We start from the raw sequence: 72089 nt of genomic DNA, 5'->3' as shown, positions 1-72089 counted from the left end.
GACCTTGGAGAAGATGCTTATATATTAGGCATCAAGATCTATAGAGATAGATCAAGACGCCTCATTGGTCTTTCACAGAGTACATACCTTGACAAGATATTGAAGAAGTTCAGTATGGATCAGTCCAAGAAGGGGTTCTTGCCTGTATTGCAGGGTGTGCAATTGAGCACGGCTCAATGCCCGACCACGGCAGAAGATATAGAAGAGATGAGTGTCATCCCCTATGCCTCGGCCATAGGGTCTATTATGTATGCCATGCTGTGTACCAGACCTGATGTAAACCTTGCCGTAAGTTTGGTAGGAAGGTACCAAAGTAATCCCGGCAAGGAACACTGGACAGCGGTCAAGAATATCCTGAAGTACCTGAAGAGGACTAAGGATATGTTTCTCGTTTATGGAGGTGACGAAGAGCTCGTCGTAAAGGGTTACGTCGACGCTAGCTTTGACACAGATCTGGATGACTCGAAGTCACAGACCGGATACGTGTATATTTTGAATGGAGGAGCAGTAAGCTGGTGCAGTTGCAAGCAAAGCGTCTTGGCGGGATCTACATGTGAAGCGGAGTACATGGCAGCCTCGGAGGCAGCACAGGAAGCAGTCTGGATGAAGGAGTTCATTACCGACCTAGGGGTGATTCCCAATGCGTCGGGCCCAATGACTCTCTTCTGTGACAACACTGGAGCTATTGCCCTTGTGAAGGAGCCCAGGTTTCACAGGAAGACCAGGCATATCAAGCGTCGCTTCAACTCCATTCGTGAAAGTGTTCAAAATGGAGACATAGATATTTGTAAAGTACATACGGACCTGAATGTAGCAGATCCGTTGACTAAACCTCTCCCTAGGGCAAAACATGATCAACACTAGGACGCAATGGGTGTTCGATTCATCACAATGTAACTAGATTATTGACTCTAGTGCAAGTGGGAGACTGTTGGAAATATGCCCTAGAGGCAATAATAAATGGTTATTATTATATTTCTTTGTTCATGGTAATTGTCTATTATTCATGCTATAATTGTATTGTCCGGAAATCGTAATACATGTGTGAATACATAGACCACAACGTGTCCCTAGTAAGCCTCTAGTTGACTAGCTCGTTGATCAACAGATAGTCATGGTTTCCTGACTATGGACATTGGATGTCATTGATAACGGGATCACATCATTAGGAGAATGATGTGATGGACAAGACCCAATCCTAAGCATAGCATAAAAGATCGTGTAGTTTCGTTTGCTAGAGCTTTTCCAATGTCAAGTATCTTTTCCTTAGACCATGAGATCGTGCAACTCCCGGATACCGTAGGAGTGCTTTGGGTGTGCCAAACGTCACAACGTAACTGGGTGACTATAAAGGTGCACTACGGGTATCTCCGAAAGTGTCTGTTGGGTTGGCACGGATCGAGACTGGGATTTGTCACTCCGTGTGACGGAGAGGTATCTCTGGGCCCACTCGGTAATGCATCATCATAATGAGCTCAATGTGACTAAGGCGTTAGTCACGGGATCATGCATTGCGGTACGAGTAAAGAGACTTGCCGGTAACGAGATTGAACAAGGTATTGGGATACCGACGATCGAATCTCGGGCAAGTAACATACCGATTGACAAAGGGAATGGCATACGGATTGATTGAATCCTCGACACCGTGGTTCATCCGATGAGATCATCGTGGAACATGTGGGAGCCAACATGGGTATCCAGATCCCGCTGTTGGTTATTGACCAGAGAGGCGTCTCGGTCATGTCCGCATGTCTCCCGAACCCGTAGGGTCTACACACTTAAGGTCCGGTGACGCTAGGGTTGTAGAGATATATGTATGCGGAAACCAGAAAGTTGTTCGGAGTCCCGGATGAGATCCCGGACGTCACGAGAGGTTCCGGAATGGTCCGGAGGTGAAGAATTATATATAGGAAGTCCAGTTTCGGCCACCGGGAAAGTTTCGGGGGTTACCGGTATTGTACCGGGACCATCGGAAGGGTCCCGGGGGTCCACCGGGTGGGGCCACCTATCCCGGAGGGCCCCGTGGGCTGAAAGTGGAAGGGAACCAGCCCTTAGTGGGCTGGGGCGCCCCCCATGGGCCTCCCCCCATGCGCCTAGGGTTGGGAACCCTAGGGTGGGGGGACTTCCCCCTTGCCTTGGGGGGCAAGTAACCCCTTTCCACCCCTTGGCCGCCGCCCCCCAACCCTAGATGGGTTTTGGCCGGCCCCCCCTCCCAATGGGGCCTATATAAATGGGGGGAGGGAGGGCAGCAACGAACAGCCTTGGGCGCCTCCCTCCTCCCCTGCAACACCTCTCTCTCTCTCGTAGAAGCTCGGCGAAGCCCTGCCGGAGAACGGCTACATCCACCACCACGCCGTCATGCTGTTGGATCTCCATCAACCTCTCCTTCCCCCTTGCTGGATCAAGAAGGAGGAGACGTCGCTGCACCGTACGTGTGTTGAACGCGGAGGTGCCGTCCGTTCGGCACTCGGTCATCGGTGATTTGGATCACGACGAGTACGACTCCGTCATCCACGTTCATTGGAACGCTTCCGCTCGCGATCTACAAGGGTATGTAGATGCACTCCTATCCCCTCGTTGCTAGTAGACTCCATAGATGCATCTTGGTGAGCGTAGGAAAATTTTAAATTATGCTACGATTCCCAACACATTTTCCTAAACATATTTCTTCCTCTGCAAAATTTCTGAAATTTTTAGTAACTTCAAATAAAAGTGAACCAAGCTCAACAAAATTGATAGCAACTACTCCTACAAGTGTCTAGAGCCTATATCATGCATTAGAACTACTTGGAACCATATAAATTTGACATGCAAGCTCAAGAACATGGTCACCTAGACAGCACAAATTTGCAATAAATGAAGCACTAGAACAAAAACTAATTGGACCAATGGAGGAGTCACATACGAAGGAACAATCCCCTAAAGCAGGTTTGTGAGAGGTGCTTTGAGCAAGGAGATCGAAAATCGCAGCAAAATGAGCTAGAACTCGTGCTTGAGCTGGATGGTGATTTTTTTGGAAGGAAGAAGAAGTGTGTGGGCGCAGGAATAAGTGGAGGGGAGCCACCATGGGCCCACGAGGCTGGGAGCGCACCCAGGGGGGTGGGCGCGCCCTGGACCCTCATGGCCAGGTGCCAGCTCCCCCTGATGTGTTCTTAGTGCCAGATATTCTCAAATATTCCAGAAAAATCATATTAAATTGGCAGGGCATTTGGAGAATTTATATTTTCAGGGTATTTTTATATTGCATGGATAAATAAGAAAACTGACAGAAAATACTATTTTTACTTTATTTCAACTAAATAACAAAAAGTAGAAGGATGGTACAGAAGGTTGTGCTTTCTAACTTCATCCATCTCATGCTCATCAAAAGGAATCGACTAACAAGGTTGGTCAAGTCTTGTTAACAAACTCATTCCGACTAACATGGAACCGGAGAAATTTCGAATAACACTATGTTACCTCAACGGGGATATGCACATCCCCAATAATAAGAATATCATATTTCTTCTTGACAGTAGGAAGGGGAAATTCAAAACCTCCAAAAATAATCGATGAAAATTTTCCAATAGAATTGACACTGTGGACTTGAGGTTGTTTCCTCGGAAAGTGTACCGTATGTTCATTACCATTAACATGAAAAGTGACATTGCCTTTGTTGCAATCAATAACAGCCCCTGCAGTATTCAAAAAGGGTCTTTCAAGAATAATAGACATACTATCGTCCTCGGGAATATCAAGAATAACAAAGTCCGTTAAAATAGTAACGTTTGCAACCACAACAGGCACATCCTCACAAATACCGACAGGTATAGCAGTTGATTTATCAGCCATTTACAAAGATATTTCAGTAGGTGTCAACTTATTCAAATCAAGTCTACAATATAAAGAGAGAGACATAACACTAACACCGGCTCCGAGATCACATAAAGCAGTTTTAACATAGTTTCTTTTAATGGAGCATGGTATAGTCGGTACTCCTGGATCTCCTAGTTTCTTAGGTATTCCACCCTTGAAAGTGTAATTAGCAAGCATGGTGGAAATTTCAGCTTCCGGTATCTTTCTTTTATTAGTGACAATTTCTTTCATATACTTAGCATAAGGATTCATTTTAAGCATATCAGTCAAACGCATACGCAAGAAGATAGGTCTAATCATTTCAGCAAAGCGCTCAAAATCCTCATCATCCTTTTTCTTGGATGGTTTGGGAGGAAAAGGCCTGGGTTTCTGAACCCAAGGTTCTCTTTCCTTACCGTGCTTCCTAGCAACAAAGTCTCTCTTATCATAACGTTGATTCTTCGATTGTGGGTTATCAAGATCAATAGCAGGTTCAGCTTCTACATCATTATCATTGCTAGGTTGAGCATCAACATGAACATCATCATTAACATTATCACTAGGTTCATGTTCATTACCAGATTGTGTTTCAGCATCAGAAATAGAATATTATTAGGATTCTCAGGTGGTTCAGCAATAGGTTCACTAGAAGCATGCAGAGTCCTATCATTTTTCTTTTTCTTCTTTTTAGAAGGACTAGGTGCATCTACATTATTTCTCTGAGAATCCTGCTCAATTCTCTTAGGATGGCCTTCAGGATACAAAGGTTCCTGAGTCATTTTACCAGCTCTAGTAGCCACTCTAACAGAAAAATCATTATTCTTACTATTCAATTCATTGAGCAAATCATTTTGAGCCTTAAGTACTTGTTCTACTTGAGTGGTAACCATAGAAGCATGTTTACTAATGATTTTAAGTTCACCTTTAACTCTAGACATATAATCACCCAAGTGTTCAATCATATAAGCATTTTGTTTTAATTGTTTACCAAAATAAGCATTAAAATCTTCTTGCTTAACCATAAAGTTAACAAACTCATCCAAGCATCGGCTAGCAAACTTAGTAGGAGGGATTTTAGCTTTATCATATCTATAGAGAGAATTTACCTTTACTACCTGTGTCGAGTTATCAAGACCATGAGTTTCTTCAATAGGTGATGAATTAAGACCATATATTTCCTCAACAGGCGGTAAATTAAGACCATGTATTTCTTCAATAGGAGGTAAATTCTTAACATCTTTAGCTTTAATACATTTTTCTTTCATAGATTTCTTTGCCTCTTGCATATCTTCAGGACTGAGAAATAGAACACCTCTTTTCTTCGGAGTTGGCTTAGGAGTTGGTTCAGGAATTGGCTCAGGAAGTGTCCAATTATTTTCATTAGTCAACATATTATTCAATAGAATTTCAGCTTCATCTGGCGTTCTTTCCCTGAAAACAGAACCAGCACAACTATCCAGGTGGTCTCTGGAAGCATCGGTTAGTCCATTATAAAAGATATCAAGTATTTCATTTTTCTTAAGAGGATGATCAGGCAAAGCATTAAGTGATTGAAGAAGCCTCCCCCAAGCTTGTGGGAGGCTCTCTTCTTCAATTTGCACAAAATTGTATATATCCCTTAAAGTAGCTTGTTTCTTATGAGCCGGGAAATATTTAGCAAAGAAGTAATAAATCATGTCCTGGGGACTACGCACACAACCAGGATCAAGAGAATTAAACCATATCTTAGCATCACCCTTTAATGAGAACGGAAATATCTTAAGGATATAATAGTAGCGAGTTTTCTCATCATTAGTGAACAGGGTGGCTATATCATTTAATTTAGTAAGATGTGCCACAACAGTTTCAGATTCATAGCCATAAAAAGGATCAGACTCAACCAAAGTAATTATATCAGGATCAATAGAGAATTCGTAATCCTTACCAGTAACAAAGATAGGTGAAGTAGCATAAGCAGGATCATATTTCATTCTAGCATTCAAAGTTTTTTGTTTAAGCTTAGCTAATAATTTCTTAAGATCACTTCTATCATTGCAAGCAAGAAAGTCTCTAGCAGTTTCTTCATCCATAACATAGCCCTCAGGCACAACAGGTAATTCATATTTATTAGGAGAGTCTTCATCATCACTTTCTTCAATATTATCAGTTTCAATAATTTCATTCTCTCTAGCCTTAGCAAGTTGTTTATCAAGAAATTCACCAAGTGGCATAGTAGTATCAAGCATAGAAGTAGTTTCATCATAAGTATCATGCATAGAAGAAGTGGCATCATCAATAACATGCAACATATCAGAATTAATAGCAGAAGCAGGTTTAGGTGTCGCAAGCTTACTCAGAACAGAAGGTGAATCAAGTGCAGAGCTAGATGGCAGTTCCTTACCTCCCCTCGTAGTTGAGGGATAAATTTTTGTTTTCTCGTCTTTCCAGTTCCTCATAGTGACCAGCAGATATAAATCCCAAGTGACTCAAAGAATAGAGCTATGCTCCCCGGCAACGGCGCCAGAAAATAGTCTTGATAACCGACAAGTATAGGGGATCGCAACAGTTTTTGAGGGTAGAGTATTCAACCCAAATTTATTGATTCGACACAAGGGGAGCCAAAGAGTATTCTCAAGTATTAGCAGTTGAGTTGTCAATTCAACCACACCTGGATAATTTAGTATCTACAGCAAAGTATTTAGTAGCAAAGTAGTATGGAAGTAACGGTAACGGTAGCAAAAGTAATATTTTTGGGTTTTGTAGTGATTGTAACAGTAGCAACAGAAAAGTAAATAAGCGGAGAACAATATGTGAAAAGCTCGTAGGCATTGGATCGGTGATGGAGAATTATGCCGGATGCGGTTCATCATGTAACAGTCATAACATAGGGTGACACATAACTAGCTCCAATTCATCAATGTAATGTAGGCATGTATTCCGAATATAGTCATACGTGCTTATGGAAAAGAACTTGCATGACATCTTTTGTCCTACCCTCCCGTGGCAGCGGGGTCCTACCGGAAACTAAGGGATATTAAGGCCTCCTTTTAATAGAGTACCGGACCAAAGCATTAACACATAGTGAATACATGAACTCCTCAAACTATGGTCATCACCGGGAGTGGTCCCGATTATTGTCACTTCGGGGTTGCCGGATCATAACACATAGTAGGTGACTATAGACTTGCACGATAGGATCAAGAACTCACATATATTCATGAAAACATAATAGGTTCAGATCTGAAATCATGGCACTCGGGCCCTAGTGACAAGCGTTAAGCATAGCAAAGTCATAGCAACATCAATCTCAGAACATAGTGGATACTAGGGATCAAACCCTAACAAAACTAACTCGATTACATGATAAATCTCATCCAACCCATCACAGTCCAGCAAGCCTACGATGGAATTACTCACTCACGGCGGTGAGCATCATGAAATTGGTGATGGAGGATGGTTGATGATGACGACGGTGACGGATTCTCCTCTCCGGAGCCCCGAACGGACTCCAGATCAGCCCTCCCGAGAGAGTTTAGGGCTTGGCGGCGGCTCCGTATCGTAAAACGCGATGAATATTTCTCTCTGATTTTTTTCTCCCCGAACACGAATATATGGAGTTAGATTTGAGGTCGGTGGAGCTCCAGGGGGCCCACGAGGCAGGGGGCGCGCCCCCACCCTCGTGGCAAGGGTGTGGCCCCCCTGGCCTTGATTCTTTCGCCAATATTTTTTATTATTTCCAAAAATAATCTCCGTGGAGTTTCAGGTCATTCCGAGAACTTTTGTTTCTGCTCATAAATAACACCATGGCAATTCTGCTGAAAACATCGTCAGTCCGGGTTAGTTCCATTCAAATCATGCAAGTTAGAGTCCAAAACAAGGGAAAAAGTGTTTGGAAAAGTAGATACGACGGAGGCGTATCAGAGGTCTACTGGTAGTTTTGTTGTATTTCTTGGCCCTAATCTTGTGTCCTGGAGTTCGAGGAAACAAGCCACAGTTTCCCGCTCAAGCACAGAGTCTGAGTATAAAGCACATGCAAATGGAACAGCTGAGATAATCTGGATCCAATCAGTCCTTGGTGAACTTGGGGTTTTCATGGCAAGACCACCTGTGTTGTGGTGTGATAACTTGGGAGCTACTTATCTATCTGCTAATCCAGTATTTCATGCGAGGACTAAGCACATAGAAGTAGACTTTCACTTTGCTCGAGAGACAGTTGCAGCCAAGGCATTGGATGTTCGGTTCATCTCTTCTAAAGAGCAAGTCGATGATATATTCACAAAGCCATTGGCTGAGACGATGTTTGTCTCAAATAGATACAATCTGAATCTTCTTGAGGGAAGTTTAGATTGAGGGGGGATATTAAACAGAATGTTGTTATAGATTAGGAGGCTGTTAATATTTGTAGTTATCTCCTTATCTCTTGTAACAACCTATGTAATCTCGGCTATGCCGTGCCCTAGAGGCTGCATATATAAACACTCCCCCGGCCGCCCTATGGGCTGTGCCGAATCCCAATCTCCTTCTTCTGTTTCACACCAAGCACTTCGCACCTATACAATGGAAATTTTCAAAATGTTTCTCAGATTTTGCGAGAAGTATGAGACGTTAATTCAGAAGTTTTGGTGTGGGGTGGGGGGGGGGGGGGGGGGGAGATGATCACTGGAAGGTCTACTGGATGATGGGGAACACATGACTAAGCCTAGACTGGTTAGAGGAACTAGGTTTACGGTTATGCATCTCTACAATCAGGCTTTACTCATGAGGCAAGGATAGAGACTTTTGCAAAATCCCAATACTTCGTGTGGGGGGTGGGGGGGGGGGGATGATCACTGGATGGTGGGGAACACATGACTAAGCCTAGACTGGTTAGAGGAACTAGGTTTACGGTTATGCATCTCTACAATCAGGCTTTACTCATGAGGCAAGGATAGAGACTTTTGCAAAATCCCAATAGTTCGTGTGCGAGGGTTCTCAAATCCAAGTACTGCCTGAATGATGACTTACTTGATTCAGTTTTTGAGTTAGGAATCCCAAACTAACCAGGGCAGATTTTTCATCCCTTCGATGTTGAGGCCATATGCAATATTAAAGTTCTTGCGATGGATATAGTGGATTGGCAGCCACTCCGACGGCGCCCACGTTGAAGGTCCGAACCTATGGACCTACAGGTTACCCATTATCCTACTAGAGGAGGCGCCGGCCAAACTGATAACCTAAAAAATTTCTACAGGCTATGCGGTCCAACACCAAGACCGCATCGGATCGGACCACTTGAATTTTGAGCAGCATTCGCCTCAACTTTCTCAACGCTATTGCAAGTGCCCATCCGGTGACGTCAAGCACAGGCAGCCACTCCGATGGCAGCTCCGAAGACGAGTACAAGATGGCGCTCCATATAATGCTCGAACGCTCGCGGGTCGATACGGGCGACAACTCCGGGTCTGGTGCGATGCCTCCTATTGCCCGTCGCTGCAGCGCCGACGCCGGCGCCTGCCCTGCCCGCCCTGCGCGCGGATCTGCGCTGGCTACCCAATTTGCTCCGCCCGCCCGACGACTTCCTCCACCTTGGCCGCTGCTCCGTGCGGGCAGCTGCGGGTTCTAGTGCCTGCTCCGCCGGCGCTGTGGATGCGGACTCCCGAGTCGGAGGCACGCGCCGCCTGCCGCGAGAGGTAGAGGGCAAAGGAGATGGGGGCGGGTCCGACGCGGCTGCGCAGTCTACTCAGTGCCCGACGAGGAGGAGCATCTCCTCCAGCGGGTGTACCGTAATCACTTACCACGGCGGAGACGGACGCCCGACGTCTCCGGAGGATCAACGCCAAGCAGCTCCGACTCAGCATTGAGCAATCCGAGCGGGAGGCGGCGGTGGCGGCGAGGGTGGGCAAGCTCAAGCGCAAGCAAGCACACATCGTCCGACGCTTGCAAGGGTACATCATCTCCTCCTCCTCCTCCTCCTCCGACGGTCCGACTCCGGCGGCTCCGACGTCGACCCACCTCCTGTTGCGGACGCCTACAGTAGCGTCGGCAACCGGAAGGGCAAAGGGCCGGCGATGAAGTGGTGAAGCTCGCCCTCTCCTTTTATATAATCTAGTTCTAGTATGTAGTTAGAATGTGCCGGATGAATTATGCCCGATGTTTATGTGAATTATGCCCGTTTGGTGTTTACATGTCCGTTTCCTGTCGATTTTGATCATTTGGTGATCTACGTACTACGTTGCATGGATTTGTATGGATATAAGATGCCGGATTTGAGATACGCGTGGGTGGAGACGCGTATATAGGAAGCGCACGATCAGTGTCCGCGAACGCACCGGCTGTAGATGCTCTTAGTTTTTTTTGAGACAACTGTAGATGCTCTTAGTGATGCTCAGCCGTGGAGCGCCGCTCCTATCAATGCCCATACAAATGGCTATGACTGGTTGTATCGTGGTTGAGCTTTATTTATAAAGGAGGCAAGAGTCTTTTCCGGCAAATCACAAGTAAATTGAATAAAACCATCATTTTAAGGGTTAGGTTTGCGAAATATACTAGGATGCAGTTTCTCTGTAGAAAACACCACATCTTGCGTAATTGTTTTGCAAAAACCATTGATCGGCGGATTTGGCTCGGTTAAGCGTGTTTATGACAGATGTGGCTTTTTTTGCCTACGTGGCGTAACATTTTGTGCCAGGTCAATTTTAATATAAATATACGAACTAGTCCATAGGTTTTACATAAACACCCCTAAATCAAAAAGAAAAAAATGCAATCAGCCCACGTGTATCCTCGCCACTGGCTGGGGCGGTCAACGCAACCGGCGTCGGGCGCCTCCTCGCGTAGGAGGCCAAATCGGGGGGAGGGGCGGCACCCCTCGCCGGATCCAGCAGCCGGCGTTGGGACGGCTCCTTGCCCTGGAGGCCAATTCGAGGCCGCGACGCGGCATCCCTCTCCGGATCTGGCAGCCCGTGCTGGGCGTCTCCTCAGCAGGAGGCCAAATCGGCGCGGCACCCCTCGCTGGATCCGGACAAGGTGGTGGCACTGGGGGCAAATCGGGGCGACAGTGCAGCATCCCTCGCCGGAGGTGGCGGCGCCTAGAGCACGTGCGCGCGCCGACGTCGGCAGCTCAAGTGGTGGTGCGGGGCCGCGTGTGGTGCATTGAGGGCACAACCACTGTGGTGGAGTGGAGCGGGGAGCGCCGGGGCTGGCTCGAGGTGGGCCCTTACCCGTCTGGACTCGAGGTCGGCACGACATGCGCAGTCGAGCGGCGGCAGTGGCGGGCGCATGGTGGTGACCGGCGTCATCGAGTTCGAGGAACGCTGCGGCGGGCACGTGTTGTGGGTGTTCGACTTCAAGTCCAAGAACTGGACCGTGGTGCGCCCTCCTCTGAAGTTCGCCGGCTTCGTCTTCTCCGGCGAGCTACTACTTGCGGCAGCGTGCGGGATCCTCTCCTCGGGCGGCTGCGGGAGCGAGGCTGACAAAGTCCAGGGAGGGAGACGGGGGGAAGGGCCTGGGCGGTATGGGAAAAGAATGTTGTGGGTGTTTTTGCTTTTTGACACATCCAGTGCTCTTTTTGGCAAAACGTTATGCCACGTCACCGAAAAATAGGTCCCATCTGTCATAAACGCGCTTAACCGAGCCAAATCAGTCGATCAGTGATTTTTGCAAAACAATTACGCAAGATGTGGTGTTTTCTGCAGAGAAACTGTATTCTAGTGTTTTTCGCAAACCTAACCCTCAAAGTGGTGGTTTTATGCAATTTAGTCGGCAAATCACCAAAGGTGATATGATCAAAATTTAAGTTGTTTAGTTTTTGCAGGAAATTTTGCCAACTCAAAGCTTAGCATCACAAATTCTTTGCACCGGAGGTTGTGAAGCGTACGTACGTAAGCGTTTTTATCGTTCTCTTTATTTAAACGTCCACCACACAAGCTTTCTTGCATAGAGGTCCATTTGGCACCCGCGAACATTGAAATGGAAATTTCCTCGCTGTCGTACATCTCACCAAAGCATATGCCAGGGACGGGAGCACACAGCACAGAGTACATACACGAATAGCCATCGGTTACAGTCCAAATCATCGTCCCAAACAAGAGATGTGAAGATAAAGAACCGTCTGAAATCCTACACTACACGGGAAAAAAAAACGTCCCAATCACCACCCTTCGTTCTCAATGCCCGGCCGAATGCCAATTCGACCAATCATTGCCGGCCTTCTCCACGGAGCAAAGAAGCTGTGATCCTCACAAGGTTTGAGAGGAAACAAGAACATACACATACAAGAATCCAAAGCTCCTTGGTAATTCAAAGTGTTCTTCCCTTCTTCCGGCGCCTATATAAACCATGCATGGCAATGATATCTCTCATCTCAGACTCAGAGATCAACAGCCATCTCACCCAAGATGAAGAGCATTTCTTCCTTCTCCCTGCTTCTCATTTGCCTGGCTGCACTGCAGCTCCACGCCAATGCCTCTCAGGAGGCCCAGCTGAGAGAGTTCATCTCGTCTAGGAAGAACAGCGACAGCACCGACACGTTCAAAGTGCGCAACATAGCTGACAGGTTTGCCGGCAGCCTGAGCGCGGAGAGCTCTGTCTCTGACCAGAGCTCCATGAAGGCGGCCGACATGATCACGGCGTTGCCCGGGCAGCCGGAGGGCGTTGACTTCAACCAGTACGGCGGGTACGTGACCGTCGACGAGGAGAACGGCCGCGCGCTCTTCTACTACCTCGTCGAATCGCCCTCTGGTGCCTCGGACAAGCCACTCGTGCTGTGGCTCAACGGAGGTTAGAATGATCAACAAGAAGTTGATCACTCAAACATCTCTTGTAGAAATTTCTCTAGAACAGCAGTGACACTTGTAATCTCGCATAAACAGGGCCAGGATGCTCGTCGCTAGGCTACGGGGCAATGCAGGAGCTCGGCCCCTTCCGTGTGACCGAGGACAACAAAACCCTCAGCAGAAACATGAACGCCTGGAACAACGGTAAGTACCCATGCATGGCTAGCTTTTTCTACCAGTTTAATCCTGCCTTTAGCACTCGATGTATCAGTGATCATATATATGCATGCATGGCAAGACTAATGCTTTGCTGGTGAAAAATAATGGCAGTGGCTAACGTGATCTTCCTCGAGTCACCGGCTGGTGTGGGATTCTCTTATTCAAACACGACTGCGGACTACGATCTCAGTGGAGACGAGAGAACCGCCGACGACGCCTACGTCTTTCTGGTGAAATGGCTGGAGAGGTTCCCCGAGTACAAGGGCCGCGTCTTCTACATCTCCGGGGAGAGCTTCGCCGGCCACTACGTGCCGGAGCTCGCCGCCACCATCCTGCTCCACAACACATACAACAACAGAACGATCATAAACCTTCAGGGCATCCTGGTAGGTCAAATTAACTAGCTGTATACCAAGATGAAATGGAACATTGTACATAGTTTTTTCGTTCTGTTTTTTAGGTAGATTTTTTCATTCTGTTCAACGCTGATGTTTGTCATATTTTTTGTTGAAGGTTGGAAATCCGTACCTTGATGCCAACAGGAACATTAAGGGGGCGATCAACTACTACTGGACCCATGCGGTGATGTCCGACGAGGTCTACGCCAATATCACCAAGAACTGCGACTTCGACAGCGTGGATGGTACGTTTACGAACGCCGCATGCAATGGCGCCGTTGACGGGTTCAGCGCTGGCAACATCGATGGCTACGACATATACGCTCCAGTTTGCATTGACGAGCCCAATGGAGGGTACCACCCCAGTGGCTACGTAAGTCAACGGTTGTTCTTGTATTTTTTTTCTGATGAAGGACAACATTTATTTTTCGAATTCCTTTTCGAAACGAGAAAAAAAAGGAAAACATTTCTTACGTGTACAGTAAGAACTAGTCTATGTTCTAAAGAGCTAACCGGTGTTTTTCTCTCTCCAAATTGCAGTTACCTGGGTATGATCCCTGCAGTGATTATCCTACTCATGCCTACCTCAATGATCCAGCGGTGCAGATGGCTTTCCACGCTAGAATGACCAAGTGGACAGGGTGCACGTAAGATCTTTCATTTTCCATTTAATATGCACTTATTAATCGCTAATCGATTTCACCCGCACGTAGGTAATTCATGTGATTTGTTCGTCCATGCAGAAACTTGAACTGGAAAGATGCGCCAATGTCTATGCTGCCAACCATCAAATGGTTGATCGAAAGCAAGCTTTCGATTTGGATATTCAGGTAACTGACTTTTTTTCGATAAAGGGGGGCTTTTATTCACTCAAAATGAAGCATCAAGTGGATACAAACACATTGAGCACACACCCGGCCTCTGCATCACAGGACGCAGAGCAATCTAATTAATATTCTCACACATTTTAAAAAGTATCGTCTAGTGTAGTAACAAACCTGTCTCCATGTTTCAGTGGTGATTTTGATACTGTGTGCTCGCTTCCGGGGACGAGGTATTCCATCCAGGACCTTGGCCTCTCTGTGACCACCCCATGGCGTCCATGGACAGCGAAGGAGGAGGTAATTAAATTCCCTATTGCGAACGCTAGTGTTTATCCTAGATCACCTTCAAACTGGCGGGTTTTTACAAGGATGGTTGCACTTGCAGGTGGGAGGCTATGTTCAGCAGTACGCGGGGGGATTCACATTCCTCTCCGTGAGGGGAGCTGGCCATCTGGTTCCATCCTTCCAACCTGAGAGGGCATTGGTGATGTTGAGCTCCTTCCTGAATGGGATGCTCCCACCTTACGTAGAGCAGCAGTGATTCTTGACAGCCATAAAACTCCATCCATGAGAGGTCTTCGTTAGCTCCAAGCTTGATGACAAGTGCTGTGGATGAAGTTGCAATAGTTTTTTAATATTTTTTAATGTTCATTTGCTTAGCGTGTGGCTTAATATTTACTTGTATCCGGTTACTGTTGAGAATGGTTTGTCCTAGTGGACATGGATTTCCTTTCAACGAATTTATGACAAGATCTTAAATAATGATAAATATTGTGCCTTATTGCGAGAATTGCCGAACATCACCGTCTTGCCTGCCATTATTAAATGATACCCCATCCATTGTTGCGGGAATCGTTGCAACATATTTAGATAAGGTTGGAACATGGACATTTGGATTAATAATATGAGAATTGAAACTAGAGGTATATGATTTGTTGTTTTGATTTTTATATAGTTGTAAACTATTGATTGAATGTAAGTAGCAAACTAGTTTTTCCATGCATGGTTGCATGTTGAGATCGTTTTCCCCTATGCATGGTTAATCTTATCTTATCATTTTTCCACAGGCTAAACAAGTAATGTAAAATGCCGTCGTTGCACTTATCTTGGTCATTACGCAAATAATTGTCTCTCCAAGAGTGTCATGATCATTCGTGAGAATGGTGGGTATGAGTTATCGTGACTATGATAAGGAGACTTTAGCTCTTATTGCCCATGAGAATAACATCGCAGTGAATCTGATCAAAATGTGCAATACATGCCTACCAAAGATGCGGATAAGTATGCTAGTTTGATTGCTCAATGGGTTTTGAGCGCTTAATTGACCCTGGTTGAGCAAAAATTAGGGGGCCAATCACAACAACAAAGAAAACACCCCCACCCCCACCCCCCAATAAAAAGAAAATAACATCTAGATCCCTAAGGGGTGAATTATTGAACGAAGCCATCGCCTGCTTTCAATCTGCATCGCCGCATGGCGCAAACAGGAGGTGCCGAAGAGTCATCGCTGCACCATCACGTCAAAGATTTGAGATCCAAAGAAAGCACCCATGGTCATTGTCGGAGCGCATCTCACTGTGGCTATAGTTAGTTGGGTAACAACCCGTGCAACTCGGGCCCCAAATCTACCGTGTACAAACGACGTCATTGCTGAAGAGCACAGATCCGCCACAAAAAGGCCTCTAACCATGTGGAGGAGCCACCTCTACCCTCTTTTTGCGGACACCACTACCAGAGACAAAAAACGCCGGCCAACACCTATGTAAACTCCTAGATCAACGAACGATACTAGAGAAAACATCGTTGTGGCGGAGGAAGATTCGAAATACAAAATCCCACTAGTTTGGTCACCACCGCTACCCTGTGACTAAATCTAAGAAATCCAATCTCGCCGGTTGGACTAAACAGAGCGAAAACTATGCTGCTAGCTGCACGGCACACCAAGGTGGGGTTGAAGATGTAGAAACTCTTATTTTGACACGACATCATTTCCCACACCTCGCGTCGCACCTCAAAACCCTAAATCTATCCGTACGTACAACTTGGATGCAAAACCCAATGAGTCACATGTTCTCTTGTCATCGGTGCAGCAGACCGGGAAGGAGAGAGCCCCCGTATCGTTGGATTCTATATCTCTAATCGAATAAGTTGACCTTCGTATCTGCATTTTACTGGCAACTATGGAGACAATTGCTCTGGCTACCATTTTAGATACTTCCTCCATTTCATAAAGCATATGACCTGGTTTAACAACAGTAACCCAATATTCAGGGGACCCCTTTCCCAAGCCCATACGTGTTTCTGTGGATCTTAGTGTAACCAGTTTGTCGGGAACTATACATACTAATATTTTTCCACCATGACGTGTATCGTGTTATTGCTCTTCGTCTTGCTTCTATATGTGTCAGACCTGATTCAAGCGGGTTCAAGTGCTTGAAGAGCATCTACAGGCGGACCTCTCAAACATGCCTCATACGCCGGGGAGGGCCGCCCGGTCACTGACCGGTCATGTTTTTTCGATCAAGACGGACGCCTCAAACGGGCCTAAAATGCCCGGGCTGACCGGCACCCCCCATATCCAGCCCAAATATGGGGCGGATATGGGGATGGCCAGGCACGCCCGCCACGTCGGTCTGACGGTGGGGTCCCTCGCGGAAACGCCCGGAAACCCGGCGGTTCGACGGAAGCCGCGTCTGTCGTTGTGGAGTGGACTCCACGTGGCACTGCTCTGGCTCGCCGCCCAAGACGAAATCCGGCTATTTAAGCCAGCCAACGTCCCGCAACCCTAACCCATCCCCCTCCTTGAAGGAAATATGCCCTAGTGGCAATAATAAAGTTGTTATTTATATTTCCTTATATCATGATAAATGTTTATTATTCATGCTAGAATTGTATTAACCGGAAACTTAGTACATGTGTGAATACATAGACAAACAGAGTGTCACTAGTATGCCTCTACTTGACTAGCTTGTTGAATCAAAGATGGTTAAGTTTCCTAACCATAGACATGAGTTGTCATTTGATTAACGGGATCACATCATTAGAGAATGATGTGATTGACTTGACCCATTCCGTTAGCTTAGCATTTGATCGTTTAGTATATTGCTATTGCTTTCTTCATGACTTATACATGTTCCTATGACTATGAGATTATGCAACTCCCGAATACCGGAGGAACACTTTGTGTGCTACCAAACGTCACAACGTAACTGGGTGATTATAAAGGTGCTCTACAGGTGTCTCCGATGGTACTTGTTGAGTCGGCATAGATCAAGATTAGGATTTGTCACTCCGATTGTCGGAGAGGTATCTCTGAGCCCTTTCGGTAATGCACATCACTATAAGCCTTGCAAGCAATGCAACTAATGAGTTAGTTGCGGGATGATGTATTACAGAACGAGTAAAGAGACTTGCCGGTAACGAGATTGAACTAGGTATTGAGATACCGACGATCGAATCTTGGGCAAGTACCATTCCGATGACAAAGGGAACAACGTATGTTGTTATGTGGTTTGACCGATAAAGATATTCGTTGAATATGTAGGAGCCAATATGAGCATCCAGGTTCCGCTATTGGTTATTGACCGGAGATGTGTCTCGGTCATGCCTACATAGTTCTCGAACCCGTAGGGTCCGCACGCTTAACGTTCGGTGACGATCGGTAATATGAGTTTATGTGTTTTGATGTACCGAAGGTAGTTCGGAGTCGCAGATATGATCACGGACATGACGAGGAGTCTCGAAATGGTCGGGACATAAAGATCGATATATTGGATGACTATGTTTGGACATCAGAAGGGTTCCGAGAGAGTTTGGACGAATACCGGAGTACCGGGGGGTTACCGGAACCCCCCGGGGAGTGTAATGGGCCTCATGAAGGAAATATGCCCTAGAGGCAATGATAAAGTTATTATTTATTTCCTTATATCATGATAAATGTTTATTATTCATGCTAGAATTGTATTAACCGGAAACATAATACATGTGTGAATAGATAGACAAACAGAGTGGCACTAGTATGCCTCTACTTGACTAGCTCGTTGATCAAAGATGGTTATGTTTCCTAGCCATAGACATGAGTTGTCATTTGATTAATGGGATCACATCATTAGGAGAATGATGTGATTGACTTGACCCATTCCGTTAGCTTAGCACTCGATCGTTTAGTATGTTGCTATTGCTTTCTTCATGACTTATACATGTTCCTATGACTATGAGATTATGCAACTCCCGTTTACCGGAGGAACACTTTGTGTGCTACCAAACGTCACAACGTAACTGGGTGATTATAAAGGTGCTCTACAGGTGTCTCTGAAGGTATTTGTTGGGTTGGCGTATTTCGAGATTAGGATTTGTCACTCCGATTGTCGGAGAGGTATCTCTGGGCCCTCTCGGTAATGCACATCACTTAAGCATTGCAAGCATTGCAACTAATGAGTTTGTTGCGGGATGATGTATTACGGAACGAGTGAAGAGACTTGCCGGTAACGAGATTGAACTAGGTATTGAGATACCGATGATCGAATCTCGGGCAAGTAACATACCGATGACAAAGGGAACAACGTATGTTGTTATGCGGTCTGACCGACAAAGATCTTCGTAGAATATGTGGGAGCCAATATGAGCATCCAGGTTCCGCTATTGGTTATTGACCGGAGACGTGTCTCGGTCATGTCTACATAGTTCTCGAACCCGTAGGGTCCGCACACTTAAAGTTTCGATGACAGTTATATTATGAGTTTATATGTTTTGATGTACCGAAGGTTGTTCGGAGTCCCGGATGTGATCACGGACATGATGAGGAGTCTCGAAATGGTCGATACATGAAGAGTGATATATTGGAAGCCTATGTTTGGATATCAGAAATGTTCCGGGTGAAATCGGGATTTTACCGGAGTACCGGGATGTTACCGGAACCCCCTGGGGGCTTAATGGGCCATAGTGGGCCTTAGTGGAAGAGAGGAGAGGCGGCCAGGGCAGGGCCGCGCGCCCCTCCCCTAGTCTGAATAGGACAAGGAGAGGGGGCGGCCCCCCCCCTTTCCTTCCTCTCTCCCTCCTCTTTCCCCCTCCACTCCTAGTCCAACAAGGAAAAGGGAGGGAGTCCTACTCCCAGTGGGAGTAGGACTCCTCCTGGCGCGCCCCTTCTGGCCGGCCGCACCTCTTCCCCTTGCTCCTTTATATATGGGGGCAGGGGGGCACCCTAGAGACACAACAATTGATCGTTTGATCTTTTAGCCATGTGCGGTGCCCCCTCCACCATAGTCCACCTTTATAATACTGTAGCGGTGCTTAGGCGAAGCCCTCCGTCGGTAGAACACCATCATCGTCACCACGCCGTCGTGCTGACGAAACTCTCCCTCAGCACTCGGCTGGATCGGAGTTCGAGGGACGTCATCGGGCTGAACGTGTGCTGAACTCAGAGGTGCCGTGCGTTCGGTACTTGATCGGTCGGATCGTGAAGACGTACGACTACATCAACCGCGTTGTGCTAACGCTTCCGCTTTCGGTCTACGAGGGTACGCGGACAACACTCTCCCTTCTCGTTGCTATGCATCACCATGATCTTGCGTGTGCGTAGGAAATTTTTAAAATTACTACGTTCCCCAACAGTGGCATCCGAGCCTGGTTTTATGCGTTGATGTTATATGCACGAGTAGAACGCAAGTGAGTTGTGGGTGATATAAGTCATACTGCTTACCAGCATGTCATACTTTGGTTCGGCGGTATTGTTGGATGAAGCGGCCCGAACCGACATTACGCGTACGCTTACGCGAGACTGGTTCTTCCGACGTGCTTTGCACAGAGGTGGCTGGCGGGTGTCAGTTTCTCCAACTTTAGTTGAACCGAGTGTGGCTACGCCCGGTCCTTGCGAAGGTTAAAACAGCACCAACTTGACAAACTATCGTTGTGGTTTTGATGCGTAGGTAAGAACGATTCTTGCTAAGCCCAGTAGCAGCCACGTAAAACTTGCAACAACAAGGTAGAGGACGTCTAACTTGTTTTTGCAGGGCATGTTGTGATGTGATATGGTCAAGACATGATGCTAAATTTTATTGTATGAGATGATCATGTTTTGTAACCGAGTTATCGGCAACTGGCAGGAGCCATATGGTTGTCGCTTTATTGTATGCAATGCAATCGCCCTGTAATGCTTTACTTTATCACTAAGCGGTAGCGATAGTCGTAGAAGCATAAGATTGGCGAGACGACAACGATGCTACGATGGAGATCAAGGTGTCGCGCCGGTGACGATGGTGATCATGATGTTGCTTCGGAGATGGAGATCACAAGCACAAGATGATGATGGCCATATCATATCACTTATATTGATTGCATGTGATGTTTATCTTTTATGCATCTTATCTTCCTTTGATTGACGGTAGCATTATAAGATGATCCCTCACTAAATTATCAAAGTATAAGTGTTCTCCCTGAGTTTGCACCATTGCAAAAGTTCTTCGTGCTGAGACACCACGTGATGATCGGGTGTGATAGGCTCTACGTTCAAATACAACGGGTGCAAAACAGTTGCACACGCGGAATACTCAGGTTAAGCTTGACGAGCCTAGCATATAACAGATATGGCCTCGGAACACGGAGACCAAAAGGTCGAGCGTGAATCATATAGTGGATATGATCAACATAGTGATGTTCACCGTTGAAACTACTCCATCTCACGTGATGATCGGACATGGTTTAGTTGATACGGATCACGTGATCACTTAGAGGATTAGAGGGATGTCTATCTAAGTGGGAGTTCTTAAGTAATATGATTAATTGAACTTAAATTTATCATGAACTTAGTACCTGATAGTATCTTTCTTGTCTATGTTGATTGTAGATAGATGGCCCGTGCTGTTGTTCCATTGAATTTTAATGCGTTCCTTGAGAAAGCAAAGTTGAAAGATGATGGTAGCAATTACACGGACTGGGTCTGTAACTTGAGGATTATCCTCATTGCTGCACAGAAGAATTACGTCCTGGAAGCACCGCTGGGTGCCAGTCCTGCTGCAGGAGCAACACCAGATGTTATGAACGTCCGGCAGAGCAAAGCTGATGACTACTCGATAGTTCAGTGTGCCATGCTTTACGGCTTAGAACCGGGTCTTCAACGACGTTTTGAACGTCATGGAGCATATGAGATGTTCCAGGAGTTGAAGTTAATATTTCAAGCAAATGCCCGGATTGAGAGATATGAAGTCTCCAATAAGTTCTACAGCTGCAAGATGGAAGAGAATAGTTCTGTCAGTGAGCATATAGTCAAAATGTCTGGGTATAACAATCACTTGATTCAACTGGGAGTTAATCTTCCGGATGATAGCGTCATTGACAGAATTCTTCAATCACTACCACCAAGCTACAAGAGCTTTGTGATGAACTATAACATGCAAGGGATGGATAAGACGATTCCCGAGCTCTTCGCAATGCTAAAGGCTGCGGAGGTAGAAATCAAAAAGGAGCATCAAGTGTTGATGGTCAATAAGACCACCAGTTTCAAGAAAAAGGGCAAATGGAAGAAGAAGGGGAACTTCAAGAAGAACAGCAAGCAAGTTGCTGTTCAGGAGAAGAAACCCAAGTCTGGACCTAAGCCTGAGACTGAGTGCTTCTACTGCAAGCAGACTGGTCACTGGAAGCGGAACTGCCCCAAGTATTTGGCGGATAAGAAGGATGGCAAGGTGAACAAAGGTATATGTGATATACATGTTATTGATGTGTACCTTACTAATGCTCGCAGTAGCACCTGGGTATTTGATACTGGTTCTGTTGCTAATATTTGCAACTCGAAGCAGGGGCTACGGATTAAGCGAGATTGGCTAAGGACGAGGTGACGATGCGCGTGGGAAATGGTTCCAAAGTCGATGTGATTCCGGTCGGCACGCTACCTCTACATCTACCTTCGGGGTTAGTTTTAGACCTAAATAATTGTTATTTGGTGCCAGCGTTAAGCATGAACATTATATCTGGATCTTGTTTGATGCGAGAAGGTTATTCATTTAAATCAGAGAATAATGGTTGTTCTATTTATATGAGTAATATCTTTTATGGTCATGCACCCTTGAAGAGTGGTCTATTTTTGTTGAATCTCGATAGTGGTGATACACATATTCATAGTATTCAAGCCAAAAGATGCAGAGTTGATAATGATAGTGCAACTTATTTATGGCACTGCCGTTTAGGTCATATCGGTGTAAAGCGCATGAAGAAACTCCATATTGATGGACTTTTGGAACCACTTGATTATGAATCACTTGGTACTTGTGAACCGTGCCTCATGGGCAAGATGACTAAAACGCCGTTCTCCGGAACTATGGAGAGAGCAACAGATTTGTTGGAAATCATACATACAGATGTATGTGGTCCGATGAATGTTGAGGCTCGTGGCGGATATTGTTATTTTCTCACCTTCACAGATGATTTAAGCAGATATGGGTATATCTACTTAATGAAACATAAGTCTGAAACATTTGAAAAGTTCAAAGAATTTCAGAGTGAAGTTGAAAATCATCGTAACAAGAAAATAAAGTTTCTACGATCTGATCGTGGAGGAGAATATTTGAGTTATGAGTTTGGTCTTCATTTGAAACAATGCGGAATAGTTTCGCAACTCACGCCACCCGGAACACCACAGCGTAATGGTGCGTCCGAACGTCGTAATCGTACTTTACTAGATATGGTGCGATCTATGATGTCTCTTACTGATTTACCGCTATCGTTTTGGGGTTATGCTTTAGAGACGGCCGCATTCACGTTAAATAGGGCACCATCAAAATCCGTTGAGACGACGCCTTATGAACTGTGGTTTGGCAAGAAACCAAAGTTGCCGTTTCTTAAAGTTTGGGGCTGTGATGCTTATGTGAAAAATCTTCAACCTGATAAGCTAGAACCCAAATCGGAGAAATGTGTCTTCATAGGATATCCAAAGGAGACTGTTGGCTACACCTTCTATCACAGATCCGAAGGCAAGACTTTTGTTGCTAAATTCGGAATTTTTCTGGAGAAGGAGTTTCTCTCGAAAGAAGTGAGTGGGAGGAAAGTAGAACTTGATGAGGTAATTGTACCTGCTCCCTTATTGGAAAGTAGTTCATCGCAGAAACCAGTTTCTGCGACGCCTATACCGATTAGTGAGGAAATTAATGATGATGATCATGGAACTTCAGATCAAGTTATTACTGAACCTCGTAGGTCAACCAGAGTAAGATCCGCACCAGAGTGGTACGGTAATCCTGTTCTGGAGGTTATGTTACTAGACCATGACGAACCTACGAACTATGAAGAAGCGATGGTGAGCCCAGATTCCGCAAAATGGCTTGAAGCCATGAAATCTGAGATGGGATCCATGTATGAGAACAAAGTGTGGACTTTGGTTGACTTGCCCGATGATCGGCAAGCAATTGAGAATAAATGGATCTTCAAGAAGAAGACTGACGCTGACGGTAATGTTACTGTCTATAAAGCTCAACTTGCTACAAAAGGTTTTCGACAAGTTCAAGGGATTGACTACGATGAGACCTTCTCACCCATAGTGATGCTTAAGTCTGTCCGAATCATGTTAGCAATTGCCGCATTTTATGATTATGAAATTTGGCAAATGGATGTCAAAACTGCATTCTTGAATGGATTTCTGGAAGAAGAGTTGTATATGATGCAACCGGAAGGTTTTGTCAATCCAAAGGGAGCTAACAAAGTGTGCAAGCTCCGGCGATCCATTTATGGACTGGTGCAAGCCTCTCGGAGTTGGAATAAACGCTTTAATAGTGTGATCAAAGCATTTGGTTTTGTACAGACTTTTGGAGAAGCCTGTATTTACAAGAAAGTGAGAGGGAGCTCTGTAGCATTTCTGATATTATATGTGGATGACATATTGCTGATTGGAAATGATATAGAATTTCTGGATAGCATAAAGGGATACTTGAATAAGAGTTTTTCAATGAAAGACCTCGGTGAAGCTGTGTATATATTGGGCATCAAGATCCATAGAGATAGATCAAGATGCTTAATTGGACTTTCACAAAGCACATACCTTGACAAAGTTTTGAAGAAGTTCAAAATGGATCAAGCAAAGAAAGGGTTCTTGCCTGTGTTACAAGGTGTGAAGTTGAGTAAGACTCAATGCCTGACCACTGCAGAAGATAGAGAGAAGATGAAAGATGTTCCCTATGCTTCAGCCATAGGCTCTATCATGTATGCAATGTTGTGTACCAGACCTGATGTGTGCCTTGCTATAAGTCTAGCAGGGAGGTACCAAAGTAATCCAGGAGTGGATCACTGGACAGCGGTCAAGAACATCCTGAAATACCTGAAAAGGACTAAGGATATGTTTCTCGTTTATGGAGGTGACAAAGAGCTCATCGTAAATGGTTACGTTGATGCAAGCTTTGACACTGATCCGGACAATTCTAAATCGCAAACCGGATACGTGTTTACATTGAACGGTGGAGCTGTCAGTTGGTGCAGTTCTAAACAAAGCGTCGTGGCGGGATCTACGTGTGAAGCGGAATACATAGCTGCCTCGGAAGCAGCAAATGAAGGAGTCTGGATGAAGGAGTTCATATCCGATCTAGGTGTCATACCTAGTGCATCGGGTCCAAAGAAAATCTTTTGTGACAATACTGGTGCAATTGCCTTAGCGAAGGAATCCAGAGTTCACAAGAGAACCAAGCACATCAAGAGATGCTTCAATTCCATCCGGGATTTAGTTCAGGTGGGAGACATAGAAATTTGCAAGATACATATGGATCTGAATGTTGCAGACCCGTTGACTAAGCCTCTTCCACGAGCAAAACATGATCAGCACCAAGGCTCCATGGGTGTTAGAATCATTACTGTGTAATCCAGATTATTGACTCTAGTGCAAGTGGGCGACTGAAGGAAATATGCCCTAGAGGCACTGATAAAGTTATTATTTATTTCCTTATATCATGATAAATGTTTATTATTCATGCTAGAATTGTATTAACCGGAAACATAATACATGTGTGAATACATAGACAAACGGAGTGGCACTAGTATGCCTCTACTTGACTAGCTCGTTGATCAAAGATGGTTATGTTTCCTAGCCATAGACATCAGTTGTCATTTGATTAACGGGATCACATCATTAGGAGAATGATGTGATTGACTTGACCCATTCCGTTAGCTTAGCACTCGATCGTTTAGTATGTTGCTATTGCTTTCTTCATGACTTATACATGTTCCTATGACTATGAGATTATGCAACTCCCGTTTACCGGAGGAACACTTTGTGTGCTACCAAACGTCACAACGTAACTGGGCTATTATAAAGGTGCTCTACAGGTGTCTCCGAAGGTACTTGTTGGGTTGGCGTATTTCGAGATTAGGATTTGTCACTCTGATTGTCGGAGAAGTATCTCTGGGCCCTCTCGGTAATGCACATCACTTAAGCATTGCAAGCATTGCAACTAATGAGTTTGTTGCGGGATGATGTATTACAGAACGAGTGAAGAGACTTGCCAGTAATGAGATTGAACTAGGTATTGAGATACCGACGATCGAATCTCGGGCAAGTAACAAACGATGACAAAGGGAACAACGTATGTTGTTATGCGGTCTGACCGATAAAGATCTTCGTAGAATATGTGGGAGCCAATATGAGCATCCAGGTTCCGCTATTGGTTATTGACCGGAGACGTGTCTCGGTCATGTCTACAGAGTTCTCGAACCCGTAGGGTCCGCACGCTTAAAGTTTCGATGACAGTTATATTATGAGTTTATATGTTTTGATGTACCGAAGGTTGTTCGGAGTCCCGGATGTGATCACGGACATGACGAGGAGTCTCGAAATGGTCGAGACATGAAGATTGATATATTGAAAGCCTATGTTTGGATATCGGAAATGTTCCGGGTGAAATCGGGATTTTACCAGAGTACTGGGAGGTTACCGGAACCCCCCGGGGGCTTAATAGGCCATAGTGGGCCTTAGTGGAAGAGAGGAGAGGCGGCCAGGGCACGGCCGCGCGCCCCTCCACTAGTCCGAATAGGACAAGGAGAGGGGGGGCGGCGCCCCCCCTTTCCTTCCTCTCTCCCTCCTCTTTCCCCCTCCACTCCTAGTCCAACAAGGAAAAGGGAGGGAGTCCTACTCCCAGTGGGAGTAGGACTCCTCCTGGCGCGCCCCTTCTGGCCGGCCGCACCTCTCCCCCTTGCTCCTTTATATACGGGGGCAGGGGCACCCTAGAGACACAACAATTGATCGTTTGATCTTTTAGCCGTGTGCGGTGCCCCCCTCCACCATAGTTCACCTCGATAATACTGTAGCGGTGCTTAGGCGAAGCCCTGCGTCGGTAGAACATCATCATCGTCACCACGCCATCGTGCTGATGAAACTCTCCCTCAACACTCGTCTGGATTGGAGTTCGAGGGACGTCATCGGGCTGAACGTGTGCTGAACTTGGAGGTGCCGTGCGTTCGGTACTTGATCGGTCGGATCATGAAGACGTACGACTACATCAACCGCGTTGTGCTAACGCTTCCGCTTTCGGTCTACGAGGGTACGTGGAGAACACTCTCCCCTCTCGTTGCTATGCATCACCATGATCTTGCGTGTGCGTAGGAAATTTTTGAAATTACTACGTTCCCCAACACCTCATGGGCCTTAGTGGAGAGAGGGAGGGGCGGCCAGGGCAGGCCGCGCGCCCCCTCCCCCTCTAGTCAGAATTGGACAAGGAAGGGGGGCGGCGGCCCCCTTTTTCCTCCCCCTCTCTCCTCCTTCCTTCCCTCCTACTCCTACTCATGGAAGGGGTGGAATCCTACTCCCGGTGGGAGTAGGAGTCCCCTTGGGGCGCGCCTAGGAGGCCGGTCTCCTCCTCCTCCTCCACTCATTTATATACGGGGGAGGGGGCACCACATAGAAACACAAGTTGATCATTGATCTCTTAGCCATGTGCGGTGCCCCCCTCCACCATAATCCACCTCGGTTGTATCGTAGTAGTGCTAGGCGAAGCCCTGCGCCGGTAGCTTCATCATCACCGTCCTCATGCCGCCGTGCTGACGAAGCTCTCCCTCGAAGCTCTACTGGATCGTGAGTTCGTGGGACGTCGCCGAGCTGAACGTGTGCAGATCGCGGAGGTGCCGTACGTTCGGTACTAGGATCGGTCGATCGTGAAGACGTACGACTACATCAACCGCGTTGTCATAACGCTTCCGCTTTAGGTCTATGAGGGTACGTGGACAACACTCTCCCCTCTTGTTGCTATGCATCACCATGATCTTGCGTGTGCGTAAGATTTTTTTTGAAATTACTATGTTCCCCAACACTCCTCCCTCTCCACGCCGCCAGTCCGAGCCCCTCCACCTCCTCCCTTTCCCGCTTCGGCGCTCTGCCCACGGTCGCTCTGCCCACGCTCCGGCACTCCGCCATGGTCCGAAGCAAGATCACCTACTACGCCATGCTAACACCAGAGCGCTGCTACGAGATACAACAAGAGATCCGGGCGAGGCAAGCCGCTCGCGCCGCCCGCATCGCTGTCGGGCTGCGTCCAGACTCTCCGAAGCCGGAGGACGAGGAGGAGGAGCTGGGGGAAGAGGAGAAGGAGGAGATGGCTCCAATGGAGGTGGAGGAGCTGAATCAGTAGGTGTTGGCCTTCAACATGGAGCAGGCGAAGGCGAAGTTCGCCGTCGCCCAGCCCGACGAGATGGCAGAGCAGCAGGCCATCCTGGAGTCCATCCAGGATGAGGCCTATGTGGAGGCCAACCGGGTGTTCCTCCGGCGGGAGCTGGCGCAGTCGAATGTGCTCTTCGCCGAGCTCGACGCGAAGATAGAGGCGGAGGAGGCCGGAGTAGAGCAGCCGGAGGCGCCGGAGGAGGTGGAGCTCCAGCTGCTTCCTATGCTGCCGGAGCCGGGCACAAAGATCGTCGCATCTCCGACGACGAGTAGCTAGTTGATCGACGTAGTACGTACATTTATTTAGTTTATGTCTTTGTATGGATTTGAGAATCTAGTATGAGATGTCCGGATGCAACAAGTGAAATTTGAGGCGTGTCTAGTCACCGCACGCGGATGCATCCAGCGCCCGGGCGCGTTCGCGGGCATTTGAGGGGCCATATTTGTTATATGTGGTTGTAGATGCTCTAAGCTCCCTAGAGGTAAAAGGCATCATAATCAATAATTGGAATCGGGTCAACCGATTTTGAGGTGTGCAATTGGAATCGGGTCACCCGATTTTGACCAAGTCAATAATTTCTCAAAGCTCTCATTCAATTCTTTTATACTATACACTATGTTTCCTAATTTTTAAGTCCTCACAATTAATTGAGGTTTTTAGTTCAGACTTAGTCACCTGATTTTGACCGGGTCAATAATTTCTCAAGGAGCTCTCCCATTTAATTATTTTAATTCATCATAATCACTAATTTTGAAGCTCTTTTATTCGATTGAGATATTCAATTTTGAATTTGGTTTACGATTTTGATAGGGCTAACGATTTTTTAAATCAATCAACACCAACCGGCTAGAAAAACATATCAACCCCGTGCACCCTCTTACCACCTAGAAAAAAGAAGCGCCACCATGTGATGATACTATAGCACCAATATAGTACATGTAGCCACTGACGCAGAAATTTACCCAAAAATTATGAGTTGATTAGCGCATAACACAAAATCACACCAAGAAAGACCCACCAAATTACTACATTATAAATAAACATAAAACACACTCCATCGTCTCCCCCATCCGTCAAACTAAATATTCCATCAGTTCTAAAATACAAGGGGTATTAGGTCTTTTGAAAGTCAAATTTCTTTAACTTTGACCAAGTTTAGAGCCAAAAGTATCGACACCCACAATGTTAATAATTTTTTTATGGAAATTCATTTCATGATGAATCTAATAACACAAATTTAATATTAGGAATTTTGATAATTTATTCATAAATTTGATCAAACTTAAAGAGGTTGGACTTTTTAGAAAAGTAATACACCTTATATTTTAAAACAAAACAAGTATTTATTTTTAAGAATCTCTTTTTTGACCCTTCTAGTAAGTAATCATAGGAAGATGGACAGACGTTTGGCAATCGGATTCATATAAATGTTTTGTAATCATGATCGACATTTGTTTTTAACAAAAAAATCAGAAGAAAAGGTAAGCAATTGGATGAGAAGAACAAATGAAAAGACAACATGAGGACTAGGAGTCAACATGAGGACTAGGAGTCAGTTCTGTTTACATTTGATCCTTGAGATTCATCGCGGTTCTCATGATTCCTAGGCCCGGTTCTTTTGCCAGAATCTGGGGTTTCTCCCAGAATCCGACCCCTACCCAGCTTCTCCCAGAATATTTGAGCCTCATTTGTTTTACAATCCTATCTAATTAGACCGGCTCAAAGATTCTGGGAGAAGCTGGGTAGAGGTTGGATTCTGGGAGAATCCCCAGATTCTGGCAAAAGAACTGGGCACTAGTCAGTTTATTTCGGATCGAAACAGGCAAGCCGCGTCCGCGTGTGGAGCCCAATCCAAATCTGTCTGGGCTCGCACTCAAACGCCCAGCGCACCTGACTATCCCCAGCCCAGGCCCACCAACACGATGAAAAGTGACTATCCCCAGCCCAACATCAACATCGCCCAGAAACTTAGAGTTTCCTTCCGTTTCTCAAAAAAAAACTCAGGGTTTCCTTCCTTCCTTTCAACCTCCACTAAATCATTCATGACGCGCTTTGCTTCGTCCGTCCATTTTACCGGTAAAATGATAAGAATTCCATAACCAAATAATGGTCACATAAAACATAAAAGTAAATATTAAAGTGAGTTGATTGACAACAAACTGAACTTTCTGGATAGCAAAACAAAGCAGACCACCGGTACTTGTTTTTAGGAGGATAGTAGTAAATATGTCTACTACACAAAACAAATTATACTATGCTAGGATTCCCATGTTGATGGTTTTGTGAACCTTGATGCTCAATGATGAACTGATATTGCCCAATTTCAGAGCTAGAGAATAATTAGAAAAAAAGATGATAAATTCCTAAGAGCCAGGTAGTTATAATTACAATATACTGCTCGCCATTAACAAACCATTGCATTCAGGGGTAGTTATATATACAGCCGGTCTATTCTACTAATATTAGCAGAATAACTATTCTGATAACACTTCCGCACTACACGCTCAACACGAGGGCACTGCACTTTCAACAACAGGGGTACTGCAATACAGAGACTAGTGAACTTCGTGTCTGAAAAAACTGCATGCGGTGTTTTTTTGGTACCTTTTTCGCTCTAGTTTTTTAACCGTTTATCGGAACGAGGCGTGTAATACATCGTTGAGAAGCTATGGTTCAGGCGCAACTTCTCCATGTTAAACAGTTTTCGAGATTCATCATGGTTTAAGAGCAGTTTTGAAATTGGTGCGACCCATGACGAGTGGCAGCGAGCGTTTTTTCACGATTTCTTCTAAACCGCTTGTCGGAATGAAGCAAATGATACACCGTTGGAAAGATATCATCGAGGCGCATATTTTTCATATCTATTATTTTCTCTAATTCGTTACGGTTTAAGAGCAGTTTCAAATTTACTAAATCGCGGAATTCTGTTTTTCATTTTTTTTTTGAAATTTTTGGTACTGTTTTCTCTCCAGTTTTCTAACCATTTGTCGAAATGAGGCGTGTGATACGCCGTTGGAAAGCTACGGACAAGGCACAAATTTCATATGTTAAAATGTTTTTGAGATTCCTTACGCTTTTTAGTTAATTTTAAAAAGCGTGCGGCTGACGACGAGAGGCAGCGGCCGTTTTTCGTGAAATTTTTACAAACCGCTGGACGAAATGACTCAAATGATACACCATTGGATAGATATCGACGAGGCGCAACTTTTTCATGTAGACCACTCTCTCCGATTCCTTACGGTTTAGGAGCAGTTTTGATTTTACCGAAATGCGGACACTGTTTTTTTTTTTGCGACACCAAAATCATCGTATGTACTGCATCAGACAGAAAACCGCACTTCTTTTTGACTAAAAACTGCACTTCATCGGACAAACAAGTGCACTGCATGATTTCTTTTTTGTGGGACGTAAATTTTCCTAAACGAGGTGGAGTGCACTTCATGTCGAGTGTTGGTGAACCACGATACTATGAAAAGTGAACCTCGAGACTACCGTAAACGGGCCGTATTGCATCAGAGAGAAACCACACTTAGTTAGACTAAATACCGCACTTCAATGGACATACAAGTGCGCTGCATGATTTCTTTTTTGTGGGACATAAATTTTTCCAAACGAGGTAGCAAACCGCACTTCTTTAGACTAAAATCCGCACTTCATCAGACGGACAAGTGTACTGTTTGATTTCTTTTTTGTGAGACATAAAATTTTCCAAACGAGGTGGAGTGCACTTCATGTTGAGTGTTGGTGAACCGCAATACTATGAAAAGTGAACCTCGAGACTACCGTAAACGGGCCGCGACACTACCGAAAATGAACCGCTTGAGCTTTTTCCAAACTCAATATTTTTTACGTGCATAGAACGGGCGAGTGGACCGCAGGGACTGAGCAAGTGAACCACATGTAATGAGAAGTGAGCTACTTTCCGAGGTGTTTTTGTTTCGGATCACCAAGTGAACCATGAAGGACTTTTATGGCGAACTTCGTGAGAGAAACATAGCCATCCAGTACATATACATTCATTATTTTTACACAGCTACACAGCCATCCAGTACATAGCAGAATCAACGACGGAGTACCCAACTGTACTACACTAGGCAAAGACTTGCTTATGCAAAATTACCACCCATTTTTCTTACTACAAAATGAACTTCAAATGCACTAGGCAGTGCCCTTTTTCTCTCCGCGTTTCTCATAAACAACAAAATGAACTTCAAATGAACATCGATGTTCTCTTCTTTGTCTTATTGGGCGCACTTCTTTGAGTAAACTGCACATTGACGCAAACAAACACCAACGAAGCACAAAGCGAACCTCTTCTTTGATTAAACTGCACGGCCATGGGGGACTACAAAAAAAAGCAACGAACTATGGCGGCGAGCACTGAAATGAACTCGCCGGTGCCACCGGACTGCACGTCTGACCACGAGCCTCGTGCCACCGGAATGCAAGCACGCTCACCGATGGACTGGACATCCAGCCGCACCGCGCTGATGCACAAAGCGAACTGAAGTGTTGTGCCCAAGTGAAATCTGAAAAAGCAAAAAAAATGAAGGGGAGGAGAGGACGCCGGAGGCCGGTGCTTGCGGTGCCAAATTGCATCGCGTTCCCCAGTGCACTGCAAGCCCGGGCCGCCTGGACTGCAAGGGGAGGAGGGCAGCTCGTCCAGAGGACATGGCGGATCTCGCTGATGATGCAACAGAGACCCGTCGTACTGCATCAACCGTCAGGGACTACTTTTGGACTAAAGCAGGGGACAGCCTGCGGTGGAGCTAGGCATGAATTGGGGTGAGGAGAGGTGAGGCCTGGCGGCTGGCAGGGTCCTGGACGATGGGAGGGACCAGCAGGGAGAGATCGACGGTGCAGAGGAGGGAAGTGACGAGGCATCCGTGGGCGGTTGCCGGGTCGAATCCATCATCGGCGGCGCGGTGGGCCTCGGATCCCTCGTCGTGGAGCACCATGGGGAGCGACCTCTTCCAGATTGGACGCCACGGATCTCACAACGGGGCGGTGGCTCCAGTTCACCGGCCTCCTTTTCCACCTCGGCCCAGTGAGCCTGACCGGTGATCCGGCGCCAGCGCAACAAGGAGGAGGCTGAATTCACCGGATCGGGTCACCGGTGCCTCGGCTGGTTACTTTGGAAGGTGGCCACATGCCCTGGATGTCACCTGCGAGGTAGGAGGAAGGGCAGGACGGAAGGCTGGTTCTGGTGGGACGCCAGAGGTAGGGTGGGTGGTGGGTGTCGGAGGAAGGGGGTGGTCGGGCGCCGGAGGGAGGGGTGGAGAAGAAGATGGCGGGGCGGGGCTGGCTCACTAGGCCTAGGTGAAGGTGGGGCGCTGGCTTGCAGTGGCCGCACACGGAGAAGATGGTGGGGCGGCGCTGGCTCGCGGCTGCCGGGTATCGAGAGGATGGTGGCGCGGCGAGGGAGGTTGAGAGGGCCGACAGGGAGAAGGAGGTGGGGGAATTTTGGGGGGCGTCGTGATGTGGTAGGAGGTGAGAGGAAGAAGCCGTTCGTGGCCTCATGGGTGGGGTGGAACCATCGAGTGGATAAGGTGGAGTGGGTGGCTGGATGCGGTTTAGTTTGGTTCGGGACGGGCGGGTTGACAGGGTGTTAGCAGAATAAGCTATTGTTAGCAGAATTAGACTCTTAAAGGGTGTTATCATAATAGACCCACCCTATATATATATATATATATATATATATATATATATATATATATATATAGGGTGACACTATTCTGATTCTAGGATTAGAATACTTATTCTGATCACGGCGCGCCTCTATATAGACAGGATTGACAGTTCCCAAAATTTCAAACCGCTCGACCGAAGAAAAAAAAACACAGCTACCCCTAACCTCCCGTATCCCTGCCTTCGGGACATCCTCTCCCAAATCGCCGCCACATCTCCAGCTCGGCCGGCGCCCTCCTCCACGGCCGGCACGCCACCACACCCGCGTCAGAGCGCATCCTCCCGCGTGGTCGGCGCCCCTCCACGCCCCGACCCCCTCACCCCCCCCCCCCTCTTGTGGCCGGCGCGCCACCTACCCTTCTCACCATGGCCGGTGAGCCTCCTCCCGTCTCCACCCTCAGATCCAGCCACCGCAGGGCCCTGGAGCCCCGCATGCTATTCTCCTGGCCATGGATTCCCATGCGCCGCCGTAGGGCGCTGGATCCCAAGCGCCGCCGCCGTCGGGGTACTGGCTCGCCTGCCACATCACCGCTGGGACCTCGGCTCCCTCGTGCGTTGCAGGGGCCCCCACACGGCGCCGCAAACCGCACAACCGCGTCGCCTGCACTTACCCTCTTCCCTGAGCTCCCCTGAGCGGCCCTGCCCCGGATTCACACCTCGCCGGACTATGGGGCTCATGCCGCAGCACCTTCCCTCCCCCAAGTTCGTGCGCCCCTACGCGAGCTCCTTCCCCACCTCTGGCCAACTGCCGCCGCGTACCTGTTCACTGCTGTCGCGCGTGGACTGCAGCGAGGGCCGAATCCGACCTTCCCTGGCATCGCCTTTCTTCCTTCTCTCTTGTGGCCAGTTTGGTGAGCAGCGCTGGTCTTTGTGTCGTGGTCCTTGATAACCCACAAGTATAGGGATCAATTGTAGCCTCTTTCGATAAGTAAGAGTGTCGAACCCAACGAGGAGCTAAAGGTAGAACAAATATTCCCACAAGTTCTATCGACCACCGATACAACTCTACGCACACTTGACGTTCGCTTTACCGGAAACAAGTATGAAACTAGAAGTACTTTGTAGGTGTTTTTGGATAGGTTTGCAAGAATATAAAGAGCACGTAAATAAAAAGTAGGGGCTGTTTAGATGAAGACACAACTAAGTTAGTTCTAGTAAAGAGCTTTTTGTTACGAGAAAGTTATTTGTCCCTAGGCAATCGATAACTAGACCGGTAATCATTATTGCAATTTTATTTGAGGGAGAGGCATAAGCTAACATACTTTCTCTACTTGGATCATATGCACTTATGATTGGAACTCTAGCAAGCATCCGCAACTACTAAAGATCATTAAGTTAAAACCCAACCATAGCCTTAAAGTATCAAGTCCTCTTTATCCCATACGCAAACAACCTACTTACTCGGGTCTGTGCTTCTGTCACTCACGCCACCCACCATAAGGGGCGAGAGCCCCTCCGAGATTGGATCTGTCTCTCTGTCTCTCTCTGTTTCTGCGCTCTCCTCTGCTGCCCTTTCACCGTTTCTTTTATATCCGGAGATCCGTAACTCCGATTGGGTTGAATCTTTCGCCCAGATCTTTCTCATAAAATTAGCTTTCTTGTGGCAAAAGAAGAGCGTCAACCGCCTTATGGGGTGCCCACGAGGGTCCAAGGCGCGCCTGCCCCCTGCGGCGCGCCCCCTGCCTCGTGGCCCCCTCGGGCACCGTCTCGCGTTGGTTTTACTTCCCAAAAATCATCAATATTCCAAAATAATTCTCCGTCCATTTTTATCCTGTTTGGACTCCGTTTGATATTGGGTTTCTGCGAAACATAAAACATGCAACAAACAGGAACTGACACTGGGCACTGGATCAATATGTTAGTCCCAAAATTAATATAAAAAGTTGCCAACAGTATATGAAAGTTGTATAATATTGGCATGGAACAATCAAAAATTATATATACGACGGAGACGTATCAGCATCCCCAAGCTTAATTCCTGCTCGTACTCGAGTAGGTAAATGATAAAAAAGATAATTTTTGATGTGGAATGCTACCTAGCATGATCTTCATCATGTATCTAATCATGGCATGAATATTAAGATACGAGTGATTCAAAACAATAGTCTATCATTTGACATCAAAACAATAATACTTCAAGCCTACTAATAAAGCAATCATGTCTTTTCAAAATAACATGGCCAAAGAAGGTTATCCCTACAAAATCATATAGTCTGGCTATGCTCCATCTTCACCACACAAAATATTCACATCATGCACAACCCCGATGGCAAGCCGAGCAATTGGTTCATACTTTTTAACGCGCTTCAGCCTTTTCAACCCTCACGCAATACATGAGCGTGAGCCATGGACATAGCACTATAGGTGGAATAGAATATGATGATGGGGGTTATGTGGAGAAGACAAAAAAAGAGAAAATCTCACATCGACGCGGCTAATCAACGGGCTATGGAGATGCCCATCAATTGATGTCAATGTGAGGAGTAGGGATTGCCATGCAACGGATGCACTAGAGCTATAAGTATATGAAAGCTGAAACTGAAACTAAGTGGGTGTGCATCCAACTTGCCTGCTCATGAAGACCTAGGGCATTTGAGGAAGCCCATCGTTGGAATATACAAGCCAAGTTCTATAGTGAAAATTCCCACTAGTATATGAAAGTGATAACTCAAGAGACTCTCTATATGAAGAACATGGTGCTACTTTGAAGCACAAGTGTGGTAAAAGGATAGTAACATTGCCCCTTCTCTCTTTTTCTCTCATTTTTTGTTTTTCCCCTTTTTTGGGCCTTCTCTTTTTTTGGCCTTTCTCTCTTTTTTTATTTTTTCGTCTGGAGGCTCATCCCGACTTGTGGGGGAATCATAGTCTCCATCATCCTTCCCTCACTGGGGCAATGCTCTAATAATGATGATCATCATACTTTTATTTACTTACAACTCAATATTACAACTCGATATCTAGAACAAAGATATGACTCTATATGAATGCCTCCGGCGGTGTACCGAGATGTGCAATGATCTAGCGTAGCAATGACATCAAAAAACGGACAAGCCATGAAAACATCATGCTAGCTATCTTACGATCATGCAAAGCAATATGACAATAAATGCTCAAGTCATGTATATGATGATGATGGAAGTTGCATGGCAATATATCTCGGAATGGCTATGGAAATGCCATGATAGGTAGGTATGGTGGCTGTTTTGAGGAAGATATAAGGAGGTTTATGTGTGATAGAGCGTATCGTATCACGGGGTTTGGATGCACCGGCAAAGTTTGCACCAACTCTCAAGGTGAGAAAGGGCAATGCACGGTACCGAAGAGGCTAGCAATGATGGAAGGGTGAGAGTGCGTATAATCCATGGACTCAACATTAGTCATAAAGAACGCACATACTTATTGCAAAAATCTATTAGTCATCGAAACAAAGTACTACGCGCATGCTCCTAGGGGGATAGATTGGTAGGAAAAGACCATCGCTCATCCCCGACCGCCACTCATAAGGAAGACAATCAATAAATAAATCATGCTCCGACTTCATCACATAAGGTTCACCATATGTGCATGCTATGGGAATCACAAAATTCAACACAAGTATTTCTACAATCCACAACTACCCACTAGCATGACTCTAATATCACCATCTTTATATCGCAAAACTATTGCAAGGAATCAAACATATCATATTCAGTGATCTACAAGTTTTATGTAGGATTTTATGACTAACCATGTGAATGACCAGTTCCTGTCATCTCTCTAAATAGATATAAGTGAAGCAAGAGAGTTTAATTCTTTCTACAAAAGATATGCCAACGCTCTAACAAATATAAGTGAAGCAAAAGAGCATTCTATAAATGGCGGTTTTTTAGAAGAGAAATAGGCAATCCATACTTCAAATGATATAAGTGAAGCACATGAAGCATTCTATAAAGCCATACTCAAAAGATATAAGTAAAGTGCAAAGAGCATTCTATAAATCAACCAAGGACTATCTCATACCAGCATGGTGCATAAAAGAAAACTAAAGCAAAAGACGCTCCAAGATTTGCACATATCGCATGAACGAAACGCATCCGAAAACATACCGATACTTGTTGAAGAAAGAGGGGATGCCTTCCGGCGCATCCCCAAGCTTAGACGCTTGAGTCTCCTTGAATATTTACTTGGGGTTCCTTGGGAATCCCCAAGCTTGAGCTCTTGCCTCTCCTTCTTCTCCTCACATCGAGACCTTCTCGATCATCGAACACTTCATCCACACAAAACTTCAACAGAAAACTCGGTAAGATCCGTTAGTATAATAAAGCAAATCACTACTCTAAGTACTGTTGCAAACCAATTCATATTTTGTTTTTGCATTGTGTCTACTGTAATATAACTTTTTCATGGCTTAATCCACTGATATAAATTGATAGTTTCATCAAAACAAGCAAACTATGTATCAAAAACAGAATTTGTCTAAAACAGAACAGTCTGTAACAATCTGAACATTCACCATACTTCTGATGCTTGAACAATTCTGACAAAATTAGGAAAAAATAAACAATTTTTATATAAAGACAGTGCAAAAAGAGTCAGAACCGTTTGACGTTCCAGTAAAAAATAAAAAATCGCGCACTACAGCCAAAGTTTCTGTCCTGCACCGCACAAACCAACAAGCATCGTAAACATCCTAAAGGCAAACCTTGGCACATTATTTTTATAATACAATGGAATTGTACAAGGGGATAATTATTTTTGTTGAAAAGTTTCTGTAATCAAGATTCGCAAAGTTTCCGTGAGCATGAACAAAGTTCAAGGCTAGCTCCCACTTCAACAATGCTCGTCTTTCTCACTTTCGCTTTTCTTTTTGAAAAAGTTTTGGGTTCCCCTATTTATTTTTGTTGTTTTTAAACTATATGAAAGAACTCAACAGAAATAAATGAATCTCTAAAACTTCCGGGTTGTCTCCCTGGCAGCGCTTTCTTTAAAGCCATTAAGCTAGGCATATAGTGCTCAAGTAGTGAATCCACCCGGATCCCAAGGTATATCAAAGCCAATTTTAATTAGCAATGATTTGGCATTTAGTAGTGAGCACAAAGCAACATATATCAAGAAAATACGAAGTCTAACTCTCTTCCTATGCATTGGCATGTCATAAAAGAACAATTCATGCACACATAGTAAAGGCCAATGCATAGTATAAACAGTTTCTTGCAATTTTATCGTGTTGGAAACATAGAGAGGTGGAGATATAGTTCCTCTCTCATAATAATTGCAAGTAGGAGCAGCAAGCACATGCATATTATACTCATCAAAATCATCATGTGCAACGGTAAAAGGCAACCCATCAATATAATCCTTAATAAGGGCAAACTTCTCCGATATAGTGTAGTTGGGAGAATCCAAAAAGATAATAGGACTATCATGCGTGGGTGCAATAGCAACAATTTCATGTTTAACATAAGGAACTATAGCAAGTTCATCTCCATAAGCATAATTCATATTGGCATCTTGGTCATAAGCATAGCAAGCATCATCAAAAAGGGATATTTCAAGAGAATCAACGGGATCATAACAATCATCATAGCAATCATCCTTCGGTAAGCATGAAGGGAAATTAAACAATGTATGAGTTGAAGAGTTACTCTCATTAGAAGGTGGGCACGGGTAGCTAATCCGCTCTTCCTCCTTTTGTTCTTCGCTCTCCTCATCATCTTTTTCATCCAATGAGCTCACAGTTTCACCAATTTCTTCTTCCATAGGTTCCTGGAAAATATTAGTCTCTTCTTGGACAGCGGAGACTTTCTCAATAAATGCATCAATATCAGAATTGTATTCATAATTGGCATAGCAATATTTAAGGATAGCTAAATTTTCAGGTCTATAAACAACATCATAAAGATTTTCAAACTCTTTGAACATAGATTCAATTTCATAAGCACCCATAAAAGCAACGAATTCTTCTATTTGTTCCACATCATAGTAATCATATACACCATTAGCATAAGAAGCTAAGGTTTTATTATCATTAAATTTGCATGAAAAGGGAAGGGGTGGAGCCTTCATCCTAGAGCAACAAGTATAATCATATCTCAAGCATAGTTGCCTAGCATACCACTTCAACATATGAATTTGATCCCACAATAGTTTCCCTTTGAGTCAAGCGATAATCCCTAAAGTATTCACGTTGATCCAACGTGTCTCCCATTACATAATTGAATGGGGTTTTCTCGGGATTATCAAAGTAGTACATAATATCTTTCACATAATGAGCATCGAGGGTTTTAGGATGGTCCCCATCTCCATGAGCAACAAGCACACCTAATTTTTTTGGTATTTCGTGTTCCATATCCATAACTAAAGATAAAGAACAACTAAGAACAACAAATAAAAATTACTTAGTGATAAAACAAACAAGCACACACGAGAATATCCGCCCCACGCTATTGCTCCCCGGCAACGGCGCCAGAAAAAGGTCTTGATAACCAACAAGTATATGGGATCAATTGTAGCCTCTTTCGATAAGTAAGAGTATCGAACCCAACGAGGAGCTAAAGGTAGAACAAATATTCCCTCAAGTTCTATCGACCACCGATACAACTCTACGCACACTTGACGTTCGCTTTACCGGAAACAAGTATGAAACTAGAAGTACTTTGTAGGTGTTTTTGGATAGGTTTGCAAGAATATAAAGAGCACGTAAATAAAAAGTAGGGGCTGTTTAGATGAAGACACAACTAAGTTAGTTTTAGTAAAGAGCTTTTTGTTACGAGAAAGTTATTTGTCCCTAGGCAATCGATAACTAGACTGGTAATCATTATTGCAATTTTATTTGAGGGAGAGGCATAAGCTAACATACTTTCTCTACTTGGATCATATGCACTTATGATTGGAACTCTAGCAAGCATCCGCAACTACTAAAGATCATTAAGGTAAAACCCAACCATAGCCTTAAAGTATCAAGTCCTCTTTATCCCATACGCAAACAACCTACTTACTCGGGTCTGTGCTTCTGTCACTCACGCCACCCACCATAAGCAAATCATGAACATATTGCAAACCCTACAGCGGGAATCCCTCATACTTGCGCGCCACGGAGAGCACCATAGGACAACACCAATAATAAAACATGCAACTCAAACCAATCTTGATCATCAAATAACCCATAGGACAAAATGGATCTACTCAAACATCATAGGATAGCCATACATCATTGGGAAATAATATATAGCATTGAGCACCATGTTTAAGTAGAGATTACAGCGGGTAAGAGAGAGGTTACACCGCTGCATAGAGAGGGGGAAGAGTTGGTGATGATGGTGGTGAAGTTGTTGGTGAAGATTGCGGTGATGATGATGGCCACGGCAGCGTTCCGGCGCCACCGGAAGAGAAGGGGAGAGGGGTCCCCTTCGTCTTCTTCTTCCTTGACCTCCTCCCTAGATGGGAGAAGGGTTTCCCCTCTGGTCCTTGGCCTCAAAATTACTTGAAAACAGCTAGGAATCAGAGAAAACCATCAACATGAAAAAGTTTCGCATTTTACGTAGCTTTTCAACGGTATATTATTTGCCGCATTCCGATAAAAGTTGTAAAATTACAGCGAAAATATATTTTTAGCCATTTTCAAAATTGATATAAAACCGTAAAGAATTGGGAGAAAAAATATATATATCAAAAAGTTTCGCATTTGTTCAAGCTTTCCAACGCCGTATCATTTGCTGGATTCGGACTTACGGTTAAAAAATTAGCTCGAAAATACGAACTCGGTGAAACCTGTATCGTACTCTAAATTAATTTTAAACCGTTTCAAATTAGAAAAACCTTTCAACATGAGAAAGTAGCGCATTTTCATAAGCTTTCCAACGCCATATCATTTGCCTCAATTGGATTAGCCGTTTAGAAATGACATCGAAAATACGAACTCGGCTGTTTGGTTTGCAAAATTTTACGATTTTCCAAATTAATCTTTAACCATAAGGATTAGAGAAAACTTTCAACATGTGGAAGGAGCGGTTTTACAGCAGCTTTGCAACGCCATTTTATTTGCCTCATTCTGATAAATGGTTTAGAAATACGATCGAAAATACGATTCACGTTTTTTGTATAAAAAAAACGGTTTTCAAAACTGCTCTTAAACTGCTTACATTTTGTCAAAATTTTAACTTGGGTCATGATACGGGTGTCCATAGCTTTCCAACGGTATATCGCAAGCCCCATTTGGGCAATGTTGACGGAAGTTCAACCTAGCACTGGGAGAAGTTCAGGTCGAACAACTCAGGCAGTAAAATTGCAAAAAACGCAATTTCATCACGACCCGAGAGCAAAATCCGTCAACGAGCGAGATTCCTATTTAAAACGGGTATTTAGTTGGTAAAAAATGTTTCTAGATTACACTAACATCATATAAAACACAACTAACCAGAATAATTCGCGCGAGGAGACACAGTTGCGAAGATAGCCCGAAGGTCGGGTTCCTATAGAGGGAAGTTCAGGCGTGTAACTCAGGAAGTTCATGTTGTGATCAGAATAATATTCTGATCCCTTAATCAGTATATATAGGGATTGAGCCACAGCCACAACCACTAGGAAAAAAAGAGTGGAACGTAAATTTACCTCACAGCCGAACCACATGCCACACCCACGAGCACACGCCTTGAACCACCGTAAGAAAGGGCTTCTGAGGTAATCTTACGATGTGCATGCAAGGCACGTTACGTTGTGGATGTGTGAGGAACTGAACCAGGGTAATCGCTGTAAGAAACCAGATGCTATTGATGTAATTTTACGACAAAAAGGAACGTAAAAAAAAGACTACAAAACACATGGGTTTTACACAGCGTAATTTCTGAATCCGACTGATGTCGTAGACCGATGAGATAAAAAACTAATCGAATTATGTTAATGATCAAAATGAGAGAATTATACAATAGCAAAAGGAACCTCAAATCTCTGATTTCTCCTCGTAAACAAAAAATCTCCAAGAGTGTGAGCTTAAAGCTTGACATGATAATTAACATCCATGAGAAGAAATTGTACATAATTTTTTTTAAGGAACATGATAAATTATATCGTCCAAGTCAACAGTCTATATTACAGCAAGCTAGTAGCAACCAAAAATTGAGCACATAAAGAAGCAACAAGTCAATAAAAATTCAGAGTTATGGCCAGAAAACTAAATATTTTCAGTTTCATATAATTGTACAGCTTCTGTATTGAGAAAACAAACTTGTTAGGCAACATGTACACGCCATATGGCTGAACCGAACGCTCTTCCATCAACCATGACATGTACTCCCTCTGTCAACGTACTACACTAGTGTTAAAAACGTTCTTATATTATGGGACGGAGGGAGTACATGATAAGTACAAGAAAAATAAGAATGACACGGTCTATGAACAAAAACATGGAAGTCTTCTGCTCAAGCAACACATCCAGGCAGTACCCAAGATCCCCTGTAACAAAACATAGCTAATAACATGGATGACACCCAGGGTAGTAGTCAATCAAAACGTGCATTCAGAGTGCTAATATTATGGTTTCATCATACAAAATTTGACGAGCATGCAGTTTTACTTGGTTACAATTTGGACCATATGGTGTTCAAATAATACAATCTGGGCCATATCAGGTAAATGTCATGCTTAGTGGTTCTTTACCCTTTCTATTGTTTATTTCTGCAGCTTACTGAAGTTCTACCTAGAGTAGGCATGGATCCTAGAGTCAGTGATTAAACAATCTGACTGGATCTTGTTGGCAAATCGATAGGCAAGGCTGCTGCCGAGAAGTACCTCATGGACACCCACCACACGCACCAAGTAGCAGCCATCAAATTGGATAATAGTTCTTGAAGCATAGGGGCCTAAAAAACAAAACGAAACGTGGTTTGGTACTTTGGGTTCAGATTTCGTCTGTGGCCGCTGGGTCCTAATCCCCACCCTTCTTTGTTTTCTCCCATAACTGCTGTAAACTCTGGCTTTGGTCCTATCAATGCTTGCAAAATAGAACATATCACCTCCCAGATAATAACAATCAAATCACATTAAATTTGACAGTAATGAAAATACATTTGAGGTATTTTTTTATTTTCTGTGGTTAAGATCACCAAATTTCGTGCAAAGTAAAACATCTGACTAGTTCTAGGCTGCGCATCGTGCTCCATATGTAATGTGCATGCGGATGTGTTTTTCATAACATTGAGCATTGAAACCATTCCATAGAAAATACCTTGCTGGATGTATCTGTTTTGTGCTATTTTACATATTTTTCTCCTATTCACATATGTTTAATGATAATTTTTCACATAACACAACACTCATCTGGGAAATCACAACACTACACCAGAATTTTGAAGAAATGAACAACTGTCAATCTGATGTAAGCTTGTAGGATAGCTATGCCCAAAAGAAATATATTTGTGGACGTAATCCATCCTAATTCTGCTACCTAGTTTTCTTACTGATCTAACTTAATTCAAGCAAATATTTCGCATGGGAGAGTAAATCAAGACATACTCATGTAAAATGACGGAGAGTGGTCGATACTGAAGAATTCCGGCTGCAAACAGCTAGTTGCCGACCGTTGTCGTAGGAGGAGATACCGCCCACATCAAGTAGAATGCCAACCACCACTGTACCCTGATACCGAGACCATCAGTAATGCTAAAAGATTATACAACAACAGAAGTTGCTACATGAAAACAGTAAATAGGAACATAATTCGAGCAGACACATTGGATGGGAGAGTAAATAGACACATACTCATATAAATTGATGGACTGGGGGCAATACTGATTGCATTAATATGTTCATAGCAAATGATTAAAGTGCACTGGGATATCATTTTTGAAGTTATTACTTGATACAATTTCTGATTTATCCTTTAATCTATGTGGAAACTTTTCGAGCTAACTCAGCATTTCCTTTATCTAATTTACAGAGGCCCTGGTGGTCCTTCATAAATTTTCATGTTGTGCATAAAAAAGTTTCAAGCAGCTAACTCAATATTTACACAGAGAGGTCAGGTTAGCTGAAACCAAATCAAAGTGAATACGATGATGGTCATAAGTTTATTTGATTTTTTGTACACCCCTTAAAATCAGAAACTGAATTCTTAGATCACGATTCATGTCATCTAGATATTACAGTTTGGACAGGATACTGGAAGAACTTTGACCTATCACTATATATTTTGGAGGCAAAGCTATCCCTGTACTAAGGAGAGCAAGCTCGAATACATTAGAACACCTTTAAGCTTTATACTGAATCCCTGACTTGTTGGAACTACCAAATCGCTAGTTCTGAATTCCAATTAGATGGCTGCATAGTCCAGCTACCTACACTAGGAGCTACAGAGTATGCCTACTCGTACTATCTTTAGATCAAGCTAATTTTGTGGCATACACATGGCCATCTCCTGTAGCAGCTGATGCAGCCAAATTTGGGACTAACAAACTGAAGAGTAATCGAACCACTCTCCTAACCAATCGGAATTCAAATGGTTCTTGTTTTGCTTCAGGCAACCATCAAACATAGCACCTCATATATGGCCTGTTTGGCAAATGATGGGGAGAGCAGTAGGAGATATAGAGGAGGGAGTTAGTAGGATATTGGGCAAGGGAATTAGTTTTATGGCCAATACTTTTTTTGCTTTATTTTGGGAATTACTAGCCGGGAGTGAAGGAGAAAGGTTTGATCGCCTTTTTGATTAGTGGGTCAGAACAAGAACTAGACGCAACATTACCAAATTGACCATTAGTCTGTTTGTTCCCCACCAATAAAAAATATTAACTAAATTGCTACTGGATCAAATAACGTCTACTATGTGATCATGATCATGGTCAACTATTTGATGGATGTTTCTGCTTTCTTCTTATATGCGTGCGCTCCTGCAGCCATAGTCGAAGATCTGAGGCAACTAAAATAAGGCTACGACTATCGGCTGGAAACATTTTGGAAATAAATTGAAGTTATTGAAGCATCTAGTCGAGTAGTCGGGCGTAACAAAGCAATCTGTGCAGAAGTTGTAGGAATGGCAGAATCAAACAAAACTCTTTTTAAAATGAATCAAACAGACAGGGCTGGATCCTGAAGCAAATCACTGGGGCATCTATCGGAGAGCGTCAAAGTACCTCTTCAAGAAGCAGACACGACACGACTCGCCGCGCCGCCCAACCACGACCAGCTCGTCGTCCAGCCGAGTACGCCGCTAAACCCTGGTTCATGGCGTGGTCCCGTCTTCGGCCGAGTGTTCGTCGCCGGCGACTCTGCCGACGAGGCGCCGTCCACACGGGAGATGCAGCCCTGACGCCAAGCACTACGGACGTCGCAACACGACGGCTCGGCCCGCCGCGTTGCCCGAAACTAAGACCACCCTGCAGAGACGCCGATCCCACGCGCCGCTCCCAACGCCGTGGAGCATCACGACGCCGGAGCCCAACCGCCGCTCGGAGCTCGCACCCCTCGTCCACGCCGCCCTTGGTTTTTTTTTCTTTTTTCAGATTATTACTCGCCCCTGATTAGAATTGGACGAGGGAGTTCGCTCTTTTTTTTCATCTCGGGTGTGGCCTTGTTTTTTTTTCTTTATCAGGGACGGAGTGGGCTCTTGACTTCACGTAAAATTACATCACACGGGATAAAATTTTACATCAGTATGGAGACGACCGGTAGACCCAGGGTGGTGCGATCGGGGAGTCCGGCTCGTTGTCTGGACCGGGGTGAAGAATTACTTAATCTTCACCCAGGGTTACTAATAGACTTTCTATATAGATCAAACTTGAATTATAAACTTCAGTATTGCGATGGGAGCTTCGTGCATATAAAAAACAAGGTACCTCTATATTTACTACATAGATCTATTCTTTACCTTATCTTTGGATATGCATTTCATCATTCGATGGCAAACCTCACCAAGCAAAAAAAAAACATGAAATGGTAAGACCTCTTAATAATCCAAATGAAGTGAATGATAACCCTAAATGAGGATTATTTGACGGAGATACAAGCTAATGGGGGCATAAACCGCAAAAGTGACCCGAGAGCACCTCCTGAATCTGTAGAGCTTAGACTGATATGTGCGGACATAAAAGTGTTGCAATCTGGACCTGCAATGGAAGGGTATATAATCAGTTAACTACGAATTAATAGAAGTAGAGAATAATCATTTTGCTAAAGTCCAATGTGCTTCTGCTTAACTCCATACAAATTCCCTTATAACTAACAAACTTCGGAGCATAGCTCTGGAGCTTGGATTTTCTATTTAACACCAAAATGGTGAAATCAAGTGAGGCGGTGTGACTGAGCCAAACCTATGCTTCTTTAACAAAGTGTCAGCTTATGTATGTGAGCATACTGAATAATACGAACCTATAAGTGTGATGTGGCCATTTTTCAGGCAAGCAGGCAGCAATAAGATCGCTAGTACACAGAGAACTATTTCATGCCAATAACATAAGTTCCTTGAAAAAACTACCATTGAATTTTAATAGTTTCATGAGCAATGCAAAGAAACATAATATATGAGTAAGATTTTGAAAAAAAAATTCTCATAAAAAAGCATTAAATGGGAACCTTCTGAAGAAAAGCATATGATTTTCATTCCTCATGCCATCAATCATATTGTACTATGACGTAAATACATATTATTGGACCAAACCTTTCTACCAATCAGTAGCAAGTCTATCAGTTATGAGCACGCTCTTGCGATCGAATCTGCTTTAGAGAGTCAAAACCATCCAACCTTTGATAACGCTCTGGAAACAAGATCTAAAGAGTGATCAGTACTGGTCACTCATTTTCAAATAATCCTACAGTAGATCCACGCACTGACATCACCCTCAAACCATTATTACTCAGCAAAACTGAGACAGGAGGAATGAAATTCATCTAATCAGCGCAAGTGCTCCTTGCAAAAAGAATATCACTAAAAGTGATTTCACCCTGTACGTTTAGCACAGATGCATCTAATGGAATGACTACCACCAGATCATAGACTCACAGGAGCCAGAGATACATGAACAGAGGAACATAGACGGTATTGGTAAACAATTCCAGAGTAGCAGCCCACAGGACACTCAGGCCCAATTCGCGACCAAAACTCAGATCCGACGACCATGGATGTCCCAAACACGAAATCGGATGGCTCATAGGTAAGGATGAGTGAGAGGACTCGGTTTAGCCTCAGTTTTACTCATTCTTAAATGCCGCCGCACACATAATAAAATCGTCAATTCTTTCCTGCCGCCACCGCCTCCTACCTTTTCCGGACGAACCGCCAACAGGGGCACCGCAGCGTTGTTGCCGGTCGTGCCTTCGGGGAGCAACCGCTCTGCCTGCGGCGGCGCTCACTCGCTGCGCCTCCGGTGGCGCTTCTTCTCCGACTCCGGCATAGGTAAAGCCACCCGGTCCCTCTCCCCTGGTAACAGTTCAACCAAGCATGCGTATGCTCCGCGTGCGCACACCCGTCCAACCGTGGTAACAGTTCGGCATGTCCCGCGTTCTGCGACTGTACAAGTTTCGCACTGCACACTGATTAGTTCAACCGAGCATGCGTATGCACTTGTAAGAACACAGAATCTTTGTGGCACTTGCTGGCCATTGGGTGAATGACTTGCTGTCGACTAAATGCAGGGTCCCTTTTCGCCAAGCGATGCATTTTTCTTTCTTTCTTTCTTTCTTTCTTTCTTTCTAGAACCGGTCTCTTGCACGCAAGTGTTCTCTGTTGGCGAGCCGAACATGTAGCGTCTGCTTTTGACATGGAGCTGCATGCTGTGGAAAAGGCGATGTACCTGGCGACTGAACTTGGGGTGGTGCGGCTAATAATCGAGACAGACGCGCTCCTGGTGGAACTAGCACTTAATCGGCGTGCGCCAGACTTCTCAAGGCAGGCCCAAGTGATTGAAGATGTCAAAGTACAAGCGAGTCTTTGATCCTCATCACGTGAATTTGTCCACTGTAAGAGGGGGGCAAATATGGCTGCCCACCACCTAGCCATGCTCGGCTTGTCTCTCGCTGCGGGTGAAGTTCTTGTAGCTGATGATGATGTACCGGCTCTTGTAGCTGTTTCTGCAATGGGCGACTTAGCCCAAGATGTTGCGCAGTTTGCTTGCTCTAAAAAAAAGTGTTCTCTGTTGGGTGATAAATCCAGATGTATGGGTACTTCATTAGCAATGTGAATGGATTATTGATATGTGACGCATCTCCGATGCAAACATTTGTGCTCCTCGTGATTCTGTTATCTAATAATTAGCGTTAATGTTCAAGTAGATTTAGGTGGTGTTTGGTTCTCTAGTCCTAGGACTTTTTCTAGTCCCAACTAAAAAGTCCCTAGTCCCTAAAAAGTCTCTCCCTGTTTGTTTCCAGAGACTAAAAAGTCCTTAGTCCCTTCCTAGAGGTTATTAAATGACCATGTTGCCCCTAGTATATAGAAAAATAACAATCAAACAACACCATGGGGTGGCGGGCCAATGGGTGCATGGAGAGGCATTATTGGAAAAGTCCCAAAAAGTCCCAAAAAGACTCTCCTTGAGAGTCTTCTTCATTTAGTCCCAAATACCTAGTTTAGTCCCTAAAAAGTCCCTCCCGTTTGGTAAAAAAGTCTCGAGGGACTTTTTCTAGTCCCTACACAAAAAAGTCCCTGAAAACAAACACCCCCTTAGCCCTCAAGTGCTGGAGCCCCAGAGTCTCCCCCCATGGCGAAGAAGAGGAAGCGCAGCTCCGATGCTCTTGCCCCTGCTGCCGTGGAGAAACTTAATTAGTATTTTTTTAGGGGTAAACTTAATTAGTATTGCATTGAAAATAGCCTTAGACTTTCGCATTAAAAGAAAAAGAAAAGAAAAGAACCTTAGACCTCCATTTGGCACTCCCACACACTGAAAGGAAATTTCCTTGCTGCCGTACATCTCACCAAAGCATATACCTGTGCCGGGAGCACAGTACATACACGAAACGCTATTGGTTACCGTCCAAATCATCGTTCTATTTCTTTTTCTTTTTCTTTTTCTTTTTGCGGGGATCATCGTTCTAAACAAGAGATGTGAAGATAAAGAACCGTCTGAAATCCTACACTACACGGGAAAAAATACGTCCTAATCGCCCCCTTTCGCTCTCAATGCCCGGCCGAACGTCAATTCGACCAATCATATGACCGTTTCCACGGAGCAAAGAAGCTGTGAACCTCTCAACGTTTTAGATAGAGGAAACAAGAACATACACATAGTACAAGCGCACAGGCACAGCTGCAAGCCTGCAACGCTGTTTGTACCCGAAATTTACACAGCGAAGAATCCAATGCTCCTTGGTTCAGAGCGCCTATATAAACCAAAACCATGCATGCAAATGATAACTCTCATCTGAGACTCACCAAAGATGAAGACCGTTTCTTCATTCTCCCTGCTTGTCCTCTGCCTGGCTGCACTGCAGCTGCACGCCAATGCCTCCCACTCCCAGTCTCAGGAGGCTCAGCTCAAAAACTTCATCTCGTCTAGGAAGAACAGCGCCAGCAGCACCGACACGTTCCAAGTGCGTAACATAGCTGACAGGGTTGCCGGCAGCCTGAGTGCGGAGAGCACCGTCTCTGACCAGAGCTCCATGAAGGCCGCCGACAAGATCACGGCCTTGCCCGGGCAGCCGGAGGGCGTCGACTTCGACCAGTACGGCGGGTACGTCACCGTCGATGCAGAGAACGGCCGCGCGCTTTTCTACTACCTCGTCGAATCGCCTTCCGGTGCCTCGGACAAGCCACTCGTCCTGTGGCTCAACGGAGGTTAGCATGGCACATATGTTGATAACCGAACATCTCTTGTAAAAGTTTTTTTTTTTTAAAGAAAGGGGTCGCCCCCCCCCCCCCCCCCCCCCCCACCAAATTTTTATTAAGCCAAGGCAACCACGACAGAAACAGACGGTTAAACAGCTCTCGGCGACAACCAAAAGTAGCTGCTACAGAACAAACACCAGGGTTTTAAGCTACATCCTTATTACATATCTCCATAGAGCATCATTTTTATAGCCACCGAAGGTGGAAAGTCACTCACTACATTAGCTAGACCCAAGCAATTCTAAGCAGTTCCCCTCTTCGACGCTCCAAAGCCTTAAGCACCGGAGAAGTAGAGCACCCTGGGCCTCTGAAGATAGGATTTTTCATTGCCTGATTGTTGCCGCCGCCATCTTTTTCCCTGGAAAACAAAACCATTGCGCAAACGCCATAAGCACCACAAGGTAGCAGATGTAGCAATATTTATAGCTTCACATTGTTTTTTCTTCTTCCAGAAAGAAGTCAATGATATAAAAGAAACAGGAGGGGTAATGTCAAGTGTTTCGGCAACCACAGCCCAGATCTTAGATGCAACAATGCAATCAAACAAAAGGTGTTGGATAGATTCATGTTCGGTATAGAAAACACAAGTTTTATCCTCTACATGTCTTCTTTTGGCCAAATTGTCTCTAGTCAAGCTCTTGCTGTTGTACATCAGCCATAAGAAGACATGCATATTTGGAGGGACTTTTATTTTCCAAATAAAATCTCTAATCTCAGAAGGTATCCCACCAAAGTTAATCAGCTTATAAAACGACTTAACAGAATATTGACCATTTGATTCTAGGCCCCAGATAGGGCTGTCTGGTTGATCAGAAAGGGTAGTTTATTTAACCAAGTCAACTAATAAGTCCCATTTGTGTATCATAACCTCATCCACACATCTCCTGAAGGTGAGACACAGGTGCACCCCATCCCACACCTGGGATAAAGTAGCATCCTGCTGATGACATATATCATATAAATCCCAAAAAGCAGTTTTCAGGGAGCATCCTCCAACCCAGTTATCATGTCAAAAGGCAATGTTATTCCCATTCCCAGGATTCCATCTCCAAAAGTTTATGGCAGCAGCAAAAGCCCAGGAGATGCTTTTCCAAAAAGGAGATCCCAAGGCAGGTTTAGCATAAAAAATATTAGGTTTATCAGTAGCATATTTAAAGCAGAGAAGTTTTTTCCAATCTCCCTCCCTCCCATCATAGAATCTTTTACCCCATGAGGCCAGGAGAGCCATATTGAACTCCCTAAGGTTGGGGACACCCAAGCCACCAGATTCCTTCCTTCTAGCCACAAGGCCCCAATTAGCTAGATGGTATTTGTGAACCTCACCCACATTGCCCCAAAAGAAATGTGACATTTGGGAAGTGATCATGTCAATAGCCCACTTTGGGAATTTCATCATAGCCATGAGATATGAGGGAATGCTAGCAATACAAGTAGTCAGTAGAATCAGTTTGCCTCTATAAGATAAAAGCCTGCCTAGCCAACCAGCAATGTTTTTAATAATCCTATCAATGATAGGTTGCAAGTCTTCCCTTCTCAGTTTTTTGAAGTGTAGAGGCACACCAAGATACTTGAAGGGAAAGTCACCAAATTGGCAGCAAAAAATTTGAGCAAACTCTCTAGACATTTGCTCAGAAACATGAATGGTATGCAAATCACTTTTATGAAAGTTGATTTTTAAGCCAGAAAGCTTTTCAAAACAGGTCAGGATCCATTTCAATTTTTTTGCATATTCCACAGACTCCTGGATGAACAGAATGGTATCATCAGCATATTGTAAACTAACTACTCCACCAGGGATGGCATTTTTTAATAAGGTCCCAGAAGTTTTGATAAAAGAGAAAAGATAAGCCATCAGGGCCAGGGGCCCCAGTGGCATATGAGCTCATAATCGCCTCTTTGATCTTATCCTCAGAAAAATGTCTCTCCGGGTCTCTCCGAACTTCCTCGCTAATCATTTCTGCCTCAGACCAAAAACCATTTCCCAAATGTAAATTAGGTTTAGGTTCGTAAGCAAACAAGTTTTTGTAGAAATCAGTAGCTACTTCCATCATGTTTTCAGTGGATGTCGCAGGCCCAGAAGGGCCTATCAGCTCAGAAAGATGATTCTTGCTATGTCTATGATTTGCTAAAGCTTGGAAATAAGCATTATTACGATCCCCTTCAAGAATTTTCCTGTCTCTAGACTTCTGCCAGAAGGCAATCTCCTCTTTTTTCCAAATCTCCTCTAGTTCTGATTTCACAGCTTTCATTCTATCATGATCAGCAGCAGACAACTGTTGGGATTTAGATAGAACATCAAGCAAGTCAAACTCCATAAGGAGGGATTTTTTCTTGCTTTTCATCGCAGCCTCAATATTAATGGCCCATCCTTTTGTCTTCTTCCTAAGTAGCCTGGTTTTAGACAGCCAGTTATCTACCGAAGAGGTGGATGAGGAAACAGACGACCAAGTTTCATGAAGCATCTGGTGAAAACCAGATTGGGACAACCACCACTTCTCAAACCTGAACATCTTAGGGCTCAAGGACCGCCGCCCTCCAGTGTCTAACACCAAGGGGGCACGGTCACTCCCTACTCTGGGAAGGGCAGTTAGGGAGGACATTGGGAAGTGGGCATCCCAATCCACAGAGGTAAAAACTCTATCCAGCACAGCAAAAACAGGATTATCCTGATTGTTAGACCATGTAAAACCCCTATTGGAGATAGAAATCTCCAAAAGCCCCCACCTATTAATCCAATCATTAAACATGAAAGTGGTATGATGATTAACTAGCCCACTACTCTTCTCACTCTCATTCCTAACTAGGTTGAAGTCTCCACATATCAAAATAGGATATGATGCAGACTCAACAATATTGTGCAGTTCAGCCACAAAATCCACCTTGAACTCTGGATAAGCAGAGCCATACACTATCACCAGGTGCCAAGCAAAACCATCTTCTTTGTTTTTAAATGTGGTTGTAACTGAGAATTCATGGTTAACAAAACCAATAGTTTCAAACAAGCTTTTTCTGAGACCCAAAAGGATCCCACCAGCAGCATTAATAGCAGGTAAGTAATGCCAGTCAAAACTATAACTCCTATCTATAGCTTTGAGGAAACCCTCAGAAATAACCTCTCTCTTAGTTTCTTGAAACCCAGTAAAATCAGGGTTAGCTCTAGCAATGGTATCACAAAGGCACTGAACTTTACTAGGTTGACCAAGCCCTCTAATATTCCAAATGAGACCTATCATTTTTAAGCAACTTTGAAAGGATGAGACAGGCCATAAGGCCTAGCTTTAGTTAAGACATTTGGAGTTCTCCTCAAGGCATCAGCAGTGCCCACTGGCTTGAGTGAGTAATCATCCAAAGGTGTCCCAACCAAATCATCATGATCGAATTCTAAATTATATGGAAGGACAATTTCAGGGTTGTTATTGGCAAAGGCCAAGCATCTCTCCTTTTCCCCATCAACCAACATGTCAATGGTTTCATGTCTATTAACATCATCCCCCCAATGCATATATCAATTTTACTCATTTGTTCAAACATAATGTCATGATTAGTATTAGTGAATGATTTACCTTTAATTTTTTTTGGAATTTCCAGATTTTGCTTCCTCTTGTAAGCAGCAGCTTTCTCCATAATATTCAAGTTGCCATGCCCCCTAGTAGCAGGTTTCTGAACCAGTATAGGCCCCCACTTGGTCTTCTCAGCTTTTGGTTTTGGATCCTGAGCCTGATCAAGGGTTTCCAGCAGAAATCTTTTCAGAGAAATGTTCTGAATGGCCTGTACAGCTTCAGGAGGAATAGTTTCAAATTCATCATCCTTGGAATCCTCTTCCTCAGCTTCAGCAGAGATCTTGTAGAAGTTTCTCTAGTACTATAGTACTAACACAATGACACTTGCATACACAGGGCCAGGATGCTCGTCGCTGGGATACGGGGCAATGCAGGAGCTCGGCCCGTTCCGCGTAACCGAGGACAACAAAACGCTCAGCAGAAACGCGAACGCCTGGAACAACGGTAACCCATGGCCTCGCTTACTCATCAATCTTTGAATTTGTCCTGCCTTATGTCACTGGAAATGGACCCGGGCCCACATGGAAGTTTCAGGGACAAATGATTTTGAAGTGTGGAGTAAATTAAAGTGTGAGAAATGATCAAATTAAGAGACTAATTGTTTGCTTGTGAAAAATAATGGCAGTGGCTAATGTGATCTTCCTCGAGTCGCCTGCTGGTGTGGGATACTCCTACTCGAACACGTCTTCCGACTATGATCTCAGCGGAGACGAGAGAACCGCCGATGACGCCTACGTGTTTCTGGTGAAATGGCTGGAGAGGTTCCCGGAGTACAAGGACCGGGCCTTCTATATCTCAGGGGAGAGCTATGCCGGACACTACGTGCCGGAGCTCGCTGCTACCATCCTACTCCACAACACATACAACAACAGAACCGTCATAAACCTTCAGGGCATCTTGGTACGTTAAACTAATTAGCTGTACTTCCATGAAACATCATACAATTTTTGGTTTTCTAACTTGGATCTTGTCTTCTGTATATATTGAAGGTGGGAAATCCGTACCTTGATGCGAACCGGAATATTAAGGGGGTGGTTGACTACTTCTGGACCCACGCGGTGATGTCGGACGAGGTCTACGCCAATATCACCAAGAACTGCGACTTCGATAACTTGAATGGTACATTTACAGATTCTGCGTGCAGCGGAGCTGCTGTGGCGTTCGACGCTGGCTACATCGATGTCTACAACATATACGCTCCGGTCTGCATTGACGCACCCAATGGAACCCGTTACCCCAGTGGCTACGTAAGTCAACATTTCTTACCAAAACGGGAGAAAAAATGGACAATATTCTTATATACGTTTCAAAAAAATACTAGTTCATGTTCTGAACAGCTAACCATTGTTTTTTCCTCTACAAATTCCAGTTACCTGGGTATGATCCATGCGTTTATTATCCTACGTATGCCTACCTCAATGATCCAGCGGTGCAGATGGCTTTCCACGCTAGACCGACAAAGTGGACAGGCTGCGCGTAAGATCCTCAAACAAGCTGATGTATATACAGCAACTAATCGGTTATCAGTTTCACCCACACATATGTAACTCCTGTGATTTGTACATGCATGCAGAAACTTGAACTGGACAGATGCGCCAATGTCCATGCTGCCAACCATGACATGGTTGATCGAAAGCAAGCTTCCGATTTGGATATTCAGGTAACAAATTAGTACAATCAAATATTCTCAGAAACTTTAAAAGTAGTCTAGTGTAGTAACAAAACAGCCTGCATGTTTCAGTGGCGATTTCGATTCTGTGTGCCCGCTTCCGGCGACGAGGTATTCTATCCAAGACATGACCCTCTCTGTGACCACTCCATGGCGCCCATGGATAGCAAAGGAGGAGGTAAACCTGTTGTGAAACTAGCATTCATCTTAGATCACCTTGAGACAGATGGTTTTTGATAAGGATGGTTTGCAGGTTGGAGGATATGTTCAGCAGTACGCCGGGGGGTTCACATTCCTATCTGTGAGGGGAGCTGGCCATATGGTTCCATCCTTCCAGCCTGAGAGGGCATTGGTGATGTTGAGCTCGTTCCTGCAAGGGGTACTCCCACCTTACGTAGAACAGCAATGATTCATGGTGCCCATAAAACTCCATCCATGAGAGGTTTTGGTATTCGCCAAGCTTCATGACAAGTGCTGCCTACAATGTGGATGGAGTTGTCATAATTTTCAATCACTTAGAACATTTGTTTGCTTAATGTGTAGTTTAGTTAATATACTTGTATCCAACTGTTGAGAATGGTTGTCCTAGTGGACATGGATTTCCTTTGAATGAATTTATTACAAGATCCTAAATAATAAAGATAAACATAAATTATGTCTACCGTTGATTATTTTTTCCGATAACACAAATAAGTAAGGGAGAGGATACCCTCAGCAGGCCTGAAAAGGGTACATAAGACATCTCATCTATGGTGCAAAGGCACCATAGCTAGTAAGCTCCACTCGTTCCTTGAACCTACACAACCACAATACACATCCCTTGTCAATCATAACATCCAGAGAAATTCTAAGGGATCGCTCGCCAAGCACATGTTGCCAAAATGTGATGGCATGCGATCCTTTGCTCCTCACCATGCAATCCAAGGATGCTGAGCTGACACATATAGCCAATGTCGCCATTGATCTAGCCACTCGAGCCAAGATGCTTGCACACCAAATCACACGGTCTATCTATGGAACACATGGGCACAACAACACACCTATGCCCGACCTTAGCCAGAACTAGTGGTGGCAACTCCATCGAGAAATCTTCTATATCTAAATAGCTAGCCCTCACTAACATATTTCTCTCAACATATACAAGTATGCCATCTCATCATTCAGCATGCATGAAGAAAAACCCACCACAACATGCAACTATGCATAATAAAAAGCCACCTCAACATGCATGATAATTTACATACTATATTACTATTATTATATTTATATTACAAGCCCCCACTAACCTATTTCTCTCTACATGCAAGTATGCTGCCTCGTCATTCAACATGCATGAAGAAAGACCGACCACAACATATGCAACTATGCAGAATAAAAAGCCACCTCAAGCTGCATGATAATTTACATGCTATTATGATATTTATATTATACAATAACTAAACACCACAAATCATATTCTTTTTTATTTCCGTTGTCATATTATTACTCTACATATTCATGTTTCATACAACTAATTCTCATTGAATATATTGCAAAACATTCCCGCAACAACGTGTGAGGTATCATCTAGTATTAGAAGATTGTCACCCCTTTTTGCAGCCACACAGGACAATGATGCTCACTGATGCGCTAGCCACCACCAAAGGTCACGATATTCCAGACATCATGGTAACCACTCATGCCAAGGAGTATATGAATTCCATAATCGTACCATGAAACCAACCTGATAGGAAGATGGATCACGATTAACATGGTTCACGCATAAACAAGGTTGTGAAACAGTATGCTAACACTATTAGGGAAAACCCTAGTAGTAGCGCTTGTTTTTAAGCTAGCAGTAGCGCTTGTACAAGCGCTACCACTAAGGCGCTACAGCTAACTAGTAGCAGTAGCGCTGGAAAGGGAGCGCTACTGCTATACCTAGTTAGCAGTAGCGCTTTTCTTTGGTAAGCGCTACTGATAGTACTAAGTAGTAGTAGCGCTTCTTCTGAAAAGCGCTGCTGCTAACTTTTCCTGTATTTTTAAAAATACAGCTTATTTTCGTTGTGGTTTTATATATAGTACTTTTATCATATGATTTTATGACCATGATTAGTTATTATATATAACAGTGGGTGAAATGAACGTGGAGTAGATTCAAGTGGAGGCAACATGTGGTGCATGTCGAAAGTACTACTAATCCAAACTTGATCTAGTTTGAATTAGTAGTACTTTCGATGTGCGCCACATGTTGCCTCCACTTGAATCTAATCCATGTTCATTTCACCTACTGATATATATAATAACTCATCATACTCATATAACAACTTAGCATCATGCATCATCGATCATAATAATAAATAACTCATCATTGGTATCATAATAACAAGTCATACTCGTCATCATCGATCATACAACTTCTACTCGATACCACATCATCATCATAGTCATCTAACGAATCCTACTTAGTTGTTCTTAGCACATGATCATGAGTATTATCTAAGACCTACTACCTTCTCCTAGGTAAAATAGCATAAAACAAGATAGCCCCTGACTCTCCATTATGGAGAATGGAGATTATCCTGTCTCCAATTCTTGCCTTTCGCACAATCTTGCTTCCAAGAACCTCCCTACGACTGACCATACATTTTTTCCATTATTTGATTATCATGTCTTCACTGGTTTTAGAAATCCGATATGGACATGTGGGACTCGTAGGATGACCTGGCTGTATGTTCAAAACATCATGGCGACCATTATGATACATCAGATGAGGCACACATCCAACGGGATTTTCTGTTGAAAAACATAGTAATAACTTCGTAGTTAGCAATGTACTTAAGCTTTAAAATAATTTATGCAAAAGATGCACGGATGTCGTAATAGTAAAAAATCTTACCATGGCATCTCCATGGATGTTACCGTGGTTCAACACGTGCACTAGTGGCACGTATTCACCATAATGTGGAGGAGTTTGATAATAGATATTATAATTCTTAAGATCAGTACAAAATGCGATCATATGATTTTTCTCCTGATAAGTTAACTCAGAACCATCGGTGTAGTAGGTTCTGTCTACCATCTTCCGCACATTGTTTGAAGAATGAAAATAAGCTGTCAATGGAAATAAGCTATCAACTATTTTGAAATAAACAATATAAATTAGTTAATAATTATGTTTGAGAAACTCACATAGCGGTAGAATTGTAAGCGTATCAACAACGATCCAAATGTCCATATTGTCTTGGTTGATGTCAGGATCACCAAGATCCATGGTGACAAGCATACCCTCATAAAAACCATACATCTTACAAAGTGCTTCCTAATTTTTGCAACCAAAATGGGTTATGCTCTCAGAATTGTACAGATTTACTTCAAAATCCACACCATGATGGGTCCTTAGGTGAATTTTCTTTGTTTCAAATTTTCATGGTCTTCAAAATCCATCCTCTCCAAGAGATAGCGTCTTGCATGGCATGGGATAAGCTACTCGAATTGTAAAAGATGAAAATTACACGTTGAAATAGTTGAAATCATGCTTAATTACGAAAAAAAACACTTTGCGTACCATTTCAACATCGAAGGTCTCCTGGAGCTTAATGCTGAAGCGCCGATCTTCGTCCAGGTGAGGCCTGTCGCACTGACCCGATCGTCGCCGCACCAGTCGCACTCCCCCGGGAGACTTTTGTCGTCCGACGACGACATTTCCTAGGTTCATAATTTAAAGATAAACTTGTACAATTCAATATATGTACTACAAAAACTAAATTAGATCATTATTATTCATCACGGGTTGACTATCGGTCTGCCGAGTCTTTTTCTTGAAAACTCTCAGCTCGCGTGGTGTATACATTCGACCGTTGGTGATGATCGCTCCTCCTTTCGTCCCCGAGTACATTACACCAAAAGTTCTAGCACACGGGAACAAAGGAGAAGCGACCCCCACGACAACAGTCGGGATTTTTCATCCTCTCATATGTGGTGGAGACTCTCACTCACTGATTCCTCTTTGACATTTGCGACCGTCGGTGATGGTCGTTACTCCTCCTTCCCCTAGTGCATAACAAAGGTCTAGCACCCGGAGAAGAAGGAGAAACGACCCCCACGACAACAGTCGAGCTTCTTCGTCCTCTCTCATATATGGTGTATACACTCCCTCACTGATTTTTTGACCTTCGGTGATGGAGCCTCGACAGACTTAAAGTCAACCCGAAATGTCGTTTAATTATTTTCTAGAAAATCCAGGCCGCTTGATATTTCCTACATATTCTAGCACAAATCATGCCAGAATTCACGGAAAATCCGGCATGACCTTTGCTAAAAAAGGACATATCGAGCGCCTGAAATTTGCCAGAACGGAAATTAATCAACACTCCGGCAAAACATAGGCCACTATAGGAGGTGTAACCTGCAAACATGGCCGACCACTTGGGCAAGCACATATCCTATCTGAGTAACACAAGATATAAATGTTTATATCTACATCATTTGAGCATTCAAATTTGATGGTCATTGCATTTCAATGGTTCAAAATATATGAAAAACATATCAAAATGTCTTATAGGACTCATATTGACATGGAGATTTGGCAGGTCTCACCTCGAGGTCGGAGGTGTCGGTGACGGGGACGATGGCGGTGATGATGGAGGGGTTCCTTGATTTCTGCAAAAACAAAAACCCTATAAGCTATCAATTAATCAAATGCATACGCCTTGCATAGTGCTCTCCAATTTTAACATTCAAAGTAGGAGTAGTTTTCCAATTTGAGCATGCAATACGCAAAACCAAATCGTAAAATAAATTAGTATTCAAATTAGCATGCATTCAATAAGCAAAACTAAATCATCTCTTTCATCCGTACATCGTCGAATATTATCACTAATACACCTCGAATAGTATCATACATATAATATCACTAATACAGCTAAAACCGTAGCAAACGACGGGTATTGGTGCGGGCGATGGACACCCAAAGAGAAGGAACTATCACAGGATCATAGCTCCAGTGAGATCCTTGAAGAACCTGCCAGGTATTGGAGAACCTACCCCCCAACGCAACCATGTAGTGACGGACGTGCTCGTCCTCCTCGCTGACACGGTGACGTACCACCTCCACGGCGTCCTCAAGCCCCCGCACCGTCACTAGCCCACGCGACCACCACCAAAGAAGGTTCGGGTCAACGACGGGCTGGCTCCTCCCCAAGCTGCGCCCCCCGGAAGGTAGCACCTCCCAGTACCAGCCCGGCAGAGCCCAGTCCCGGACATGGCCCCTCTGATCAAGCAGGCCTCCTCCGCCGAGTCGACGACGAGGATGCGGGATAGGCATCGTCGACATCGATGTGGAAATAATTTTTTTAACTAAAAAATAAACTAGTTCTATTAATTTTCTTACTAAAAATAAACTAGTTCTATAGTAAAAATTTAATTAGATCATCAAATCTCATATACCTAAATTTTCTTACTAAAAATATACTAGTTTTATTAATTCAACTAGTTCAACTAAGCACTTACTATAAATAAAATAAACTAGTACTTACTAAAAATAAACTAGTTTAACTAGTTCTATTAATTTTCTAAGTAATTCTATTAAACACTTACTAAAAAACAGTAAAAAACAATATTGAATTTTTTCTATAAACTAAACACCACTGCCCTAAATTAACATCTACTTAATTAGTTACCTAACCTACTGATGTCTACTACGCAACCTTCTTCTTGTAGACGTTGTTGGGCCTTCACGTGCAGAGGTTTGTAGGACAGTAGCAAATTTCCCTCAAGTGGATGACCTAAGGCTTATCAATCCGTGGGAGGCGTAGGATGAAGATGGCCTCTCTCAAATAACCCTGCAACTAAATAACAAAGAGTCTCTTGTGTCCCCAGCACACCCAATACAATGGTATATTGTATAGGTGCACTAGTTCGGCGAAGAGATGGTGATACAAGTGCAATATGGATGGTAGATGTAGGCTTTTGTAATCTGAAAATATAAAAACAGCAAGGTAACTAATGATAAAAGTGAGTGAAAACGGTATTGCAATGCGTTGAAACAAGGCCTAGGGTTCATACTTTCACTAGTGCAAGTTCTCTCAACAATGATAACATAATTAGATCATATAATAATCCCTCAACATGCAACAAAGAGTCACTCCAAAGTCACTAATAGCGGAGAACAAACGAAGAGATTATTGTAGGTACGAAACCACCTCAAAGTTATCCTTTCTGATCGATCTATTCAAGAGTCCGTAGTAAAATAACACGAAGCTATTCTTTCCGTTCGATCTATCATAGAGTTTGTACTAGAATAACACCTTAAGACACAGATCAACCAAAACCCTAATGTCACCTAGATACTCCAATGTCACCTCAAGTATTCGTGGGTATGATTATACGATATGCATCACACAATCTCAGATTCATCTATTCAACCAACACAAAGAACTTCAAAGAGTGCCCCAAAGTTTCTACCGGAGAGTCAAGACGAAAACGTATGCCAACCCCTATGCATAAGTTCACAAGGTCACTGAACCCGCAAGTTGATCACCAAAACATACATCAAGTAGATCACGTGAATATCCCATTGTCACCACAGATAAGCACATGCAAGACATACATCAAGTGTTCTCAAATCCTTAAAGACTCAATCTGATAAGATAACTTCAAGTAAAATTCAATCCATTACAAGAGAGTGGAGAGGGAGAAACATCATAAGATCCAACTATAATAGCAAAGCTCGCGATACATCAAGATCGTGCCGAATCAAGAACACGAGAGAGAGAGAGAGAGAGAGAGAGATCAAACACATAGCTACTGGTACATACCCTCAGCCCCGAGGGTGAACTACTCCCTCCTTGTCATGGAGAGCGCCGGGATGATGAAGATGGCCACCGGTGAGGGATCCCCCCTCCGGCAGGGTGCCAGAACTGGGCCCCGGTTGGTTTTTGGTGGCTACAGAGGCTTGCGGCGGCGGAACTCCCAATCTAGGTTACGTTCTGGAAGTTTGGGTATATATAAGAGGTGTTGGCGCTGGGAACAAGTCAGGGGGGTCTCCGAGGCGGCCACGAGGTAGGGGGCACGCCCAAGGGGTAGGGCGCGCCCCCCACCCTCGTGGTGGCCTCGGGACTCTTCTGGTCCATCTCCGATACTCCGTGGGCTTCTTTTGGTTGAAAAACAATCTCCGTGAAATTTTAGGTCAATTGAACTCCATTTGGTATTCCTTTTCTGCGATACTCAAAAACAAGGAAAAAAACAGAAACTGGCACTGCGCTCTAGGTTAATAGGTTAGTCCCAAAAATAATATAAAATAGCATATTAAAGCCCATTAAACATCCAAAACAGATAATATAATAGCATGGAACAATCAAAAATTATAGATACGTTGGAGACGTATCAAGCATCCCCAAGCTTAATTCCTGCTCGTCCTCGAGTAGGTAAATGATAAAAACAGAATTTTTAATGTGGAATGCTACCTAACATAATTTTCAATGTAATTTTCTTTATTGTGGCATGAATGTTCAGATCCGAAAGATTCAAGACAAAATTTTAATATTGACATAAAAATAGTAATACTTCAAGCATACTAACTAAGCAATCATGTCTTCAAAAAATAACATAGCCAAAGAAAGCTCATCCCTACAAAATCATATAGTTTGGCCATGCTCCATTTTCGTCACACAAAATGCTCCCATCATGCACAACCCCGATGACAAGCCAAGTAATTATTTCATACTTTAGTATTCTCAAACTTTTTCAGCTTTCACGCAATACATGAGTGCGAGCCATGGACATAGCACTATGGGTGGAATAGAATATAATGATGGAGGTTGTGTGGAGAAGACAAAAAAGGAGAAAGTCTCACATCGACGCGGCTAATCAACGGGCTATGGAGTTGCCCATCAATTGATGTCAATGCGAAGAGTAGGGATTGTCATGCAACGGATGCACTAGAGCTATAAATGTATGAAAGCTCAACAAAAGAAACTAAGTGGGTGTGCATCCAACTTGCTTGCTCACGAAGACCTAGGGCATTTGAGGAAGCCCATTGTTGGAATATACAAGCCAAATTCTATAATGAAAAATTCCCACTAGTATATGAAAGTGACAAAATAAGAGATTCTCTATCATGAAGATCATGGTGCTACTTTGAAGCACAAGTGTGGAAAAAGTATAGTAGCATTGTCCCTTCTTCTTTTTTGGCCTTCCTTTTTTATTTGGCCTTTCTCTTTTTTTATTTGGACTTTTTTTGCCTTTATCTTTTTCTTTTTTTTTCTCACGGGACAATGCTCTAATAATGATGATCATCACACTTCTATTTATTTACAACTCAATGATTACAACTTGATACTCAAAATATGACTCTATATGAGTGCCTCCGGCGGTGTACCGGGATGGGCAATGAATCAAGAGTGACATGTATGAAAAATTATGAATGGTGCCCTTGCCACAAATATGATGTCAACTACATGATCATGCAAGGCAATATGACAATGATGAAGCGTGTCATAATAAACGGAACGGTGGAAAGTTGCATGGCAATATATCTCGGAATGGCTATGGAAATGCCATGATAGGTAGGTATGGTGGCTCTTTTGAGGATGATATAGGGAGGCTTATGTGTGATAGAACGTATCATATCACAGGGTTTGGATGCACCGGCGAAGTTTGCACCAACTCACGAGGTGAGAAAGGGCAATGCATGGTACCGAAAAGGCTAGCAATGATGGAAATGTGAGAGTGCGTATAATCCATGGACTCAACATTAGTCATGAAGAACTCACATACTTATTGCAAAAATCTACAAGTCATAAAAACCAAGCACTACGTGCATGCTCCTAGGGGGATAGATTGGTAGGAAAAGACCATCGCTCGTCCCCGACCGCCACTCATAAGGAAGGCAATCAAAGAACACCTCATGCTTCAAATTTGTCACACAACAGTTACCATACGTGCATGCTACGGAACATGCAAACCTCGACACAAGTATTTCTCAATTTCACAATTACTCAACTAGCACGACTCTAATATCACCATCTTTATATCTCAAAACAATTATGAAGTATCAAACTTCTCATAGTATTCAATGCACTCTATATGGAAGTTTTTATTATACCCATCTTGGATGCCCATCATATTAGGACTAATTTCATAACCAAAGCAAATTACCATGCTGTACTAAAGACTCTCAAAATAATATAAGTGAAGCATGAGAGTTCAATAATTTCTATAAAATAAAACCACCACCGCGCTCTAAAAATAAGTGAAGCACTAGAGCAAACGACAAACTACTCTGAAAGATATAAGTGAAGATCAATGAGTAGTCGAATAATTATGTAACTATGTGAAGACTCTCTATCATTTAAGAATTTCAGATCTTGGGATATTATTCAAACAGCAAGCAAAACTAAATAAAATAAAATGACATTCCAAGCAAAACACATATCATGTGGTGAATAAAAATATAGCTCCAAGTAAAGTTACCGATGAACGAAGACGAAAGAGGGGATGCCATCCGGGGCATCCCCAAGCGCAGGCTCTTGGTTGTCCTTGAATATTACCTTGGTGTGCCTTGGGCATCCCCAAGCTTAGGCTCTTACCACTCCTTATTCCATAGTCCATCGAATCTTTACCCAAAACTTGAAAACTTCACAACACAAAACTTAACAGAAAACTCGTAAGCTCCGTTGGTATAAGAAAATAAATCACCACTTTGGTACTGTTGTGAACTCATTCTAAATTCATATTGGTGTAATATCTACTGTATTCCAACTTCTCTATGGTTCATACCCTCCGATACTACTCATAGATTCATCAAAATAAGCAAACAACACATAGAAAACAGAATCTGTCAAAAACAGAACAGTCTGTAGCAATCTGTATCATTCGAATACTTCTGTAACTCCAAAAATTCTGAAATAAATTGGTGGACCTAAGGAGTTTGTCTATTAATCTTCTTCAAAAAGAATCAACCTAAAAGCACTCTCAGTAAACAATGGCAGCTAATCTCGTGAGCGCAAAAGTTTCTGTTTTTTACAGCAAGATCGCAAAGACTTCACCCAAGTCTTCCCAAAGGTTCTACTTGGCACAAACACTAATTAAAACATAAAACCACATCTAACCAGAGGCTAGATGAATTATTTATTACTAAACAGGAGCAAAAAGCAAAGAACAAAAATAAAAATGGGTTGCCTCCCAACAAGCGCTAACGTTTAACGCCCCTAGCTAGGCATGATGATTTCAATGATGCTCACATAAAAGATAAGAATTGAAACATAAAGAGAGCATCATGAAGAATATGACTAGCACATTTAAGTCTAACCCACTTCCTATGCATAGGGATTTTGTGAGCAAACAATTTATGGGAACAAGAATGAACTAGCATAGGAAAGCAAAACAAGCGTAACTTCAAGATTTTAAGCACATAGAGAGGAAACTTGATATTATTGCAATTCCTACAAGCATATATTCCTCCCTCATAATAATTTTCAGTATCATCATGAATGAATTCAACAATATAACCATCACATAAAGCATTCTTTTCATGATCTACAAGCATAGAATTTTTATTACTCTCCACATAAGCAAATTTCTTCTCATGAATAGTAGTGGGAGCAAACTCAACAAAATAACTATCATGTGAGGCATAATCCAATTGAAAATTAAAATCATTATGACAAGTTTCATGGTTATCATTATTATTTATAGCATACATGTCATCACAATAATCATCATAGATAGCAACATTGTTCTCATAATCAATTGGAACCTCTTCCGAAATAGTGGATTCATCACTAAATAAAGTCATGACCTCTCCAAATCCACTTTCATAATTATCACAATAAGATTCAACACCCTCTAAAATAGTGGGATCATTACTTCCTAAAGTTGACACTCTTCGAAACCCACTTTCATAAATATAATCATCATAAATAGGAGGCATGCTTTCATCATAATAAATATTCTCATCAAAAACTTGGGCGACTAAAAATATCATCTTCATCAAACATAGCTTCCCCAAGCTTGTGGCTTTGCATATCATTAGCATCATGGATATTTAAGGAGTTCATACTTACAACATTGCAATCATGCTCATCATTCAAAAATTTAGTGCCAAACATTTTAATGCATTCTTCTTGTAGCACTTGGGAACAATTATCGGAATCCTTATTTTCACGAAAGATATTAAAAAGATGAAGCATACTACTGGAATCAGCTAATTTGCCATCTGCCAGCTCTTTGCCGTCTGCTAGCTGACGGCAAAGAAGCTCTTTGCCATCAGCTACCCAAAAGCAGACGGCAAAGAAGCTCTTTGCCATCTGCGAGCTCTTTGCCGTCAGCCAGCAGATGGCAGAGAATCTTTGCCGTCCGCTGGCAGACGGCAAAGAGAGAGGTGGCCCCCACCCCCCGCCTGTTTGGAAAAAACTTAACGGCCCACCTCTTTGCCGTCTGCCAGCAGACGGCAAAGAGGCAAAAGGGCGGACGGCAAAGAGAGGCAGACGGCAAAGAGGGCACTACCTAACGGCCCGTACCCCCCTGCCCGTTACTCTGTTCTCTCCTCGCCGTTCTCTCCTCGCCGAGCCCCGCCACCACTTCCCACCCCGCCGCCGCCGCCGGCGCCCGCCGCACGCCGCCGCCCCCACCACTCGCCGCCTCCCCGGGGCCCCGCCGCCCCACCGCCCGTCGCCCGCCGTCGCCCCACCACCCGTCGCCCCCGCCGCCCCGTCGCCCTCGCCGCCCCGTCGCCCCACCGCCCCGGCGCCCCGGCCCCCCGCGCCCCACCGCCCCGGGCCCGGCCCCCCGCCGCCCCGGCCACCTCCTCCACCGCCCCGCCCCCCTCCTCCACCGGCCCTGCCCCAGGTGAGCCCCCCTAGTTTTTTTTCTGTTTTTTTCAGTTTTTTTTCCTTTTTAGTTTTAGTTTAGATTTAGTTTTAGTTGTAGTTTTAGGTTTAGTTTTAGTTTAGTTTTAGTTTTAGGTTTAGTTTTAGGTATAGTTTAGTTTGAGGAAAGAAGAAGAAGAAGAGAAAAAGAGGAGAGGAGGAGAAGAAGAAGAGGAAAAAGGAAAGGAAGAAGAAGAGGAGGAGGAGAAGAAAAAAGAAGAAGAGGAAGAAGAAGAAGAAAAAAGAGGAGAGGAGGAGAAGAAGAAGAGGAAAAAGGAAAGGAAGAAGAAGAAGAGGAGGAGGAGAAGAAAAAAGAAGAAGAGGAAGAAGAAGAAGAAAAAAGAGGAGAGGAGGAGAAGAAGAAGAGGAAAAAGGAAAGGAGGAAGATGAAGAAGAAGGAAAAAAAGGAAGAAAAGGAAGAATAGGAAGAAGAAGAAAAGGAAAAAAGAGGAAAAAAACCCCGACCCGACACGGCACCCCGACCCGACACGGCACCCCGACCCCGACCCGGCACCCCGACACGACACCCCGACCCCTAGACCCCGACCCCGACACCCCGACCCCGACCCCGACCCCGACACCCCGACCCCGAGCCTGACCCGACACCCCGACCCCGACCCCGACACCGACACGGCACCCCGACCCCGACCCGGCACCCCGACCCCGACCCCGACCCCGACACCCCGACACCGAGCCTGACCCGACACCCCGACCCCGACACCGACACGGCACCCCGACCCCGACCCGGCACCCCGACCCGACACCCCGACCCCGAGACCCCGACCCCGACACCGACACGACACCCCGACACCGACACCCTGACACCACACCCACCCTTACCCCGACACCGACACGGCACCCCGACCCCGACCCGGCACCCCGACTCGACACCCCGACCCCGAGACGGCACCCCGACCCGACACCCCGACCCCGAGACCACGACCCCGAGCCTGACCCGACACCCCGACCCCGACACCGACACGGCACCCCGACCCCGACCCGGCACCCCGACCCGACACCCCGACCCCGAGACCCCGACCCCGAGCCTGACCCGACACCCCGACCCCGACACCGACACGGCACCCCGACCCCGACCTGGCACCCCGACCCCGACCCGGCACCCCGACCCGACACCCCGACCCCGAGACCCCGACCCCGACCCCGACCCCGACACCCCGACCCCGAGCCTGACCCGACACCCCGACCCCGACACCGACACGGCACCCCAACCCCGACCCAGCACCCCGACCCGACACCCCGACCCCGACACGGCACCCCGAGACCGACACGACACCCCGACCCCCGACACCTCCCGAAAAGGTGTTCTTTGGCCTTCCAGAAGCCGACGGGGTCATATATTTGTGAATTATTAGTTAGGTCATATATCTTTCGATTTTGTTATGAAAAGCATCATATATAATTGTGTTGATCGGGTAGTTTTAAATGTGCAGTTGTTCATTGCTGCGAGGTTTGGTGTTCGACGACCTCGCCGTGCGTTTGACGAGCTCTGCCCCTTCGTTCGTGGGTGAGCACAAATGACATGTCCTCCTCCCCCATTAATTATTTGATCTATTCCGATGAAACTTGATAGCTAGCTATATATGTGTCTTGAATCATCAGTATGCGTAACCAATATGTGTCTCCCGTTCGAAAGCGTCATAGTTATAAATATGCATGCATTTGCATATTTATAACCTTGATTCTTTCGAATTGTCCAACACTATCCATGGACAGCCCGAGTATGTTTAGATTGGGTTCGTTTTCCCATATGCTTTGCTCCGGATCCGACACATAAATTTCGTCAGTGCCTCCCCTGTTGTTCTCCGGATACACATCCTCTCTGTTTATTGCAGAGACGTGTATCAGGAGAACAGCGGGGAGGTGCTGCCGAAATTTTGCGTAGGATCCGGAGCATAGCATGGGAAAATGAACCCAATCTAAACATACTCGGGTGGGATTAGGACCTATCATTACCTATTAGAGTGTAGGTTGCATGGACGTAATAAAATTGACAAAGTAGATCAACTGATGAATATATACATTGTGAATTATATATATATATTTGTTGTGTGTCTAGTAGCTCTGAAAGTCAAGATGAGTGATCGTGCGTGGATGTACACCGGTCAGACTGGTCAGAACAAATGGAGCACTGAATGGTTCACAAAAACCAAGGGGTTTGTGCGAGCCGCATTTGCAAATGGCCAGAGGAAAACCTGGTGCCCCTGTTTACGGTGCGGCAATTGGGAAAAGAGGACAGAGGCTGAAATGGGCAAACACCTGCAGAAGAGTGGTTTTACGCCCGATTATACGGTGTGGACATTTCATGGTGAGTCTGCCCAACGTGACCGAGCTGAGGTGGATCGTCGTCGCACCGACGAGCATGGTACCGGGATGGAAAACATGGTGCAAGACTTTGATGATGCTCGGGATTCGGACGAGGAGATGGAGGAATCTGCAAAGGCCTTCAATGAAATGTTGGAGTCTTCAAAACGTCCGCTCCATGAGCACACTGAGCTTTGTCAGTTGGATGCCATCTCACAAGTAATGGCTCTGAAGGCTCAGTTCAACTTGGGCAGAGAATGCTACGATGCAATGATGACAGTATTTGGACGCTTTCTACCCAAAGGCCATGTAATGCCTGCAAACCTGTACCAGTCGGACAAAATCCTCCGTGCACTGAAGATGCCCTATGATAAGATACATGCCTGTGAGAAAGGATGTGTCTTGTTTAGGCTTGACTATGCGGACTTGAACTATTGTCCCATTTGCAAGTCTTCCAGGTATGTTGTGGTAGACAACGGTATGGGTGAGAAGACATAGACCAAAATCCCCGTTAGTGTTCTTCGGTATATGCCAATCGTACCAAGACTTCAACGTCTTTTCATGGTCGAAGAGACGGCCAGACAGATGACATGGCACAAAACGGGCAAAAGAACTAAACTAGATGCATATGGGAATCTGATGATTGTACACACATCGGATGGTGTTGCGTGGAAAAAGTTTGATGAATTACATGGTGACAAAGCGGCGGATCCGAGGCATCCTCGAGTCGGCATCAACACGGATGGGTTCAGTGTGTTTGGTATGACGGCAGCCCAATTCAGTTGTTGGCCCGTATTTGTCTTTCCACTCAATCTCCCCCCGGACAGATTATGCAAAGAAAGAACATTTTCCTAACATTGATAATTCCAGGGCCCAACTATCTGGGAAAAAATATGAATGTGTACATGCAACCGCTTAAGGACGAATTGCAAGAAGCCTCGGATAATGGGTTCAAGACATACGACGCCTATAGCAAACGGAACTTCATAATGCGTGTCTGGTACATGTACTCGACGCATGACTTGCCGGCGTATGCGCTATTCGTTGGCTGGTGTGTGCATGGAAGGTTCCCGTGCCCCACATGCAAGGGAGCTCTTGAGTTTCGTTGGCTTCAGGCCGGTCGCAAGTTTTCTTGCTTCGACATGCATAGACAGTTCCTGAATCCTCGCCATAAGTTCAGGAAAGACAAGAAGAACTTCATCAGAGGTAGAGTTGTCAAAAACTCTGCACCACCTGCATTGACAGGCCAACAGACCCTGGATCAGTTAAACGCTCTCGAGCCAGATCCAGAGCGTCCAGGGTACTTCAAGGGGTATAATTCTAAGCACGCCTGGACTCACAAAACATGCTTATGGGATCTGCCTTACTTCAAAGACCTCCTTTGCCCACACAACATCGACGTGATGCACACTGAGAAGAATATTGCTGAGGCACTTTTTGGTACATTGTTCGGCATAGATGGGAAGTCAAAGGATAATACTAAGGCTAGAGTCGATCTGGAGGCGCTATGTGATAGGCCGTTACAAAACATGAAAGAACCGAAAGGAAAGCAGAACTGGACGAAGCCAAAGGCATGGTTCAATCTTGGAAGGCCAGCTATGAGGGAAATTATCTTGTGGGTGAAAATGAAGTTGATGTTCCCCGATGGGTATGCAGCGAATCTACAGAGGGGAGCCAGTCTTGATAAATTGAAGATATTTGGTCTCAAGAGTCATGATTGGCACATATGGATTGAGCGGGTAATGCCGGTGATGTTGCGTGGCTTCATCCCTGAGGATGAATAGCTAGTACTGGCAGAACTCAGCTATTTCTTCCGTGTTCTTTGTGCGAAAGAACTATCGCCTGGCGTGCTAGAAGAAATGGAAGAGTTGGCGCCGGAGTTGATCTGCAAGTTAGAGAAGATCTTTCCACCGGGCTTCTTTAATCCAATGCAACATTTGATTTTGCATCTCCCGACCGAGGCAAGATTGGGGGGGCCCGTGCAAAATCGTTGGTGCTACCCAACTGAGAGGATGCAGAAGACGCTTCGACAAAAATGTAAAAATAAACGTAGAATTGAAGCATCGATGGTTGAGGCATTCATCACTGAGGAGGCGGCAAACTTCGTGACAGCACACTACGAAGCCAAAAATCGTCATTTGCATAATCCGAAGCCTCGGTACAATGCTGACGACCCTAAAAAGGGTGGATCCAACCTCAGCCTATTCAAAGGGAATCTCGCACCAGCCAGTGTTTCAAATCCAGTATCTTTGGATAACGAACAATGGCGGACCATTTCGTTGTATATCTTCAACAACCTGATAGAAGTGCGGCCGTACATCGAGTAAGTTCTCGATACATAGTTTCGCAACTTCTATTTCCTTTGAACTGCTCTTATTCCCGGATATTTCATACAGTCGATACGTCGCCTTATTCTCGCATGGAGCGGTGATCCAAAAGGATTCTGTCGAAGAGTATGAGCTTCTTGCAAAGCAAGGAGGCGGCTATCCTGGTTTCATCTCTTGGTTCAAACAAACGGTAATTTCTATTAGACTTGTAGGCTAATTTGTAGGCGGCTATCCCGGTTTCATTCGCTAATTTGTGCGTAAT

At 44.5% G+C, this 72089-nt stretch overlaps 2 protein-coding genes and 1 long non-coding RNA gene across 5 annotated transcripts; 2 read left to right on the top strand and 1 right to left on the bottom strand.

Moving 5' to 3' along the window:
• The first annotated feature begins 12395 nt into the window (after positions 1 to 12395).
• LOC109747647 (serine carboxypeptidase 1-like) lies at positions 12396 to 14548 on the top strand. Its single transcript, XM_020306683.2, has 8 exons — positions 12396 to 12570; positions 12663 to 12770; positions 12897 to 13171; positions 13299 to 13556; positions 13724 to 13830; positions 13927 to 14013; positions 14199 to 14304; positions 14393 to 14548. The coding sequence occupies exons 1-8, from the start codon at positions 12396 to 12398 to the stop codon at positions 14546 to 14548; spliced, it is 1272 nt and encodes a 423-aa protein (XP_020162272.2).
• A 26243-nt stretch (positions 14549 to 40791) lies between these two features.
• Positions 40792 to 47843, bottom strand: LOC120965170 (uncharacterized). 3 transcript variants are annotated; one of them, XR_012184870.1, is made up of 4 exons: positions 47543 to 47843; positions 45419 to 46390; positions 43803 to 43925; positions 40792 to 42041 (listed from the first exon to the last, which is right to left on the bottom strand). It is a non-coding gene; the product is annotated as an uncharacterized lncRNA (long non-coding RNA). The 3 variants fall into 3 exon arrangements; XR_006664273.2 differs by lacking the exon at positions 40792 to 42041 and adding an exon at positions 42449 to 42587; XR_005757487.3 differs by lacking the exon at positions 40792 to 42041 and adding an exon at positions 42785 to 43272.
• A 1796-nt stretch (positions 47844 to 49639) lies between these two features.
• Positions 49640 to 55738, top strand: LOC109747630 (serine carboxypeptidase 1-like). Its single transcript, XM_020306658.3, has 8 exons — positions 49640 to 50049; positions 53997 to 54104; positions 54286 to 54560; positions 54650 to 54907; positions 55030 to 55136; positions 55234 to 55320; positions 55402 to 55507; positions 55583 to 55738. Exons 1-8 carry the CDS (start codon positions 49653 to 49655, stop codon positions 55736 to 55738), a joined length of 1494 nt encoding a protein of 497 aa, XP_020162247.3. The 5' UTR covers positions 49640 to 49652.
• The last annotated feature ends 16351 nt before the right edge of the window (positions 55739 to 72089 follow it).

Source organism: Aegilops tauschii, chromosome 5 (genome assembly GCF_002575655.3).
Source record: "Aegilops tauschii subsp. strangulata cultivar AL8/78 chromosome 5, Aet v6.0, whole genome shotgun sequence".
NCBI classification, from domain to species: domain Eukaryota; kingdom Viridiplantae; phylum Streptophyta; class Magnoliopsida; order Poales; family Poaceae; genus Aegilops; species Aegilops tauschii.
This window is presented reverse-complemented; position numbering and strand designations above follow the sequence as displayed.

Bases quoted from the DNA above. Each gene is read 5' to 3' on its own strand.
- LOC109747647 (XM_020306683.2), top strand. From the start codon at position 12,396: ATGAAGGCGGCCGACATGATCACGGCGTTGCCCGGGCAGCCGGAGGGC. The intron at 13,172-13,298 runs GTAGGTCAAATT...TTTTTGTTGAAG, and splicing joins TAAACCTTCAGGGCATCCTG to GTTGGAAATCCGTACCTTGA. The intron at 14,305-14,392 runs GTAATTAAATTC...TTGCACTTGCAG, and splicing joins CATGGACAGCGAAGGAGGAG to GTGGGAGGCTATGTTCAGCA.
- LOC109747630 (XM_020306658.3), top strand. From the start codon at position 49,653: ATGAAGACCGTTTCTTCATTCTCCCTGCTTGTCCTCTGCCTGGCTGCA. The intron at 54,105-54,285 runs GTAACCCATGGC...AAATAATGGCAG, and splicing joins CGCGAACGCCTGGAACAACG to TGGCTAATGTGATCTTCCTC. The intron at 54,908-55,029 runs GTAAGTCAACAT...TACAAATTCCAG, and splicing joins CCCGTTACCCCAGTGGCTAC to TTACCTGGGTATGATCCATG.